Source organism: Pelobates fuscus, chromosome 5 (genome assembly GCF_036172605.1).
Source record: "Pelobates fuscus isolate aPelFus1 chromosome 5, aPelFus1.pri, whole genome shotgun sequence".
In the NCBI taxonomy this organism is placed as follows: domain Eukaryota; kingdom Metazoa; phylum Chordata; class Amphibia; order Anura; family Pelobatidae; genus Pelobates; species Pelobates fuscus.
Genome location: NC_086321.1, coordinates 49,419,727 through 49,491,815, shown reverse-complemented (window position 1 = coordinate 49,491,815; position 72,089 = coordinate 49,419,727).

Below are 72,089 nucleotides of genomic sequence, written 5' to 3'. Positions count from 1 at the left end.
TTTTCTTTTGTACATTGTATATACACGGGTGCTTAATCTCTATGGAAGAATTTTTTGCACAAGCAGGGGGCTTGTTGGAACAAGCAGAGATACTACAGTATACAGAGGAAGATGCCGAATGGATTAGATGGGAAGAATTGACTACAGATCTCCCTCAAACGACCACCCTGAAATAAATCTATCTAGAGTTGATACGCTTAAAAAAGAAAGAGACAGACTTGTATCTCCATGGGCTATTCCTATCGGACTATCACAGAAGACTACAAATACCAAGGGGATTCAGGATTAAAAATATTCCCACTATTGGCCTAGCAAAACCTAAGGTCTGCAAGAAATGGATTGCAGTACTGAATAAATGCTCCCTAGACCTGATCCTCATTATCATTGAGGATGTAAAGGAAGACCTTGTCAAGATTAGACAACGCATCACTCAACTTGAAGCAAAAGAAGCACTATTACTGACCCCCACCCTTCTAAGGCTTGAACAAAACGTGAAAGAATATAAAACAGACTTAATCAGATTTAAACGTGAAAAACAAGAAAAAGTCAAAAGTGACTACACGGAACACAGAGTCTACCGGTGGTTAAGTGGCCAGAATGAGGTCCCACGCTTCGCAAGAAACAGAAGACCCATCAGGAGACCAAGGCAGCACACAATAGACAAAACCTCGGCAGAATCCACCTCAGATTCAGATCCTCAACCGGCAAAACAAACACCCCTTTTTTTAGAGACGGCGAGCACAGCAACAGGCACGACTACGAGACAACGTGCCAGACAAGAGTTCGAAGAAAACGATACACCACAAGAAGAGGACAGAAGGGTAGGATATACTGGGCTATGAGGCCGACCACCACGCCGGAGATAGCACCAATTTTCAACCTATCTTCACGCCAACTCACTACCACGGAGAACAAACTCCTGATGAAAGGCCTATCCTTTGTACCTACTACTCACCCTATTTCCACTTACTCAGGAAGTAGAAATATATAAATTTGGGAGAACAGTAAGACTGAAAGACTTCTTCAAACAACAGAATAAATCAAACCTACCAATCAACAGGTTTAAAGTCAAGAGCACCTGGGATCCTTTACAAACCAACCTACTATCAAAACGTTCTTGAAATCTCTAAACTTCGAAACTCAACTACATCTTAATCAACAAACCAAATGAAAAAACAATATCACGAAAGAAGAACGTAAGTGTATAACCTCACTAGCCAAAGACCCCAACCTTATCATCCGGCCAGCAGACAAGGGCGGTGGAATAGTGCTGTTAAACTATACAGACTACAGACAAGAGATCCTTACACAACTCAGGGATTCAACCACGTACTCTAAATTAACCACTGACCCAACTACAACAATTATGCAAAACATCCAACAGACCCTACAGCGAGGTCTGGAAGCCACCTTTATCACCCAGGAGCTCTACAACTTTTTACTACAGAAGAACCCAAGAACGCCAGTGATATATACGCTGCCAAAGATACATAAAGATCCTAAAACACCACCAGGAAGACCCATTGTTTCAGCAATAGGTGGGGCACTAGAACCAATAGCCAAATGGCTGGACTACTTGTTTAAGCAACCCATTGAGGAATTACCCACATGCATTAAAGACACCCCAAGTCTTCTTAAACTACTACAGCAATTCACTAGACTGGAGCCCGACATCACCTTCATAACATGCGATGTAAAAAGCTTATACGTGATCATTCCACATGATACAGGCATCAATGCCATGCGGAGGATCCTGGCATCATCATCATCATCATATATGGGACCACCAGTTGAGTACATAATGGAACTTCTTCACCTGGTACTCAGTCAAAACTATTTCAGATTTGAACAGACTTGGTACAAACAAATCGCGGGGATGTATGCCAATAGCTACATGTACATATTTGAGCAAGAACATATACTCACACTATTCCACAAAAGTATACTGTTTTATCGTCGATTTATTGATGATATTTTCATTATCTGGAAGAACGTAGGACCCACCCCAGATGAAATGCTCAATACTATAAACAGCCTGGACACACCGGTTCGCCTCACAATGACCACAAGTGCCAAACAGATTGACTTCCTAGATGTTCGTCTATACCAGGAAGATGGCAGAATAGCCTACACACTATTCAGTAAACCAACCGACAGGAACACTCTCCTTCACGCCGAAAGTCATCATCCAAAACACCTTAACAGCTCACTCCCGCAGTCACAATTCATGAGAGGGATACATAACAACTCCAACTTAGTTAACACCCAACACCAACAAAAAACCATGTGGGATAAATTCCTGGCACGAGGCTACAACCCAAGAGACTTATCAAAAGCATTGGATAGATGCTATGAAGCACCGGCACACTGTACAGTAAGAACCGACAAACTGACCTTTCCTATAACATACACAACAATATCTGATGATATCAAACGGTCAGTTGACCAGAACTGGAGAATGCTACAGAACAACACAAGCTTACCAGCACAATTTAAGCAGCGCCCAATGATGTGCTATCGAAGGGGAAGCAACTTAGGGGACCTATTGGTCAAAACTGACCCTACACACTGCTACAGCCAACCGAATATCCATCAGAATCTGGGATGCTATAGATGCTTAGGCTGTGTAACATGCAGCCACATGATCCCTAGTAAATCCTTTACCCATCCCCACACGGGCAAAAAATACCTCATAAAACATAGACTCACCTGTACAAGCGACTTTGTGGTATATAAACTGGGGTGCCCTTGTGGTTTAATCTATGTGGGGAAGACCGATCTACCACTACGTGAGAGAATACGTAATCACCGCTCTAGCATACGGGTAGCCTATAGAGACAAAGGCTCAGAACTGCCAGTGGCTAAACATTTCCTGGAGTTTAATCATCCTCTTCCCACAATGAAATTCCTGGCAATCGATCATATCCCACAACCTGTACGAGGTGGTGATCGCAAGAAGCTCCTATTACAAAGGGAGCTACACTGGATTAGAACTCTCGACACAGTACAACCTAAAGGAATTAATGAAAAGTACACACTGGGTATCTTTATATAACATATTGGCATTCTGGAGTATTACCAACAAGTGCCCCAAGAAAACAAAGCTAAATAGAAATTCCCAGGGCAGGATTATAGCCCCATATTGTCTTCTAGTCATTATATTTGTTCATGCATACCTAGCCCTCCAGGCAAGAGGATTAATCTCCCTTGCTTATATTTAGGGTCAGACACTCATGATTTATAAATTAGTCATAGCACTAGTATCATTCCCCCCAGTAGGCATTATTGTCTATATTTATGCATTTAATGTCTATGGTTGTTGCATATCTTATGTGGATGTTTATTATGCACTAAGGAAAATTATGCAAGATATGTTATTATAGAATCATTCCATCCAACAGCAGGCATGTGTGTTTATATTTATGCATGTACCTTCTAGGGTTGTTTCATATGTTATGTGGATGTTTATTAGGCACTTAGGAATATTATGCTAGACACGTTATTATGTTGAAACCAGGTCATTAACTAATGCTCTGTACATCTTTTTAGGCTCAGGGAGTTAACTACTTAAATATAGCAAGCTGAACTAGCTAATAATGTCTGTACTGTACTTCACCTTTGTTAATATCCAATTTATGTATTCATACTGATAATGTATGCATATTTTGTGCAAAGGGATCCCTGTCATAGTTCTACACTCCCCTTACCCACATTTTCACCACCACCATCAGCACTACAAGCTATGATTTAGTGCCAACTATTTTAGTGACTCTTTTCCCCTATATGAACACCCTTAGTATAGCACTGATCCAGGAGCAAGCTCTCCCCCAGTATTCACTGAAGCCACTAGGTAGTAAGATCTATTCTCTTTCTTGCCCCATTTACCTAGTTATGATCCATGGGCACCCATTTATTGAATCCCCTACCCGAGGGCTCATCTCTTTATACATTTTCCCCATGCTTAGTCCTTCCTAGGAACTATCTTTCGATAGGGATTGGTCAACTTATGCCTCCCCTGTATAATTAAAAAGTATCCCCTCTCCCCTTTCCCTTTATGATATGCCACTAGATCAGTGGATTCACAGTGCGATCAAAAGCACACTCCTTCCCCTCGCAGGTTCCAAACTCCCCCGCCCAGCCAGACACTCGCGTCAGGTTGCCATAGCAACATGTATACAAACCTAACTGCGTTCCAGCCGACAGTTTCGGCACCCGTCAGAACACAAGGTCAGATAGCTACATGATCCAGCTGTAGAATACACTTACAGAGGTTAATTCTACCCGCATTTTTTTCGGCGGTTTCCATGGGAACCACACTGGGAGAGGGGTAAGCACCACCTGTATACAATACATTGTACTAATGGAATATGTATCTTTTTGTTATTTATTTGTTGTTTCTTACAATGCACCTTATCCTGACGAAAGTTCTGCAATAGAACTGAAACGTTGATACTTTGTGGCAGTTGCTGAATAAAAGCTAAGTAATTTTTTTCACCATACTCTTATGAAGTCCTTGGAGTGCTATTTTCTACTTTCCTGTTTATATATATAATATATATGTATATATGTAATATATATATGCACATAAATACACATGCACACTGACACACACACATATATACACACGGTGATACATGCACACACATACACAAACACACTGTCTGTACAGAGACACAAAATGATACACAGACAGACATAACTACATGAGAGTGTGTGTCTGTTTATCCACGTATGTGCCTGCAATGCATATCTATCTTGTTATCTTTCTTTACCCATGTGTCTGTGTATCTCTGTGTCTGTAAATGTCTGAGTGGAGGGATCTGCTTGTAGTGTGTTGTGTATATGGGAGGGCTGTTTGAGGTCTTGCTGTGTGTGTTATGTTCAAAGTTGGGCTGTGTTGAGGGATGATTGTGTGAATATGGGTGACTCTGGCAGGATGGTTGTGACAGAGTAAGTGACTGTAACAGATTACTTTGACTTTGTGACTGTGTGTGAGGGGTAAGTTTAGGGAGTGAATGTGATATGGTGACTGCCACTAGATGTACTGCATAGGGCTTAGGCAACTTTTGTTTTCCTAACTGAAGCTGGACGTCCTCACGCTATGCATGATGACATACGGCGTCATTCAAAATCCCATAGGAAAGCATTATACAATGGGCATTAGGACCCTCACCAGCTGACGTCAGTGAAGGAGGAGGGGGGCATCGATGCAGAAATCAGGTAATTGATAAAGAGGTTTTTAACCACTTCTGCACCACAGAGGAGGGTACCAGGGAAGGAGGTGCACTATAGGGGGCTATAGTGCTAGTAAAACAACCAGTTCTGCTATAAACAAAATCATTGCAAACCACATTATTTGTAATGAATTAATTTAATTTGCAATTATTGTAAACATGTATACAAGGTTGCAGGGTATGGGTGCAGACCCTGGCAATGGTGCATAAATGATTCTGACATGAAGGGCTAAGTTGGGAGTGATAGGTGACTCATGTACCCAAGGGTCCTCATTCCCTTTACCCTGATATGTAAATTATTTGCAGTTTTAAGAGGGGCTTCCTGCAGTTTCATGGAGATTGACTCATTAACTTACTAAATAACTAACCGACTTTATATTGATTCACAGTAAAAGGTATTTTGGTGACTTTTTTATCCTCAAGTTACTGCACATATTTTGAAACGTATAGAAACCATCACAGTTTTTTCCTAGTCCTCTAGTTTTGTTTTATTTATTTATTTAAGTTTTTAATTGAGACGACAAACATATTTGCAGACAAGAAAATAGTCCCACATAAAATGAAGCAAAGCGGAAGGCCCTGAAGCCTCTAGCACCAGGAGCCCCACAGAGCTATCAAACGTACCTCAACAGCCAACGGAGGCACTACTTCCCGCCTGCACACTCCCAAAGGGAGTGGGATTAGCTACCAAGCAAGACATCCAAAGATTCCTCCTGGACATTAGTGAGTCTGTCAGTGTCTCTCGTAGGTCCATTTAAAGCATGTTTCATGTTTATGTCATGCATTATGAACCACCTATCTGTGGTCGTGTAGATCGCATGGCGTGGAGGAGGGTGGGGCACCAGAAGCTAAGAAGTCGCTATCAGAGCTCTTGGTCAGTGTTGTGGTGTCCGTGTCCGCCCCCCACTCCCCTAGTGTGTGGTGTGCTCCCTGCTGGTAGTCTGTCATCATCCTTAAGGCGTGTAGGTCATCTAGGTCGTTTGGTCCGTCTGTCTGCTGATCATGGGCTTAGTGCGGGCGGTTGTCGTGACTGATACTTGAACGGCTGCAAGGGTGTTATTTCTCAATCGAGTATTGTTGCTCTACTCTCCGACACAATTTTCACCACTCAGGCATTTTACTATTTCGCCCACCCAGCCTGCTACATATTATTGGTGAATTGCCGACTGGTTTGCCCTAAGCTTAATTAGCCACTTTACAATATGATGTCAACATGATATCAATGTGTTCTGGGCACACATTCAGATGTTAATTTTAACTTATACTCTTGTTTTATTAGTTTTTCTTTATTCTCATAACACTTAATCAGCCTCATACAATATGTTTTCATTTTATAGAAATTTACAACTCCTAGAGTTCAGTGCATAATGGGTCAGTCGTGTTTACACTTTGTCATTCACCTATGCACATTATATCTTGCAAATCATCAGATGTCTTTTAATGTATATCCAAACTAAGCCTGCGCTTCCTGTTGCATAATGGTATTCTCTTATATTGTTTATTTTTCCCCTTTACTCTTAAAACAAAAAAAAATGTGCAGACTGTCTTGACATGCTAACTCAATTTGTCTCACCAATGTTCTTGGATATTTTATATGTCACTACAATTCTGTGTTATTTCCACTGCACAAAGAAAAGCAGAAGCCAGTATTATTAACAGGGTCTTCAAATAGCATAATGTTCAATAAACAAGCGAAGCAAGAGAAATGGAAACAAATACCTGTTTGCTCATAAGAAGAAAATCCCTCAGATCTAGAGCAATGGTAGAGTATGGGAGCAGAAAGAAGAGGAAAACAACCTGTAGGAAAGAAAGGAAAGAGGTAAAAGAAGAGAGAGTGAAATAAATCTGTACGAAGGAAGAACATTAAACGAAAAAGAGGGAGTGGAGTTCACCTTCTCCCAGATGAGTCTTCAGCCATGGTGTCTAGATTTTGTAGGTTTGAGTTGATGTACCTTGTAAAAGACACTGTCTATTATAAAGACAGAGCTTATATTGTTTAGAAATGTAAATAATGTAGAGAGGATATGTTGTGGTCGTGACTTAAATATGAATATGAATCTCTTAATACATAATAATTAAGCAATACGGAACAACATTAATATTTTTATAGTTCATGGTATTATGGTCGAATATGTGGATAGAAAATACACAAAACGTTGTAATATTCAATGTATATTTAATATAACTATAATAAATAAACAGATGCTAGCAGAATGTCAATTTACCACAATAATTATACAATACAAAATTACTTACAAAAGGTTACTAAATGTTTTACAAAAGGCTATTACAATTGCTAAATGTTACAATGGATTTATATTACTTACAAGGCCCCAGCCCTTTGGCTGGGGTAAGTCAGAGCTGGTACTACATCTTAGGTCCAGTCAGGTACAGGCAAAAAGAGACAGAGTTTCTCCTACATCTGGTTTTTATTCAGTGTAAGTAGGCTGGCCTGTGATGTCACTGCCAGAAGCACATGTCTTCCTACACAATGCCCCTAGTGGTGCCTCCAAAGCATTACACTAAATATGCTTTATTTATGATGTAAAGTCATTAATTAATCGATACCATTACAGGATAACCTTTCAATTCTTAGCAATGGATAATCTATGTGCAAATTGTAAAGTGTAGCTTGTTAACTAAGGGATGAGATCTACAAAGGGATACGAGTGTTTCAGAAGAGCTGTCCAAAGGCTAGGCTTAATGTGAAGGGCCACACCAAGATGAGATCCCTGAAAACTTTATTTCAAAGTTTTGCCACAAGAGGGCAAACCCACCTTGTTTTATTTATTTTAGATTGTTGACTTTCATATTTCATATTTCCTTATCACAACTCTTTTGTTGAGTTGCTACTTTTGAAAATTGTTTTTAAAATTACTGTTAACGGGCATCACTTAAAGGCCAGTCAGTATCAGTAAGGGTATTAGAGCAAGTTCAAAACAAGTAAAGCTGGCTAGTTTTCAAATCAACCTAAACCCACTAAATGTAATCCAATTGAATCATGTTAAATAAGTATGCTGCATATCCTGCTATTAGCATTTTATAATTATATGCTATTGATACACCTATTTTAAATATTATCGAATTATCTACCATTCAATAAAAAAATTCATAGTAAATTGAAAAAACGTATGCTTATTAATGACCAGACACTGAATCTCTTCATATTAGTACAATGCAGTTTTAAAAATATGTATATTTAAAATTCACCTCTAGAATTAATCAGTTTCAGCAAAAAGTGCCTTATTTAAGCCCCGGCAGAGACTTATACAGTAGCGACTCTATAATCCAATGTTAATATTATGAATAATACGGGCTCTTGCCTCTTTTATAGGAAGAACAGAAAAAACAAGGAGCCGAAAACAAAATAATTACTAGAAAAATATATTCCACCATGGGGAATTTGAACCAATACAAGCTATTTATTTTTCATTTTCCCATTAATTTTAATTATACAATTCAAATGCATTACGTTGCAGCTGCACTATTTCATATCATCAAGGCTGCATGCTGAGAGCCATCCTAAAGCACATTTCAAGCAATTTAATTTCTAAGGTCTGTGTCTAACAAGATAGCAATGAAGGAAGACGACGTCCCTCCCATGTTTTAAAATGAAAATCCATTTCTGTTCCTTAATAGACAAGAAATGAGGGATTCGAAAAATAGTGAACAGAAAAAAAAAATTAAAATGGAAAAAAAAAGACAAATAGTCTCAGAGAAGATATTGTTCTAGAAGTCCACTTTTTTCTAACATAGGATAAGAGTATATTTGCATATTGTATTTTTTTCTATTTTCTTATCCCTGACCCATGTTCGATAATATCCCCCTCCCTGTTCTCGCAAAGCACCCAATTCAGGTACATGAAGCTTAAATAGTGTAAACAGTAATTTTAAATCAGTACATTTCAGCCTTAATCAGTGTCTAATTTGCATACCCCTTATTATTCATTTTTTATGTTGTCAAGAGTTCTGAATACTTTATGTTTGCTTTAATCAGAATGTTGACATTTTACACTAAAGCCAATTCCTCTTTTTTCTTTATTCTTTGTTTTGTTTAACTAAGAGGGCTGACAGAAAGCTGAAAAGTGCAAGATTTTGTTGGCTTTATGCCTAGAATAAGTCATACACCTTCCTCTTTTCGAAGATTATACTACATGTCGCAACCTCCATGAGCAAATATTTTATATATATATATAGATATATATATATATATATATAAATATCTCATACAGATTGAAGAACAGTGCACACATAAAAATACAGTTTTAAAAATCACATATCTCAGCAAACAAATATGGGGATTCAGTTCCACCATATGGCCATAATGTGTTAAGCCCACGGCCAGTTCCCAGCCAAGTAACTGTAACGCTGGACGTGGGGACTGTGGTGCTGATGGTGTCTGGTGGAGTGCTTGGAGTCCTCGGTGAACACTAGGAGCATTTATCAGTGGAGGTACCCAAGCGGGATACAGGAAGCTCCGTTACAATGAATATTGACCATTGCAATTCCAATAAATTAGATATATCATACACATCATCAGCATTTTTTTTTATTAGCTATTTTTTTTTTAGAAAATGTGAACTTAGTAGCTACTTTATCAGGATATCTCTTTCTAAAACTGAGTAGCCCCCTTTGGCCCCTGAATTATTCATGGCATAGTTTCAACAAGCTACTAGAAATATTCTTTAGCGATTTTAATTAGTGTTGGAATCATGTAGTTGCTGCACATTACTGCTGCAAATCTACCATTCTACCACCTCCTAATCTGCTGTTTCATTGAGATCTGGTCACTTTGGAGGCTGATAAAGTACTGAACTATTTGTCATGTACATTGAACCAGAGTGTGATAATATATGGTTTGTGACGTAATGTGTGTTATCATTTAGGAAGTAGCTATTAGATGATTGGCAGACTCTTACACAGTTGGGGGACAGAGTCCTGAATAGAAATCTGTGAAGAAGCACCTATAGTATTTGCCCACATAGCAAGAACAAACCATGTAAGTACTTAGCTTCATTCTGTGAAATAGTTTAATAAAGGCATGGGCTGCAAATCTCTGCAGTTATAAGTAACTGTTAAAAAACAAAACAAAAACAAAAAAAACACGGGGATTAATTGCATCATAACCTATGCAAGATGCAAAGGTTGTTACGGCAATTGGAAAATGTACCTCTTTTTTTTAATTACACTTGATATTAAAAGTGGAAAAGTTCTCCTATGATACATTTTACTAATAACTACTAATTATTACCTGACATTTTTGGTAACCTTTGTACAAACCTTGCCAGTGATCATGAAGAGGTCTCTGTGAACAAACAAATGTTACCACAGGATGTCATTTTTAGACTAGTGAATTAGGGATTCAAATGATGCATTAACATTTTTAAAACTCATTAGAAAGATATAACTTCAACATAAATGTTATACATAAATGAAAAGGACTAGAATTGTGAGAAAAATAGAGTAGTGGTAGATTTAGTATATCAGTGACTAGTAATATAATAATAGCAATAATATACTAGAACAAAATGATAATTTTGCAACTTTTTGCATCTTCAATCTTCCACCATTTCTTTCTATCCCTTGTGACTCGTAAACCACTCTTGTGTTTGTTTTCTAATCTAATTGTTAATAATTGTCAGGTATTCAAAATTAATTTAATGGCAAAATGGCTAGACAGTTTTGCTTTAAATGCAAATTCACTTTGGACTATCTTTGAATTCACAATTCTTGCATAACCCTGACTATGTTTTGTGACATAATCTTTTATCAGCCAATTAACTGCTCTGCCAGTTTAACTACTTTTTATGACCAGAAACGCCATATTGTTCCCACAGAAATACTTATACATTCACAGTACTGGTAAACCTGTGCAGTCAGACCCACACGCCCTTTTCAAAAAATATTAATCTTAGAACGGCGTACCAAAAAACACACCACACCGGCATCTCAGAAAACATCATGACCATAATACCCCCTGGAACCTGCTTACTAGGGCTATCCAGTTTCCCACCCACAATGCTCAGAAAAAGGCAAAAGCTTACATCAATCAAAACAGAACCACTTTGAAGTATGATGAGTAGATGAGAGGCAAAGCATTAAAAATACCCAATAGCAGTGCCCTGGAGATGGGTTTGCAAGAATCAGGCACTTGGGGACCCATCCTCCAACTTCTCATCTCCAGAGTTAACATAAAGTCTTTGGTAACATTAGAAACCTTGCGTAAAGCAACAAATTAGATCCAGCAATTTTACGGAAACAGTCGCCAGTGAACACCCCGATGATTTCCAGAACCAGAGAAACTGCAGCAAACCTTAAAGCTGCTCATCTTCTGAATGAAGCTGCCTTGCACCTGTTCAAAAGCCAGCCATTTAACCCACACCTTACCATAATAATCCCAGGTAGACTCCAAAATAGAGACCCAGATCCAAGCCATCACTAGATCAGCCCAAGGCACCACAACTCCACTGGGTATGGGCACCCTTCCGTACCCTTCAGCTGCCCTGAACTCAAACCACTATAAACAAAAAAGGCCATCTGCTGTTACATTTCTAAGCCCTGGAAAGGTGCCCCGCCCTGCAGACTATATTCATAATGAAGCAGCGCAGAACGAGGCACGGGAAGTACAAATAGCAGATCAACCACACCTTACACCCAGACCCCATAGAGACAAGAGAGAGGGAAACACAATCAGCTCAGAGGGGCGCACATATGACTGAAACCTCCTAGACTCCCAATCTGGTGAATAGCCCGCTCCAGCCTTGGTCACTGCTCCAATGCCACCCCTGGCCCCTGAATTCCTTACTTGGCATGCCCAGGGCATCCAGTGACATGCAAAAAAACAGAATCAACTGAAAATGTGATAGGGACCCGGTGTACAGTTGAACCAACAGGGGCCCCAGGGACTGGGGGTGGATAGCTTAGTACCATTGAAAACATGAAACTAGGCACACCATGTACCCAGTCATCCTGTGCAGTGAGACCCAAGCGCCCTTCCCAAAAATGTCCATTAAGAATGTCATTACAAAAAATGCAGCACCTTGGCATCAGAAAAAACATTATGGAATATAACCCCCCCAAGGACCTGCTTACTAGGGCTAACAAGTTCCCCACCCGCAATGCCCAGAAAAAGGCAAAGGTGAATGCCACACAAAACAGAACAACCTCAAAGTCCAATGAGCAGACGAGAGACAAAGCATTAAAAATCCCCAACAGGAGAGCCCTTGAAATGGGTCTGCAGGAATCAGATATCTGTGAACCCTTCCTACAACCCATTTACACCAGAGTAACCATAAAATATTACTTTACGAATTCTAGACCGCATAAAACAAAAACTAAGATCCGACAATTTTACGGAGATAGTCATCGGAGACCACCCTGATGTTTTCCAGAACCAGAGAAGCTGCAGCAAATCTTGAAGCTGATCACCTCACAATGGGAAGCCACCATGCACCTGTTTGAAAACCAGCCATACAACCCACACCTTAGCATGACAATCCCAAGAAGACTCAGTCAGTGGGGGGAAGCCGACAAACTATTGATAGCTAACACCACTCCCAGATTGTGGCAGTGGAAAGCAAATCAGTGATTCAGTAGCAGAGCCCCCCACTATTCTACCACTATCACAATATGAAACAGCTCAAAAAACGCAAGGTTCCTCGTCTTGCCAGACATATGCCAGTATGCCAGCCATGTGTTCATTATTTTGTTCACAGGGATGCCATTTACTGGAGACTGAATCAATCTCAATACTATGGAAACTTAGGCAAATAGTGTCCCACAGTCTTGTCAGGAGCTAACGGGTCCCTGAAGGACTGAGTGACAGTTTCAAAGTTGCCCCCATGTTACAAAGCTGCTCCCAAGGCACGTCTGCGCTCCCAACACACATCTCCTGCATAGCACACTCCTCCACAGGTGATAAATACTCACCAGTCTGCGCTGGAGTAGACTGCAGCAGGGGAGCAGAGCCAGGTTGGACAGGTTGGGTCACATCATTAGAAGCTTGATCCATCCAGGCAGTCAGCAGCAGGAAAAGCTATGAATGTCAGAAACAAGGCCTGGTAAGGATAGACCTGTAGAGATGCCAGAGGTTCCTGTGATGCCCTCCCACTCAACCCAGCACTATCAGGCCCACTCCTGAAAAAAAAACCTGCATGGAGTGCAGGGCAAGCCCAGGGGGGCTTTCCACTCTCAGTAGAGGAAAGCACAACTCCAGAACTAGGAGGCGTGCCATGTGCCCTCTGGGAATGTACCTGTGGCCTACTTACACTTCTGGAGGCCCGGCTGTCACTCCATTGTCTGGACGAGTGGGAGGAATGCTGGTTTTCTGGGGGTGATGCTCAGGCTGCTGCTTACTAACTTGCAGCCTGATTTGAAGCAGGGGATGGGGGAAAAACTGCCCCAGGCCTCGCGGCCACAGACCATCAGGCCCATGAGTCTGGGCTAGAAATTCTGCTTTTGTAAGGTTCTTGTTGGACACTTCTCGGCAGATTTTGAAAGTTATCTTGGCCTTCCAGTCCTTTAAATGTCCATATACTTCAAATTTCTTTACAAGTGAGTATCCAAGTCTGTCTGCTAATTTCCCTTTAAGAGTGGCCTTGTATACATACTGCGTTTAAATTTCCTGTATTTTCTGTCAACTCCTTTTAAAAACGCATTTCCTCTTTTTTTGATAATTTATTTACCTGGATACTCTTAAATTAACTCACACATGCGGCAACCTTCTAGGAATCAATCCTTAAAATGTGTGCCTTCCCTTGCTTTCCATATTAACATGTCAATTACAGCAGGAAGAGAGAAAAATTTTAAGTTTCCACTTCTTTAATAAATGGTTCCCACCTTTGTGTAAACACTACTCTGATATGAATATTATCCAGCTTGTTAAAACAAGGGAATTGTTTCACCTCCTGATATTTGGGCAATGAAAACTGAAGTCCTTTGCACACGGCAAAATGTAAGTGAAATAGAAGCTTATTTACCCATCTGCAAACAGGCTCATCAAAGTTAGAACACTCCCGGTGTCTTTACTAATCTGGAAGTTTGTGGAGCTGGAACCTAGCCTGTGGCACATACACTGAAATGCAGATTCATTTGGAGTGCTCCCTACAACTCTATTTTGGATGCATTTTTGGTATCCATCACATACATGAGGTTTAAACAGTGGGCATTACCCTCAGTCCCCGCTAAACTGAAAGTCAGCCAAGAGAAGTCTCTATGAGTATCTGCAAAACCAAAAGGGAGTACACTGCAACCTCTAGGATAAGAGGTGGATCAGGTGGAGGGGACCAACATAAACCAGTGGAAGTCACTTTTGCAGTGGTCCCTTTATTTCTTCATATTATGATGGGAAGAAAAAACTAATAAAATATGCCAGCATTGAAGTTGCTGTTTAGTGGATAAGTGAGTAATGGATCTTGTGTGTGTATGCCTGTATGTATGTATGTATATATACATATATACACCCTGTTTCAAATTGTTATGCAAATTCTATTTAACCCCTTAACACCGCAGCCAAATGTACAAGTTGTGAACGAAACAAAACGTAAACAAAACCTGGCATTTGCGCTATATGTCTGTCCAACCGTAATTCACCTCTTTCATATTAAATGCACCCCCCCTTATTATATATCATTTTATTCAGGGGAAACAGGGCTTTCATTTAATATCAAATATTTAGCTATGAAACATAATTTAATATGAAAAAAATGGGAGAAAATAAGATTTTTTTTGATTTTTTTCGTTCTACATGACATTTTAACTGTTAATGTCATAATACTGTTGGCTTTTACTGCAATAAAATACACATATTTGTATTCAGCAAAGTCTCACGTGTAAAACAGTACCCCCTATGTACAGGTTTTATGGTGTTTTGGGAAGTTACAGGGTCAAATATAGCGTGTTACATTTGAAATTGAAATTCGCCAGATTGGTTACGTTGCCTTTGAGACTGTATAGTAGCCCAGGAAATAAATTTACACCCATAATGGCATACCATTTGCAATAGTAGACGACCCAAGGTATTGCAAATAAGCGATGTCCAGTCTTTTTTAGTAGCCATTTGGTCACAAACACTGGCCAAAGTTAGCGTTCGTATTTGTTTGTGTGTGAAAAATGCAAAAAACGCCAATTTTGGCCAGTGTTTGTGACTAAGTGGCTACTAAAAAAGACTGGACATACCCCATTTGCAATACCTTTGGTTGTCTACTATTGCAAATGGTATGCCATCATAGGGGTAATTTTCATTCTTGGGCTACCATAGGGTCATAAAGGCAACGTAAGCAATCTGGCGAATTTTAATGTGAAAAAAATTAAACACAAGCATTATATTTGACGCTGTAATTTTTGAAAACACCATAAAACCTGTACATGAGGGGTACTGTTGTACTCAGGAGACTTCGCTGAACACAAATATTTGTGTTTCAAAACAGTAAAAAGTATTGCAGCAATAATATCGTCCCTGTAAGTGCTGTTTGTGCGTGAAAAATGCAAAAAACGTCACTTTTACTGGCGATATCATGGTTGTAATACATTTTACTGTTTTGAAACACTAATATTTGTGTTCAGCGAAGTCTCCCGAGTAAAACAGTACCCCCCATGTACAGGTTTTATGGTGTCTTGGAAAGTTATAGGGTTAAATATAGTGCTAGCAAATTAAATTCCCTATACTTTCGGCATGGGTGGTCAGGCAGGTCCCGCTAATTGTAATTAATTAGGATACCTAATTATGTAAAATTATTACATAAATATATGTGTAGAATTAATATATGTATATATATACATATGTGTATATATACGTATATATATATATATGTTTTTTTAATATTTTTATTTATATATAGGTATATATATAGTGATATATACGTATATATTTATGTATATAGATATATATATTATTTCGTTCTACGTGTATTTTGATATAAATATATATATATTAATATCACAATACAGTTAGAACGAAATAAAACACATCTATATATTTTTTAATATTTTATTTTTAATTATTTATTTTATTTTATTTTTTTACGTATTTACATATTTTTTTTTTTTATATTATTTATAAATATATATATAACAATAATTATATATATATTTAATCAGTATCAGTCTACGTGTAATTTGATATTAATATATATATATATATATTAATATTTAAATACACGTCGTGTATGTGTAAATGTGTGTGTATGTGTATATATATATATATATATACTTAGATCATATATATATATATAATATATATGATCTAAGTATATTTTATTTGTAACTGTCATTTTTTTTATTTCTTTTTTTAACTAATATTTTATTTTTTTTACAGGACAGGGGGCAGAGACAGTGTCAGCCAGTGATGTCACATCACTGGCTGACACACAGGATCAGTGATCACAGTGACTGCCTGTCACTGTGATCACCTCCTGCAGATTGGGTAATTGACCACAGGGGGGAGTGCCTGGGTGGTACAAGCACTCCCCCCTTCCAATCTGCAGGGGGATCACTGTGCCAGTTACATGTGTCAGCCAATAGGCTGACACATGTAACACTGATCGCAGTGACAGGCTGTCACTGCGATCAGAGCGCTCTGAGATCGCAGTGACAGCCTGTCACTGCGATCTCAGACCTAGCAGATCGCGGTCACTGACCCCAGGGGGACTGCCTGGGGGGCCAGGTAAGTCCCCCGACCGCGATCTGCAGAAGGGGAAAGCCGCCGGCCGCATGTGTCAGCCGATTTGAAATCGGCTGACACATGCTTAATACTGGTCGCAGTGACAGCCTGTCACTGCGATCAGAGACTGCAGATCGCGGTCACCGGCCACAGGGGGGGTTGCCTGGGGGGCCAGGCATCCCCCCCGACCGCGATCTGCAGCGGGCGATTAGCGCCGGCCACGTGGGCGGCCATTATGGCGAGGACGTACTATTACGCCCGCCGACGTTTAGAGCCGGTTCCTGCAGGGCGTAATAGTACGTCCTCCGGATTTAAGGGGTTAAGTGTCACAAAGATTACATATTTTGTTTTTCAGTTTAACTCATGGATGGCATTGTGTCTCAGGGCTCTTTTGATCACTGAAAACAATCTCGGACACCTGTGATAATTAGATTGCCAGGTGAGCCCAATTTAAGGAAAAACTACTAAAGGAGGGTGTTCCACATTATTAAGCAGAGCACCATTTTCATGCAATATGGGGAAGAAAAAGGATCTCTCTGCTGCAAAAAAGAGTGAAATAGTTCAATGCCTTGGACGAGGTATGAAAACATTAGATATTTCACGAAAACTTGAGCATGAGCATCACACTATTAAGAGATTTGTGTCTGATTCAGAGCACAGACGGGTTCTTGCAGATAAAGGCACATTGAGGAAGATTTCTGCCAGATCCATGCATTGGATCAAGAGAGCAGCTGCTAAAATACCATTACATAGCAGCAAACATATATTTGAAGCTGCTGGTGCCTCTGGAGTCCCACGGACATCAAAGGGTAGAGTCCTCCAGAGTCTTGCAGCTGTGCATAAACCTTCTATTCAGCCACCACTAACCAATGCTCACAAGCAGAAACGGCTGCATTGGGCAGAAAAATATGTGAAGACTAATTTCAAAACAGTCCTGTTCACTGATGAGTGCTGTGCAACCCTGGATGGTCCAGATGGATGTAGTAGTGGATGATGGATGGCCACCCTGTTCCAACAAGGCTGCGCTAACAGCAAGGTGGTGGTGGAGTCATGTTTTGGGCTGTAATCATGGGAAGAGAGCTGGTTGGCCCCTTTAGGGTACTCCAAGCTGTAAAGATGACATCTGCAAAGTATGTGGAGTTTCTGACCACTGACCACTTTCTTCCCTGGTACAGAAGAAGGCTTTCCGTAATAAAATCATCTTCATGTATGACAATGCACCATCTCATGCTGCAAATAATACCTCTGCATCAATGGCTGCTATGGGGATAAAAGGAGAGAAAGTCATGGTGTGGCCTCCATCCTCCCCTGACCTCAATCCTATTGAGAACCTTTGGAACATCCTCAAGCAAAAGATCTGTGACGGTGGGAGGCAGTTTACATCCAAACAGCAGCTCTGGGAGGCTTTTCTGACATCTTTCAAACAATTTCAAGCAGAAACTGTCCAAAAACTCACAAGTTCAATGGATGCAAGACTTGTGAAGCTGCTATATACGGGGTCCTATGTTAAAATGTAACATGACCTGTTAAAATGTTTAAAAAGTTAAAATGCTGTTATAAGTTTGATTGAAATAGCTTTTGATTTCAGTAAATATACTGCAAACACAACAAATGACAATTTTCAGTTCTTTACAACCTATGAAGTGTTTTGAAACTTACTGTGCGTAATAATTTGGAACAGTGCATTGTAAGTTTTTTATGTTTAAAAAAATACTGTTATCATTAGGAGGCTTGTTCAATACAATTTGAATTGTATTCTTAATAATTGATAACATGAGAATTTAGCTGATTGTTGTTTACATAAATTATTTAGGTAAATTAGAAAAATACCATTTGCATATTAATTTGGAACAGGGTGTATATACACAACTGAGAACTGAGTGCATATTGGAATATGTAAAGGTGAGTCTATGTCACATATTGAGAAATGTTATGTGTTTACAACTGTTTTCCTATCTGTAACTTCATTAATTTGTAAATTACGTTTTTTTTGTCCAGAAAAAAAATTATATATATTTTTTTTAATTAAATAATGCACTAGCTAGGCATACTCAAATGAAAAATACAGTTAAACACTGTTTTCCAGGCTACCCAAAATACTCTTCTATATTATGGGGTGTATTTTTCTGCAAACTGATTGGTAGTGAAAGGGTAAATAGAGTATCTGATAATTGTTCAGTCACTATCAAAAAGCAAAATGAATATCAGTCTGTAATTTATCAAACAATTTACATTTTCAATTATCTACAAGCACAGTCTTAAACTGCATTTTGTTCAGTATATTATTTGTTCTGATTTACACTGTGAATGTAGCACACCCAGGACTAGCTCTGTGATAGATAAGCAATAATATTTTAAATAATATTACCATATTATTTTTTTTTATATTTAAATGTATTAAAATTGAAAGTATGAGTCTTTCCATTATCCATTCGCCAAAGTTATACAATTATCTTTCAAACAAAAAAACTTCTTTTGTGCCCTTAATTTAAATTGAGTTCATTGTATATTAAAATATTTAACTTCATTCAAAATAATGAATGTATTTATTAAAGAAGCCTTGTCTTGATGAATAGCTATACTGTATTTTCTGTGATCTGGTTTTCATTGAATTTGTATGAGGTTTGAGTATACAAGATTCCCTCAAGTGCATATTTTATGAAAAAGTACACTTTCTTAATATTGTTAATACTATCTGAATCATAAAGAATATTTATTACATTTTAAAATATGTTAAACACCATGCAATTATATTTGCATATTAATTATTAAAATTTTTAGTGGATTGACCTTTCAGTTGTATTTAGATGGAAAAATGCTGCATATGAAAAAAGAAAATGTTTCTTATTCATCCGCTCCATTCAATTTGATATGATTTCCAGTGGAGGATCATCCATCAGAGCACTTGGGGCAGCACTCCATCAGTTTTTAAGTGTTAAAACAATTATTTGCAGTAGTTTTGAAACACTAAGATTCTTTTTCTTGAGGGGAGGATGGTAAACCAAAAAATATGTGAAAAAATAATATGTTTTATTAATTCTGAAATACATTTCAGTACTGCAAGGACCATCCCCCTCATAGGTAGCTGGATAAGCTTACTTGAGAGCATCTAGGCAAATAATAAAATGGGGCTGATTTACACATGCCTAGTGACTTTTAAAAAGGAATTTCCAGGATTTACATTGAGTTTACATTAGGGCAGCGGCACCAGCTGCCCATGATTGGACACATGCTATTGGCTTGTCTCTTCAGGGGCCGTCATTGGCTGATAGCACCATGGGGTGGGGATACACACAGATACACAAACACACTAAAACACACACAGTACACACACATACTGGCACAGATACACATACACACAAACACAAATCATGATTTCCATACTTTTAGCCACCTTCCTGTTTTGGGTGCAGGCAGGTGGGTTCCCTTGGGTCTAGTAGGTCATGTTGGTTGAGGATAATAGTATTTGCCCTTTCCTAGGTTAGCCTCCTCTCTCTCTCTCTCTCTCTCTCTCTCACCCTCCTCTCTGTGTCCTCCCAGTCATCCCTGCATCTCTATCTCTAACTATCAGGTCTCACTATCTCTCAGCACCATCTGACAGGGGTCCAGTCATGCTGTTTAACCCCTTAAGGACACATGACATGTGTGACATGTCATGATTCCCTTTTATTCCAGAAGTTTGGTCCTTAAGGGGTTAAGGGGTGTGGCACCCGGCCATGTCCCTGATCAGATAATGCTCATTGAGAGTCCCTAAGTGTGAGGGACACCCAATTGGCACTTGATGAAGGGGCAGATTGGTTGGGCAAGATGCCAGAACAGCATTTAGAAACAGGGACAATCCTGGACAAACCGGAACATCTGGTAACCCACAATCTTTTTTTAAAGGGCTCAATCACTATACAGCTGAGACCTGAGACACTGATGCTAGTGGCTTTCTAGTGGCTAGTTGAAAAGTTGTGAAACTTCATACTGTAGGACTGGTGCTGTGACGCTGAAGACTTTTATGATTTCAATCTGTTTTAATCTATAATCATTTTTGACTCTGTTAACCATGTCAGATGTGTCTTGGCTCCAAGTAACCATTACAGATTAATGAGATTGCCAGCTACAAAGGCAATAAGTAATCTATCAGTATCCTGCTGCTTTAATCGTGTGCACATTGTGTGCAGAGAGCTAACAGTGAGTCAGGTGTAGCTTAAATGGTTGGAGTAAATCAGTAATTTGATGCCTTAACTATGTGCACACTGTGTGCAGAGAGCTAATGGATTAGCTGACATGTATCATAACAGCAGCAATATTTAATAAAAAATCTAAAGTTATCATAGCAATAGCACTACTGAAAATAACATCATATAAGCGAGAGCTAAGAGATGGTTAGGAAGATAGTGAGATCTAACGCATTTTACAGAGACATGTACTGTGTGAAGATTGTTGTATAGCAGCTCTGTGTAATCCATCACAGTGATCTTGGCTATGTGGGATAGTTATGTGTTTATCCTTATGCCCAGCTCTGTGTGTTATTCCTCTGTATTTACTCATCTCTTCCTGTTGTATAGGTACCTCTGTAGTCTACCCAACTCTGTGTATTGGATAGATATTTTTGTATTGTGCCCACTTCTGTGTTTTCTGTTTTTCCCCAGCTGCATTTGTGGTGTGGTTATCTCTATATTAGACTCAGCCATCAACAAAAAGAGACTATATATTTTTTAAATGGAACTTGCCACAGTAAACCAAAGCATGCCTTTACTTTAAAGAATAGAATTTATCCAAATACAATCTAAGTATGAATTCTGCTTCAGGTACTTCAGCTGTCATATCAAAACATTTTCAATACAAGCTCAAAATTCAGCAGTGAATTTAAGTTTGTCATTAATGTCAAGACACATATAATTTGGGCCTGGAGCTTTAAAAAGTAAGTTTCTGTCGCAGTGTTTTATACCCTACAAGTAAAATTAATAAAAAAATCACTCTTTTAGTGTGACATTACTGTTATGGTCACTTAAAAAAAAAAAGGATATGTTGCTATTTTAAATATGGTTTGGTTTGATATAAAACACAGTCAATAAATATTCTTGAAGTTTACCTTTACAATAGTAATGGCTATCTTCAAATAAAAATGGTTGGATTATATTACCAGACATTGATGACAGTGCAAAATTGCTATTCAGTAAGCAGGTTTAAATGCATCTTTAAGTAAAAAAATTCAGCCCTCAGGGCTAGATTATTTTTTACAGGATAGGCATCAGTCTGGTAATTGGATAGTAATGTTTTCATGGATTTAAATGGGAACTACCAGACTTAATTCATCTCTTTTTATAGAAGCCCACCATAAAACTTTGACATTCTTTTAAAAATAGAAATAAGTGAAATCATTAACCCAAAATGAGATAAAACTGGATAAATGTATATTGTCATCTCCAGTAGAAGTGCTAAGTTAGGGTCAGATTCTAATCAAAATTGTAAAATTGATTTTATTGCTTCATGCAGTATTTCCATCTTGTGAGTCATAGGATCACAGTGTAATGAAGGAATAAACACAAGAGCTGCAGTAGCTGCTCAATCCTTATTCATTTTTATGGCTTCTCCATCCCCAAGTGATAGGATGGAGTGAATTAATACAATAAATGGAGAGGATCACCTCTGCCTCCCACTCCTAGATAGTGTGTAAGTTGGCAATATCAACTTCAAACTCCCACTTGATTCTATGCCCTCTCATTAAATTTAGGACCTGGAGTAGTAATAAAACATGGAAGGACCTTCGCGTGGCCCACTTTTAACCTTTTCCAAAAATGCCTGGTGGATGAGGAGTTAAAAAAAAAATCCACTAGCTGGAAACCACAGCTGATTAATGGTTTCTACTGCCATCTCCTAAGTGACTTTTGTCCTTTAGGCAAGTGTTTTGTATTGTGTTACAGGTAAAAAGAAACAAAGCTGAGAACTCAGAACAATATCCAGGTCAAAGGTTAAACAGAAAGTAGGAGGTTCTAGGTGAAGTGGTAACATGTAAACACAGTAACAAAACTTTAAATAATAGCTCCACAAAACTTACGCACATTGATACCACCCTGCCACATACATTATGTTGGCATAAAGGATGATTTCAATATTTGCCCTTGGTGCCATTGTTCATTAAGTGATGTGGTATATGTGTATCTATGGTACGCTCCAAGAGATACCTGATTTCCGTAACTACCGTATATACTCGAGTATAAGTCGAGTTTTTCGGCACATTTTTTGTGCTGAAAAACCCCAACTCGACTTATACTCGAGTCAATGTCTGTATTATGGCAACTTACATTGCCATAATACAGACAAGGGGCTGTTGGGGGCTGGCAGCGAGCATTTACTTACCTTTCCTGCAGCTCCTGTCAGCTCCCTCCTCCTCCGGTCCGGTCAGCTCCCTTCTCCTCCAGTGAAAGTCTTGCGAGAGCCGTGGGGTCAGAGCGTTGCCACGGGTTACCGTGGCAACGCCCCGTGCGGCCGCAAGACTTACACTGTGAGCTGACAGGGGAGCTGACCGGACCAGCGCGGAGGAGAAGGGAGCTAACAGGAGCTGCAGAAAAGGTAAGTAAATGCTCGCTGCCAGCCCCCTGCTACACAGCCCATCCACTGGAACACCAGGTAATAAGAGCCTCCCTCCCTGGCCAGCTAACAAGCAGGGAGGGGGGACTAAAATCGAATTAAATAATAAAATAAATATTACAATAAAAAAATAACAATAAAAAAATTAATAATAATAAAAAAAATACTAATAAAACAAAAAAACTTAAAATAAAAAAACTTAAAATAAAAATGCCCACCCCCCACCAAGGCTCTGCATCACACTCTGCATCACACACACACACTGCACTCATACACACACTGCATTCATACACACACACTGCATTCATACACACACTGCACTCATACACACACACTGCACTCATACACACACTGCATTCATACACACACACCGCACTCATAGACACACTGCACTCATACACACACTGCACTCATACACACACTGCATTCATACACACACTGCACTCATACACACGTTGCACTCATACACACACTGCACATTTAACATAAAAGTGCTCTATGCTAAGAGGCGCTTTAGACAAATAGTAAAGTGCAAAATAATAACAGCTTCCACACAAATGTAGGAACTCTCCACCCTACTAAAACAAGACATACAGATAATTACTAAGTGGTAAGAATATACCAATAGTAAATAAAAGTGAGTAGCGCTAAAATCAGTGTTACACTTAACCTTAGGGGTTAACCCCTTAAGGACTGGACAGTTTTTGCCATGTTGTACATTTGCGACCAGGCCTCTTTTTACACTTTTGTGGTGTTTGTGTTTAGCTGTAATTTTCCGCTCTTTCATTTACTGTTCCTATACAAATTATATATTGTTTTTTTCAGGACAAAAAGGGCTTTCTTTACATACCATTATTTATATAATCTCCTGTAATTTAATTTGAAAAAACAAACAAATATGATGAAAATTTTTAAAAAATACATGTTTTTTTGAATTTTACTTGAAAAATCTTTTACTTATCTACAAAAGCGAATAAAAAAATTGCTAAATAGATTAAAAATATTGTCCTGAATTTTGTCCTGCTTTTTTTTGCAAGTTATAGGGTTATAGGTACAAGTAGGATATTGCGATTTCAAAACATATATTCTTTCAAATTTATCAATAGTGACATTGTAACACTATTATCTGCCAAATGAATAACACCCCGCATGTACATATTTTTTTTTTAAAGTAGACAAACCAGGGTATTCAAGATAGGGTATGTCCAGTCTTTTTTAGTAGCCACCTAGTCGCAAACACTGGCCAAAGTTAGCGTTCATATTTGTTGTCTGTGTGAAAAAACTAAAAAACTAAATTGAACGCTAATTTTGGCCAGTGTTTGTGACTAAGTGGCTACTAAAAAAGACTGGACATACCCCATTTGCAATACCTTTTGTTGTCTTCTTTTGCAAATGGTATGCCATCATGGGGGTAATTCTCATTCCTGGGCTACCATACGCTCTCAAAGGCAACATAACCAACCTGGCGATTTTCAATGTAAAAATATTTGACCCATATATTTGACCCTGTAACTTTCAAAAACGCTATAAAATCTGTACATGGGGGTACTGTTATACTCGGGAGACTTTCTTGAATACAAATATTAGTGTTTCAAAACAGGAAAACATATCACAACAATTATATCATCAGTAAAAGTGCTGTTTATGTGTGAAAAATGCGAAACAAAGTCACTTTCACTGACAATATCATCGCTGTGATAGGTTTTACTGTTTTGAATCACTAATATTTGTGTTCACTGAAGTCTCCCGAGTAAAACGGTACCACCCATGTACAGGTTTTAGGGTGTCATAGAAAGTTACAGGGTAAAATACAGTGCTAGCAAATTAAATTCTCTGGAATTTCGGCCTGGGTTGGCAGGCAGGTCTCTCAAATTGCACTTAATAAAATTACTTAATTATGTAAAAATATTACATAAATATGCACGTAGAATTTAAATATATATGCATATATATAATTGTTTATGTGATTTTGTATATGGACATATGTATATTTCGTATTATTTTTATTTCTTTATACATACATAGATATATATACAATTTCATTCTAAGTGTATTTTGATATAAATATATATATTTTAATATCAAAATACAGTTAGAATAACATTTCATATAGATATGTAATTTTTTTTTTAAATTTTTATTATTTTTTTTTTATTTAATTTAATTTACTTATTATTTGTATTTTATAATAATATTTATATACAATATATATAGTTATTATATATATTATATATATACGTGTGTAATTTAATTATAAGTGTATTTTTATATTAATATACGTACATATTAATATAAAAATACACTTAGTATGACATTATATATATATGATATATAGACGTATATTATATAGGTATAATATATGTCTATATATCATATATATATACACATATATAATTTTTTTTTTATTAACTTTTACTTTCATTTTTTTTATGATTTTACACTGGCAGGGAGACACTAGGACACCTATTGTGACCATGTGGTCGCCCTGTTGAGCGATCACATGGCCCCAGGGGTCCTAATTCGCCATGGGGAGACTGTCTGGGCTGCAGGCAGTGTCCCCACACCAGGAGCACCGCCGATCGCCGCCGGGGGAACGACGGCGATCGGGTAAGTACATTGCACCGTTAGGACGGTTCAGGACCGTCATCGGTCGGCAATGCAAAAATGCCGATGACGGTCCTGAACCGTCCTCGGTCGTTAGGGGGTTAAACAATGAAAACACTGTAGAAATACAAATAAAAACACATATAGTGTAATCCCATTGGTAATAAGTTAGTGAATTAATATAAAATGGATACACTCACATGGGAAAGAGCCTGGTATGAATAGGCTCAAATCACTTCACCTTTAGTGTACTCAGGTGACACTCAAACCTCTATTTAGAGTATATTATTATTATTATTATTATTATTATTATTATTGCCATTTATATAGCGCCAACAGATTCCGTAGCGCTTTACAATATTTTGAGAGGGGGGATGTAACAATAAATAAGACAATTACAAGAAAACTTACAGGAATAATAGGTTGAAGAGGACCCTGCTCAAATGAGCTTACAGTCTATAGGAGGTGGGGTATTAGAAACATTAGGATAGGAAATATCAAGTAGGAGTGAAGCAGAGCTGGAGGAGAGAGCAAAGCACTATCCCATAGGAGAGCAAGAGACAGGTATGTAAGGGAGAGATTACTCTGGGAGGCCAAATGCTTTCCTGAAGAGATGGGTTTTAAGGCCCTTCTTAAATGATTGAAGACTAGGGGAGAGTCTGATGGCAGTAGGCAAGTTATTCCATAGGAGAGGAGCCGCCCGTGAGAGGTCCTGCAAGCGTGAGTTGGCCGTACGGGTGCAAGCAGCAGTCAGGAGGTGGTCGCGGGCAGAGCGGAGGGTACGAGGAGGGGCATACCTCTGGATCAGTGAAGAGATATAAGAGGGGCTGGAATTGTTCAGTGCTTTAAATGTATGGGTTAGCACTTTGAATTGACTCCTATAGGATACAGGGAGCCAATGTAAGGACTGGCAGAGGGGCGAGGTGTGAGAGGACCGACTGGATAGGAAAATCAGTCTAGCTGCAGCATTCATTACAGACTGTAGCGGGGCAGTACAGCTTTTGGGGAGACCAATCAGGAGAGGGTTACAGTAATCCATGCGGGAAATTACTAGAGCATGGACAAGCTCCTTGGTAGCATCTTGCGTAAGAAAGGGGCGGATGCGGGCAATGTTTTTGAGTTGGAACCTACAGGACTTGGCAACAAACTGGATGTGAGACTCAAAGGTGAGACCAGAGTCAAGTATGACGCCAAGACCCTCATATAGTGGAAGACAAAAGAGGGGAGACAGAGGGGTAAAGCCAACTATAGGGCATTGAAACTAACAGTCAAAAACTGTAGTGTACAGTTTGCTTCTCATCTTCTAAGATGCCTGGACATGGCACCTTGTGTATAGGTAGATGAATTAATTAAGGGAGATACAACCCTTCTTTACTCAGCAGCAGCAATAGCAGATGATCCACAGGACACTGTTCCAAATTGTATTACAAAAATGTATTAATTCATAAACATACATAAAGAACGTCCAAATGGACCACACTCCGAGACACGTTTCTCCAGTCATAGCCCAGCTTCATCAAAGTGTGCTTTGATTGGTGAAGCATCGATCATGATATCTCCAATCATGAGTGATGCTTTGGAGGAGTGGCTTTTGTTCCTGTATATCTAACATATGTTGTTGCAATTACTTGTTTGTTAGTACACCCATTGTACAGCGCTGAGGAATTTGTTGCCACTTTTTAAATACATGAATATATAATAATGATAATAATAAAAATAATAGGAGCAGAGTCAGCAACCGTCCAAGCTGGACACATGCTGTGCTCCCCTCGGTTTACATACACATCATGGTTACCAGCCATCTGATAGAGGCCTGATCATGGGGTCGACAAGAAATACTCCTTCTACGATTTTTGAAGTCAACATGCTTACTCTTTGTTGAGATTTATCCAGACACACTTTGCTGTGGAGGCAATCCCTTCGACAACTTACACAACACTTGTGGGAACACGACGTGCCATATAGGTGGGGCCTGAATCGGTTCATACCAGAAAAAGAAGCAGAACCTGCTCCCTTGTGCACCTTTCTGAATCAACCACCCTACTTCAGGAGCTAGGATTACCAGTAGGATTATTCCCAGCAGCTACTAGGCAGCAGTGGTCAGTCGACCGAATAACCCCGTGTGTACCCAGAGCAGCTACACTGTGTCCCAGGGACTTGCCATCTTGAAGAGGGCTCCCACATTGTGTTGCGTGCAAAATACATATAGATATGTTTTTATTTTTTATTACTCCCTTCTTTGTTCCTCCTTTGATTAAAGCTTAAGCTCTGTCTATTTTAGATTACATTAGTCACTTGTTTGCCATATCTGGCTCTGTAAGCTGACATCTCGAGTGCTATACCCAGCGTTATTCCTCCACGCAAAGCTTAATGCACCTTTGACTGCCAACAGCTAGCATATTCCCATGATGGGATGACCAGAATGCCACTTTAAACTATGTTGCTTACTTTACTCATAGCTGACAAGCCCATAGCAGACTTCTAGCTTATGACTAACACCTACTTTAGCATCACCTGTATCCCAGCCCATAATACTGTGTACACAAGCATGGAATACAACTGATGCCAATGCTAATTGCTTTACAGACTGTTATTTTTACTATTAATACGAAATATATAATGTGCTAGACATTTCACTTCTAGCTGTGTTTTACCTAATGTTGCTGCGGACATGTCTATGTCTAATATGTCTGCATTGTTTGTCGCACAACCAAATAAAGAATTTAAAAAAAAAAAAATATATATATATATATATATATATATATATATTTATAATAATAGCTGCTAATTACAGCCCTAATACAGACCTGGTTTCAGTGTACTCAAGAATACTCAAGAACTTCAGGCAACCGAGAGTTTAGAATAACAAAGATTATTTTATATCTATGTTACAGTCCTGACTATAACATTACCTGCTCACTTTAATCACTGTTCATTTTGTGTTTATATAATATTGACAGATTGATTGCATGAAACAATGTTAATTGTCAGTATTGTTTATTTCCTTTTAAATCCATTTTTTTTAGCTCTATTGATTCTCTGCATAAGATGAGAGGTGATTTGTAAAGCTTTGATGTATGTTTCTCCAACGCTGTAAGATGCAGCAAAGCCTGACTTAGCAAATGGAAATACATGGCTGTTTAATAGAAAGAAAAATATTTTATTAAGAGATATGCATTATTTGGCATTTCAACAAACATAATGTCACTATGTTAAAGTGGTAAATTTACAAAGACTACAATATCTCTCTCTAATTAAAAATACGTTCATCCATGGCTCATTTAATGTTTAAGTATAAAATGTTCCTTTTTTGATAATACACGTTTTTCTTGAATTTTTAATTTGCACTTTTTGCTAGGAAATGGTAAGGGACTGTTTCAAGAAACATAAGATAATATTTTTTTTAAAGGACCACTATAGGCACCCAGGCCACTTCAGCTTAATGAGTTAAGGGATTAACCCCTTCCTCCCTCTAGAGCCCGGCGGGAGGGGGACCCTGAGGGTGGGGGCACCCTCAGGGCACTATAGTACAAGGAAATCGAGTATGTTTTCTCATTAAGCTGAAGACCACTTCAGCTTAATGCGGTAAGGGATTAACCCCTTCCTCCCCCTAGAGCCTGGCGGGAGGGGGACCCTGAGGGTGGGGGCACCCTCAGGGCACTATAGTGCCAGGAAAACGAGTATGGTTTCCTGGCACTATAGTGGTCCTTTAACCTTTAACCTTTTCACTACTAAAAACATGTTTTTACTTCCATTTGATTTGAAAAATTAAATGTAGTCTTTAAAACTTTACCTGCCTAAGTCCATACTCTGGGGATGATTATCATCTTGTTAAAAAACAAATAAATTTGCCAGAAAACCATTCCATCCATATAATGGCAGTAAATGGGCTATAATGGCTGTCCTCCTTCCAAACAGTAAAGGAAGCTTCACAAATTATACCATACTTATGGTCAGGTAAGGGAGTTGGTGAGTGAGATCTCCCATGTGCGTCATAGCATTGCATTAGAATTATATTGCAGATACTGCTGCAGGTATCAACACTCACACGACATACTTATTTTTCAGAAATATATAATTTAACTATTACTCTATTTTGGCATTGTACCCAAACACATGCCTACTTTTTATAATATTTTAAAAATGTTTTTGACCATTTTTATTTATCTTATTTTGACACACCTACTGTATACATGTGAGAAAATAGTATTTCTTGCTTTTATACCATTACATCAGACTCTGCGTAAACTATTGTAAGAAGTGCACAATGTACACTGTCTAGAGATTCCCCCCTAATATTTATATAAAAGACAAAGAAATTGAAAATAAATTAACCCGCTGTTTATGTTCTAACTATGCATTTCATGTTTTAAAAAAAAATGTATACTTATATTTATTTTCAAATAAAAAACATTTAGTAGTGAAATGGTTACATATAAATAGACCCACAGTATAAAGCAGTTTTTGTTTGAAAAAATATTAGCATAACAATTATTTGAAATATGAGATGCATAGCTAGCACAAATGCAGCATCAAACAGCAATTGCGTGTATTGATTGCTGTTCAGAGATACATAAAAATTATATTATGGAAATGTACACAGTTTTTATTTTTTATTCAACTGTTTATCCTTAGAGCAGAAATATTGGGAGCATTAATGGTTTAGACACTATACAGTATCTCTTAACACTAAGACAGAAATATTAGCATAAAGGCAAACACAATATTTGTCTCATAAAGATGTGACATAATCAGATGAATAAAAATAGTCAAATGACCTGCTTATGGGTATTACAAAAACGTCTAAAAATGATAGATGATTTTCAAACTAAAGTCTACATTTAAGAGTACATTAAGAGTACTGTTTACATACAGTAAGTACAGTTGAAGTAGCATTGTTACTTAACACAATAACACGAAGGATAGAATCTCAAAATATAATTTAAATAAAATTGCAAAATATACTGCAAAAAAGATGTAACCAAGTTTGTCTGTAAGTGCTGAATTATGGCAAGATGTGACAACGGGTGGAGATTAAACAAGTTTTTCAGTCAACATCTTGACATCTTCCATATGACTGCAGATGAGAACATGCATCTTCTTTTGCAATTCACAACAGGTACCTCTAGTATCTCATTGCATGTATACATGTTCTGTAAAGAACATGTAAGTGATAGTACAACTTTAAATCATCTTTTTGTAAAAACACACAATGTTGATGTGATGTTTAACAGCAACCAGGCACTTTGATCAGCTTCAGCAGTCTGCAGCTCTGGGGATCTTCAAAGGTGCAATTGACCGCACGGAGCGGTCTACATTACTACTCCTAAGAGTGGTAACCTGATTCTGAACAGCCTTACTTGTGGTCCTTGGAAACGAGTACCACATTTATTTTATGTTACAATTTCTATATGGGTGAAAAGATAGTTTAAATACATTTACAAGGCTATACTATGTTCTTGTTTCTTTTTCCCATTTTTAATATTTTATTCATTTTTTATGTTGAGTTATGTTTACATATAGGATGTCAAATGAAAACACTATCTGGCCTTAAAGAGAAGTTTACTATCCATCTTCCCTTAGAACTATTAAAAGCTTATGTTTTAATATATTTCTATTACTTGTGTCTCCTACTGAGAACATCAGTCATGTTTTCAATGGATGTTATCCTTGCTGTAAGATACACCTTTCCTACAGCCCCCTATTTGCTCACACTTGCCTCCCATAACAGGTTAAAAGTCCCCAACACTTTATGTTGGCTTTATAGTATGCAAATAAAACATCTGTTCTCTCTCTCTCAATTCACAGATTGCCTGTCTGAAGCTTCTGCAATTAATAATTAGCTACTTCTCTCCACACTGCTGCCGGTGCTGCTCTCACATAGAGCCCTCCCCACCTTCCCTTGGCAGGCAAGGCTTTATCTTAAGCTGAATTCAAACAGGAGATATGCCCAGAAGATATTTTCCCTGATAACAGACATACACAGCAACACTTTCTTTATCTCTGTACTGATTGTCCCAGACCAAATTGACAGGACAGAGAAAGGGGCTCTTTCATTTTTACTTTTAGAGAAATATAGACATTTGCTAGCACAATGTATAAATTACATTTAATGCTCTATGTAATTTAAGATAGGGTTATTCGCTAAAGTGAAAATTTGAAGTGAATTTCAAATTTAAGGCTAAAATAGCTCAACTGGAAGCATAGCTGATTTAAAGAATTTTTCCAGTTAAGCTGTTTTGAACTTATATTTGAAAATAACTTTGAATTCTCACTGTAACAAATAACCCTGTAAGTTGTAGTTGCCGTGACAGATACCCTTTAAAAAAACAATATAAAGTATGTATGGGTGCACTTTAAGAGAAAGTGCTAAAAAAAAGTGCCAAAAAAGGCCTAGGTCTCAAACGGAAGGAATCTCGAAGAAGCCAGTAAAAGGGCTAAATAGTTTAATTGTAATTATAGTGAATAGAATACTGAACAACAAAACTCCAAAAAAACAGCTATCTTTGCCTAAACTTTACAATTCAGGTTTCAGTACGCTACAGTGTTTAGTGAATAAACTCCTTTTTTTGGTCTTTGGTTATCAGTTGCTTGTCATCTGAACACAACTCATTATTTATTTTATTAAAACTCTCAGTACTGATAGTTATTACCTTGTCTTACGGAATTAGGTTTAATATATCTTTTCGTATGAAAAAAATTATCATAATGTAGCATTTGGATTATTTGTTTTACTATAAAATCAATTTTCAGTAGTAACAAAAGCAAAACAAGAACTGTATGTTGCTAACACAATAGCTTGATACAGGAAATAAAATATAAATTATACTTCTTCGCAAATTTGCAGGTTTTGCTGTCATCAATACAAAACTAGTTATGCTAAAACTCAGAAGAAAATCTATTGATTGCTAGTCTTTGCGTGTTAAGGAAAGTGCAAAGCAGAATTGTGGTATAGCACCTTGCAACTGATAAAACAAAACATGTTTTTACATGAATTGAATATGGCTGCACTAAGCCTGTACTTTATATAAAAGGATTTTGACAATGCACCCTGCAACCCTGGGCAAATGTATGTGTCTACCATCAATAATCTAGATTGTAAAATGTTTTCCGCATTTGAAAGGTATTGTATAGTAATAATGCAAATAGTAAAAAAATTGAAAATATACAATTATGTAGAATTTAAATATCTGTTTGTTCTTTATATCCTACATCAAGTTGACAAACAATTGTCTAAATGCAAGACAATGAGTATGACTTCAGATTTCTGTTTTCCAACTTTGTATCTAGATAATAGTGGACTTATCAAATATTGACAAATGTGAAATGATTTTAATCAGTCATGTCACAGGAGAAAGGGTACCCCACCTCCTTTTTACAAATGATCCAATTAAACCAAACACGTAGGCTATAAATGTCAAAATCAACAATGCTCTGTACACTGACAGCCCATCTAACATACAAAATCAATACTGTATTCACTTTCTTTGTTGCAACAATGTAACAGTACCCATTTTCCCACCTTTTTAGTCAAATACAACAATCGATCATATCTTAGTACTTATTGATCAAAGGCTTGTGTTAAAATCAGAATGCAATCTTCCATCACTTCTGGGTTATAAGAATGTAATATATTTTAAAAGATCTCTGGATCTTGAAGTATTGGACATTGCTTGGTTTTGCTTTCATTTAGAGTTTGCATTTCATTTTTCAATGAAGCTGTATTCTGAAGTATCAAGATTTTTATGAATGACCACAATAAAGATTTCTTGAATGGTTACAATAATTGCCGCCCCACCCCCATTTTAATAAACATCAATATGTAGTATTGATATGATCTTTGAGATATTTTAACATACTTATTTATAGAAAAATGCTCTTTTAATGTGTTTGGAGTACAAAAGCACCCTTGTACAGATCATAAAATAAGGACAAATAACAGTGACAAAATGAAAATAAAAAAGTTTTCATTATTTATAACATCGAATAGTATAAGATGGTGTGTTGATGTGAAAGTGTATATAAAACCAGCATTATCTATCTGTAACATTTATTTTTCAATTTACATCTATCTTGAGAAATAAACTATTATATAGATTTGTAATATAATTTGCCTGTTCTCGGCTCTACATATGCACAGTTTGACATTTTCACAGAACACCTTATTTCTAGATATATTCCCAATAGTCTGTTATTAAATTACATTAGGACATTCCCACCCTTTCCCCACATAGCTTCTAGTACAGTCTGAGATAATCACTGCATAGATTCGACCAAAGAATGGTCCTTAGTGGTGGTAAAATGTGTTAGAAAAAAATATTTTTTTGACCCATTGTTTAAGGAAGGTCTTTTGAGGAGGGCCCTCAACACCTTCTTTTCCAGTGCTTCCAACTTGTCTTTTAGTCTTTCTATTGTACAGCACTGCAGAATTTGTTGGCACTTTATAAAATATACTACTACTACTACTACTAATAATAATAACTAGTCATAATTCAAAATAAGTATAAACTAAATGAAACATTGTGTTGACTTAAGTATGTTCCAGTCGGAGATTTCCAATATTTGAATTCTGAGAAATATGGTCCAGAAGAAAGCTGCATATACTAGCCAAACCTTTACCTTGCAAACCATCCTTTTTTTCCCATTTATACATTTTTATTGGTTTTTCATAAAGATGCATCAAATTACATAATACTGTATAACACAACATGTATATGAGGTGTAAAGCAATTACCTTTATAACATAGCGTTAATTAACCTTGTACATGCATTTCTTGTATATTGCAATTTCATTTGACAAGTTAAGACATTGTACAGTATTTACTAATCAATTAGGTATGAATGAATCCCGGTAGTATGTCTCTGAGGAATGGTATCTCTTATGAACCCATATTGCTACATATTTTAACATACAATTCTAAAGATTACAAACAGTCCTTGTCCACAGATGGAGCCCTTAGATTTCAGTTGCAGATTAGATGATTCTGATGGTCAAGAAATTCACATGACGTGGCAGAGTAGACAGATGTAATTGAGGACTGTAAGAATGTACTTGGCATAGATATAATAAGGTGTAGAAAGCATCATCAGAAACTAGGGTTGAGGGTGATACCAAGTTGTTTTTCACTGCTCACCACCTTCTATCCTTGCTGTTTTATAAATATATTGTATTCTACAAACACATTCTTCAATATGAGGGCTTATTCTTCTCTAAACCTACCTTAACTAACCTCTTCCTGTTAGCATATCTGATTATGAGATTCTCTCTTTTACTACTAACTGATCTCACACTTTTCAATGTACTCACTCCTCCTATTTATTCTACTGTCCCCATCCTCACTTTTTAATCACTTACCATCTTCAGGAAAAGTTCCAAATAGTCGTTTAGCATTGCACAAAATCATTGTTTGCTCTTGCCCTACCTACCAATTTCATTCCTGTCTGCTCTATTTCAAAAGCTTTCTGAGCTTCATCTGTTCTCACTTAATTCTTCAGGCTAACTAGTCTAGATTTATTTTTTTATTTTCAAAAAAATGTTCTTTATTAAATTTTCACATAATTAAATAAATAAAAATTCCAGCCAGACAACAGAAATATATATTTCATATACAAGAACAATAATCAATTTCCCATCTTTGATTTATCAAAAAATCTCAAGTTATATCTTATATATAAAACACTATTCCTACAGAAACAAAGACAAAGACATAGACAAGGCCTGCATGACCAAGAGTGGGTCCCTCCGCCATATTTTAAAAATCTCAAGAGATTTAAACAGTGATCCTATATGGGTATGATCTAAGCCAAGGATCTCATATTTTTTTATATGAGTCAAATCTCTGAAAAGTGTAAAAATAAACTTTTCTCCATCATACACTGAAAATTCATTTGTTTCACTACTGCTATCAGAGGTATTTCTTGGGTTTCCTTCTACATTCTTGAAATGACCAATTTCATAGCCATAAAAAACTGAGTAATCAAAGAATTGCCATTTTTATTAATGTTATCCAGGTTTAGATGTAAAATTGATTTTTCTGGCGATGCCTTAATTTTCAACTTTAAGATATCTGAAATTATTTAAAAAAAGCTTAAGCCAAGTTTTATTTACCAGTCGACAAGACCACCAAATATGGACAAATGTTTCTTCACTTATTCCACACCTCCAACATAAAGCAGAATGATTATAGTCTATTTTATGCATTCTAGTAGGGACAAAATGCCATCTATGCATTATTTTATTTTTATATACAGCGTGTAATTTTCCCCATCTGTGTCCAACTTTTCCCCCATGCGCTAAGATCTATTGCTATTCCTAGGTCTTTTGACCAAGTGGTTTGCGATATCGCCTTATTTTCTTTTTCCATTGGTTTTAAAAAACATTGAGCTTTTTTAAAGATATTTTTATTGTAATGTGTAGCAGAAATATTCTCCAATATTTCCAAAACCTTTGGCTTTAGTGTGATTATAAGATGCTCTTTTATAAAAAAATTAATTTGGATCATATTAAAATATTCCTAAGGAGGTATGACTAATTCTATTATTAATTGTTCATAGGTTTTAAGCTGTGAACCTTCTAAAAAATCTACCATATTTTAAGCATACATTTTTATTATTAAACCATTTCAACCTAGTCATATCTGGAGAGTTGTATTCTATTATTTCTATAGGTGCTTGTTTTATTATATTATCCTTTATACCTATATTAGTTTTTAGTTTGGACCAAAAGGAAATAATATTTTTATTAACAAAGATCCCCTTAGAATGATCTATGATTTACTTCACTGTTGTGTTGTTCAGCCATAGGATATTACTATAATTCTTCATATCCACAATATTTTACTCAATCATATACCACTCTTCTGATCTAGACAAATGTGAATGAATAGCATGTAAATGCAACATTGCGTAGGTTCGACTAAACACCCACATGTTGGGGAAACCCCACTAGACTTATTACCATAAAGAAAATTTTTTGAGATTCTTGGTTTCTAGTTTGAACAAAAAGATTTTCCTACTGCAATTTGAAATTGTGTATCCAGTCTAGATTTAAGCTTGCCCATATAGCAGAAACAGTTATTCCTTAATAACCGTCATCCTCACTGGAATTTCTTCCTGTCTTTCTTGAACTTTCCTGTACAATATATCTTTCCACCTATCCATCTTCCAACTGTGGTACTGCAATGCTCAATTCTTATTATTGTCAATAATTTGTGGTCTACAATTAAGGAACCACCACAAAACATCATAAACATCTAGGTTCTTTTTCCATTCTTAAAAAAAAACTATACCTTTGATTAAGAGCACATTAGCCCAAAGCATGCAAGGTTTGTTCATATTGTCCTTTGTTGACTACTCTAGTGTTTCTGCTTTTATTTTTAGAATGTAGTAAAGCATGGAGGACTTCCCAACCTGGTGTGCACAGTATAAGACTGATTTTTTTTGTCTCCATTATTATTTTATTGGTCTGTGTTTTTTAAAATATTAGATTGATGGTACTACTTTTAGAGTTATATAGATCACAATGTTGAGTAAAGTTACCAAATCCTTTTTCTTTCACTAGTCAACCATACAGACGAGGTCCGAAAATAAGATTGGCATTACCCTGACACTGTGTCAGGGTTTTACCTGAGGTGGAAGTCCGGTAGGCAGAGATGTTTGCTCACCCTTGCAGGTAAACACAGCCCACGGTAACCATATAAGAAGCTACCTGGGCTGTGAATCTGTGCACGGGGGCTTAGGCAGGAACAGTAACCGGGTACGAGGAAACAGACAAGGGCAAAACCAGAAGAGATGGCAGGCAGCGAACAGGCAATAACGAAGATCCAGAAGCAGGAGGTCACAAGCCAAGTCAGTCTAAAGCAACAGGAACAGAAAACATGAAACAGAGAACTGACCATATCCTTAGGGAGAGGCAGTGTTATATACCTGTAAATAATGATCAATCTGCCTCAGGTGGACTTAGATTGACAGGTAGGAGCCAGTGGTGAAGTCCAGCCCCCTAGTGTTGCAGGCAATGCCAGGAAAACAATGTTAGAACCAAAGTAAGGAAGTGGCTCGCAGGAACTCAGACATATGATGCAGAAGGCCCCAGGTTCAAATCCCCTGGTGGGCACTTCAGGGGTGAGCACATTTGGCTGTCTGGATGTCATGGTGAGAACCGTGACATGATGACACTTCAGAAAAATCATGACCAGAGCAAGTGTTTTGGCAAATCAAGATCATAAACGATGAGCAGTATCATCATCAACAAATTTACTTTGTTAATTTGTTAGGTGACAGCATATTCTTTCAAAGATTAGGACAAACTAGCAGTATTGCAAAAAAATGTGTCAACACTATACCAGGTAGTTGTGTTATATTTTGTCGATTAACACAACTGTCTATCTAGGAAACCACTGATGAATGAAGTGCATACCACATTCCTAAAACTAGAATATTTTTAAAAATGTTCTGAGATGTTTCCTAAGAGGGCTTAGGAATATTAATCATTTATGTATCTGCGATATATAACTTTAGTGCTCAAGCAAATCAAAGAGTAATATATGAATTTTGCTGCACATAAGTCCTAGCTTGAGTTAATAATATTTATTTTTATCATAATAGTTTAATTATATAACTGGATTTTCCATCCAATAAAGTTTATTTTAATTAATTGCTAATTAGACCAGGTCCAATACTTATTTAAAGCAGTATAAATTTATTATGCAGAGTAATTCAAAAAGTCAAGGATCAACCGAAGTGAAGAATTACATTTAAAAATAGATTGAACTCCTCATTACAATTATGTTAAGATCACGAAGTATGTATCCCTATGTTACACGTCTTAGATATTTAGGTATTTATCAAGTTTTTCATAAAGTTTTACTCACTCTGTACATTAATACGAATGTGTGTTCATATTTTAATTAAATGTAAATGTTTTTTTTTGCCATACATTTAACTTAATAAATATTTTACATAAACACATTTTATTCTATGTTTGCTTCTAGTCTGTTGATTACACAGTTATCTGTATTTTGTATGATACTTTAACAATAAATTATTTACTTCCGATGTAATTTTGATAATATAGTAGATAAAAAAAGGAAAACAACCAATAGTGCAATATGTATAGCTCAGATGAAATAGCTTCCAGAGGTTTTTTTTTTAAAACCAAAATAAAATGATCTGTATTTTATATGATACTTTAACAATAAATGATTTACTTATTATATTAGACATATTACCATGAAAAACATATTCTTGTTTAAAACCTGAATTGTATTGAGAATGTGATGTACTATTCTTTACAATCTGCCAATCATTATCCAAAGGTATCAAACAGTTATCTATATTAAAGAAAAACTCTAAAGTTAGAGGTACAGGCATGTGCTTCTTATTTTAGAGTGTTTGTATGCATGTTTAGATTATTTGTTCCTCATGAAAAGCTTATTACTCAACATAGTACACAGGTCTCCCTCAGGCTGCAATTCACCCCTGGATCATCAGTGATGGTGTTCTCAATCAATCCAATGCTTACACATAGGACAGCTGCACCAATCAACATATTGTTTCCTCATAGAGATGAATTACATCAATGTATCTCTATAGGTAGTGTTGGTCCTTCAGAGATTACAGGTCTGCAACAGGAATTACAATAAATAGGAGAGAGACAGTGCTTATTAACCAACAGGCAGCAACCCTGAGAAAAGGAATCCCTCTAAACCTTTTAAAACAAGATAAAAGTAAAATATAAAAAAAGGGCTGCGCCACAGTAGATAAACAATGTCCAATTCCAATAGTGGAAATAAATATAAAAGAAAGTCCAACCTAAATGTTCTCACTGTCGTTCTAGAGTGTAGAATACTGGAACAAGGCCTTCCGATGTAATTTGGATAATATAGAAGATAAAAAAGGAAAACAACCAACAGTGCAATATGTATAGCTCAGATGAAATAAAATTGGAGTAATGGTAGAGAACTCACATTTATAAGAGCTTCAATTCAGCTCTAGGGAAAAGCGCATACAGCGGTATAATCCCCGCTTGTGGGATATATGGTGAGTGCCTCTCCGTCAGGGATGTCCAAAATGTAAAGAGAACAGAAACAACCAAATAGTGCTCTCTATTTAACTTGCTTCATGGAAAATAGTTAAAAATGTACTTACAAGTACAGAGCAGACCAACTGCTCTTTGATAAAGTTTATTTTGGTCATTTGTTTGTGCCAATTATCCTTTTTTCATATACACACATTTTTACTTTATCCTGGCTTTTTATTCTACTTTTTATTATATTATATTTTATTAATTTTATTTTGGTTTTAAAAAAACCTCTGGAAGCTCCTGGCAGCCCAAGAAATCCTAGGTGGGGGTCATTCCACCAACGCTGACATCAAAGAGCAGTTGGTCTGCTCTGTACTTGTAAGTACATTTTTAACTATTTTCCACGAAGCAAGATACCTAGCTCTGGACAAACACCATGAAAAAGAAATCAACGAGGGAGAGAAAAGTAGTCCATAATAAGTCACTATATACTTAAAGGTGTCTCTACCTGACTGTTATAAATCACCTTCCCTGGGTACAAATAAGCCCAATGTTACTAAACTGTAAGGTGGTGCTAGATTACAGTGTATCTGTAACCATGGGCCATCTAATAAAAGTATCAAAGAGGTAGAAAAGAAATAAAAAAGAGTGTATATATCAGTACAATGTATCCAAAATAATGATACATAGACAGAATATTAACCACGTATATGCTTGGTCTGACGATAACTAGTATCAAAATACTGAGTAACAAATAGCTAAATAGAATGTTGCCAAACCTCAGCTGTATGCCTGAGGCACAGGAAGAGTAGAGACAGCAGAAAGGAAATAAATAGGTAGCTCAAGACAAATGTGTGTGATAGAGAGAAAGTATATATCAATGAGGTCAATTAGCTGAACTGGTGATATAAATAACTGAAAAATAAACAGCTAAATAGTAGATATATATAATCTCTTAGCCCTGTAGGGGCAATAGGCTGAACTAGCCGAAACAAGGTATAACTAGCTTGGCTGAAAATCCCTGCTACAGCCTAAAAATATTTTTTTTGTTTTTGGTTTACGAGTTTATTCTATGGGTTAACCCCTAATATTTCTGTCCAGTTATTTACGGCTTCATCTCATTTCTTGTATTCAAGTAAAAATAAATAAAATTAAAAAAAATGCCATACAACTGTAATCACTAATTGCTGATTTAAAATATATATTCTCAAATTCAGCAGACATCTTATCCTGACTTCTTTAGCCTGATTTTTGCCACTTTCTTTTCATATTTATTTTGCCTTAGGAAACAGCAAGGTGAATGGATAGCTTATGGTGGCAGGTAAGCCTACATTTTAATAGTGATTGCAGCATTACTAGAAACCTCTCCTATTTAAAAGAACACTCCAAACACGTACATCACTTCAGCTCCATTCGACTAGGTCTCAGTCTCAATTCCTTCATCACTTAAATCACTAAAACCACTAAAAACTCACAAGGCACATCAAGGATTACCCAAGCACCAGTTATGTGCAATATTATGGCCTCAGGAATACCTTGGGCTCTTAAATTAAGTGAGTAGTGAAACCATTTAGCAATTATTTCATGATTTACCTGGAGTCTGCAGGGCTCTGCTTGGGAGAGCTAATGGAAACTCCTACGTAAGTCTTCTTGATCTCCTTCTCGGACAGGGGAGGTGTGGAATGGCACTCGGTGGAACACAGTTATGAAGCCAAACACCAGGAATTTACCTCTTAGTTCAAAGCTGAGAGCTTAATAAATTAAGGCAACTGTCTGATCCAATGGATCATATATATATATATATATATATATATATATATATATATATATATATATAGTTAAAGGATCCTGTCATAATTATAATCTTAAGAGATGGATGAGATTTTGCCATGTATGTACATATAACTAATTTAGAAAAAATCTATTTCCTTTCAAAACCTGATGGAAGGCTTTGAGGTGACAGTTGTCCTGAAAGCACTAAGTAATGCTGCTAATGGGATTGTCTTCCATGTTGAAAACTGTTAAGAACCCACCAATATTGAGGTAGTGTGGTGTAATGGTGGGCTTAACACAATATGCCCACATGGTGTAACCAAATCCCCCTATTTGTTTGCTAGGAGAGATGATTTTAAGTAACTTTACAAACTAATATACGTTATAAATGTTATAAAATAATCTGCATTTTGCATAAATGTTGGCCTTTACAGCAGCATAAAGTCAGGACTCCTAGGAGAGCAAAAAATGGGTCGCAAGAGAATACTGAGAACAGGCAGCAACTGAAATAGCCTGCCCTTCGGTGGGTCCCCGCTCAGTTCTCAAGCTGGTTTTTGCTCACCTTGTGCCATTACAGAGAGAACATCTCTGAAACATATCAGACTGGTCCCACCCATACGGGCAGTCCAGATCCGAAATGCTAGCAAGTTCCCTCTAGGAGACACAACACACAGGGTGTAAAAAAAAAACATATACCGGACCTTAGAGTGGCTGGGCTTTACGTTTGACAGAAAGAGAATGGTCAAGACCAAGCTGGGTTCAAGGAATATAGAAATCACGAAAAATTACAATACTAGCCGAGTCAGGGAACCAGATAAGAGAGTAGTCGAGGTACGAGAGCCAAGTCAAGAACAGGAGAATGGAGAGTAGTGAGATAGCCGAGGTCAAGATACCAAAAAGGAACAATCAGGAAAGAAGCGCTATTAGGGACCAAAAAAGAACCACAACAAGGCAAAGTTATATGTGTGAACCATCCTTTTATAGGTTGACTCTTTAAATTGAAAGCCACGCCCCCAAAATGTTCGAATTCGGACATTTTGGCGGGCCGTGACGTCATCGGTGGCATGATGTCAGAGTGGCTGGCGTGTGAACTGCTGGAGTGGAGTCTGGGAGCAGGAATGCCATCCAAGAGGTGAGTTAGCATGACACATCACTGCTGGTTAATGAATGTTCAAGGTGTTCTACCCCCAAGTCCTTTTGTGCTGGTAATATTTGGAATCCAGACCAGATTCCTTTTGTATTTAGCACTCAATCCTTCCACTCTAGGTTTTGGATTTGACCACAGGAAAGCATACATTACATTTTGTAACAGTAACAACCCCTGTTTGGTGGGCTAAGGTAACATCCCCAGGACATACTTGATTTTATGAGAAAAACTGAATATGCCTTTCCTGGTTAAATACTTTGTTGTTACTATTATTATTTTAATAGACTCCCTAAAAGCAGTTTAAACAGTAAGTATTGCAGTTAGTATCTCCCATGCTGAAATTAGTGTAGAACCCACCAATATTGGTGTACAGTGACACAGGATGGGCTTAACACGATATGGCCCTATGGTGTAACCAAATCCCAATATTTTTTTGTTAAGACAGGTAATTTAAGATTGTAAGATTTAAAACTGTATACTTTTGTACCATGGACAAAGTAGGTAGATGCAGAGTAGGCACCTGGGGCACTCTTAAGAGGCATCCTCCTTAAGCAGGTGCACAATCTGCCTTTATGGACATCCTGCCCTGGTGGCACCATAACTACTACTGTCGTAGTTTTGGTGCTAGGAGTGTTTATTTAATTGAGCTAGCACATACAATTTAAAATAAGACAGTAGGTGATACCTATAGGTATGCTTTTATAATAAATAGTGCACAGAACTACAAATCATTATTTTTTTTTATCTCAACTAACTCAATGCCAACATCTCCCATGCTAAAAAAAATCCCATTTGGCACATTCCACTTACCACATAAACATACATAAAACAATTAAAATGTTTTGATTTAAATGTAGATTTAAAATTTTTTATTTAAATTTTTAAAATGAATTTCTTTAAAATAGTACCTTTCACAGAGCTTGAATTGATTTCTAACACAAAGTAATTTCCCTTGATAAACACTGAAAGCTCTTTCACTGATGATTTATATGAATTTTACATATACATGGGAGCATTTACACAGTACAGATAAACACAATCTGTGTGAAGAATAAGACTGTCTTAAACCTCTTCCAAATTACAGGGCATGTTTGAGACCTTCAGGAACCACTTTCAAAACTCTTCCTATACGTACACATTACGGATTGAAATCATTTTAATGTTAATAACTGTACATGCCACTTATTACTTAAAAAGAGACAATCTCTCACAGGCACACTTTATAAGTTTAAAGGGGGGGGGGGGCATTTACAATAAATGAGATAATTATACAGTGACACAGGAAAAATAGGTAGATGAAGACTCTGCTGAAACAAGTTTACAGTCTAAATGAGGTGCGGTACAAATACACAAAAGGGCAACAAGGGTGACAGCCACCAACAAGGTGGAAAAGTAGCATACCTGGAGGTGAGAGTGGAGTGTGGCTCTTTAGGAGAGCAAGAGACAGATATGGATAGGGATAGATAAGTTACTCTGGGAGACCATAAGCATTTCTGAACAGATGTGTTTTGAGGGACTTTTTAAACAATTGAATACTAGGGGAGAGTCTGATGGGGGTAGGCAGTCTGTTCCAAAGGCAGAGAGCCGCCTTCGAGAAGTTCTGCAAGCGTGAGTTAGCAGGAAGGGTGCGAGCAGCGGACAGGAAAAGGTCACTGGAAGAGCAGAGAAACTGAGAAGGGGCATATCTATGAATCAGTGAAGACATATAAGAGGGGCTAGAGTTGGTTAGAGCTTTATAGGTAAGGGTTAGTATTTTGAATTGACACCTATAGGATACAGGAAGCCAGTTTAAGGAGCGACAGAGGGGCAAGGTATGGGAGGAGCGACGGGTGAGAAAGATCAGCCTGGCGGCAGCATTCATTACTAATTGTAGCGGGGCAGTTCGGCTTCTGGGGAGACCAACTAGGAGAGAATTACAGTTATCCATGAGAGAGATTACCACAACATAAACAAGCTCCTTGGCAGCATCTTGCATAAGAAAGAGTCGGATGCGGGTGCGATGTTTTTAAGGTTGAATCGATAGGTTTTAGCAACAATTTGGAGATTGATAGAAGAAAGGCAGACAATTATAAGCTGGCCATGCTACTGTTACTGTTACTTAAGAAGTTAAGTGATACACATTACAATTTTAATGTTTAAGATGTACAGGGGTATTATTCCTTTATTCCTTCATTTAGATGTATAGGTGCATTATTCCCAGTTGATAGGAGAAGACAATGATGTACACCGATAATGTACAGAAATTAAAATAAATAATATTGAGTATTAAACAACTATTTACTTTAACAAATTCTCAATACAAATATGCTAACCATTGGTCTAACAAAAGAAAACTATTTAAATTAGCTTCAATCAAAGATTTTGATATGTCTCAGACATAAAAAAAACTACACCTTAAAATTGAGTTGGCACTTTCCATGGCTGCACAATATTTGAATTACTATTTTATAGTCTTCGAAAACAGATCATAAATCTAACTATAACTTTCAGTTTGATTATCATCTATAATTTCCATAAAATTCATCATACATTCAACAGAACCCGAAAGAGAGAATTAAACTACAAAAGCATGAATGCTTTTTACAGTATCATTTCACAAGCACTGTTTTAATCTGGCAAAGCAAACAGGGTGAAAAATCCACTAAAATGTATTCTAAGTAGATAATATGTAAAAAATGCCTATTTTCATGGATGGACAATTTTATTTGCTCAATTTTAAAATGTGATTCTAATATAAAAGCATTCAGAAGTACTCCTGGTCTATTGTCATGCTACCAATTCAAAGTTAAGTTCTTTTTCTAAGAAATGTGCATGTTTTATTAGCTGCTAGAATCATTGCATTTTTAACATTTGCTTAACGCAAATGGTAAATAAAATTGTATGGCTAACATGTAAATATAACGTTAGCATTTATTGTCTTGGCATTTACGTTGCCATGTTATTCCAAAGAACCCATTAGCAATATTGAATTATTATGATAAAAAAAAAAATGTATTTTCATTTTGCTTTGTCATTTCTGTATCCTTATATAATAATGTATATTTGTTTCAGACATCTAGGGTTTATTACCTAAAAAAGAAATTGCAAAGTTTAGGAATTGCAAATTTCAGTAAATAGGGATTCCTGTGTATTTTGAAATCATCTTGAGCCCCCCTGCTTCTCAAAGTTATTTCTCTAATTACAACTGTTTATTTTCTCATAAGATAACGGATTTTCTTCATATTTTTTAAACTTTATTTATGCATTATTGCTGCAGAAAACAGTTTCGGAAAATACAGGCAGGATTGGAACTTTTAAAAATGTAAACTGTGTAGTTTTATTGCTACCATTTTGTTTTATTTTATTAGTATACATAGAGAACATGGATCCTAAAACAGAGCATCTGCTGTGAAGTTTATAAAGGTGAAACAATCACTTTTGGGTGCAAAGTTATTAATTGTAAGATATATTCTATTGGCTTCCATGGTGATTACTCCTTATATAGTCTTTTGTCCCATCATAGCATCTGTTTTTTTACCTTAATAAATATCTCATCTGGATAATATCCACCAGCATACAATTTTTTTTTTTTTTTACTAATCAGAGATGTGTGAGGATGTTCAAAACAGTGAGTGGGAATTCCCACTTTTCAGATTAGTACACATATCAAAGGTGGCATCCCTTGATAGCCTGCCCACCTGTCCTGACTACATACCTCATACATATGTATAGGTTCCTGCTCTGGCAAGAAGGGAGTGCTCTGAGCATCCCCAACTTTCTGTCACATGGGATAGACTGTTACCCCAACCCCCAATTAGCATGCCACCCACTATTTCCTACAGACATTATACAGCAGCTTGTGATGAAACGCCACTGGTGATGTGTGTTTACCATTGGAGAGAGACCATTACTACCCCAGCTGATATGGCCTCAGAAAAGGCATGTCCTACCAGACGGGTATGACTCTGCCTATTAATAATTATCAATAAACTGCAATCTTTAAGTTTGGATTCCAATATTGTTGAATGAGTTAGGCAGTGGCTGAGTGACAGACAACAGAGGGTTGTAGTCAATGGAGTATATTCAAAGCATTGCCTTGTCATTAGTGGGGATCTGTACTTGGACCCATTATCTTTAATATTTTTATTAGTGATATTGCAGAAGGACTTGATGGTAAGGTATGTCTTTTTGCTGATGATACTAAGATATGTAACAGGGTTGGTTTTCCAGGAGGGATAAGCCAAATGGCAAATGATTTAGGTAAACTAGAAAAATGGTCAGATCTGTGGCAACAGACATTTAATGTGGATAAGTGCAAGGTAATGCATCTTGGACGTAAAAACCAAAGGGCAGAGTACAGAATATTAGATAAACTACTAACCTCAACATCTGAGAAAAAGGGATTTAGGGGTGATTATTTCTGATGACTTAAAGGTAGGCAAACAATGTAATAGAGCGGCAGGAAATGCTAGCTGAATGCTTGGTTGTATAGGGAGAGGTATTAGCAGTAGAAAGATCGAAGTGTTCATGCCATTGTACAGAACACTGGTGAGACTTCATTTGGAGTATTGTACGCAGCACTAGAGACCGTATCTCCAGAAGGATATTGATACTTTAGAGAGAGCTCAGAGAAGAGCTACTAGACTGGTTCATGGATTGCAGAATAAAACTTACAAGGAAAGTTTAACCCCTTAAGGACCAAACTTCTGGAATAAAAGGGAATCATGACATGTCACACATGTCATGTGTCCTTAAGGGGTTAAAGGAACTTAGCATGTATAGCTTGGAGGAAAGACGAGACGGGGGATATGATAGAAACATTGAAATACATAAAAGGAATCAACACAGTAAAGGAGGAGACTATATTTAAAAGATGAAAAACTACCACAACAAGTCACTAAAGGGACTTCTGGGTCATTAGGCAACTTTTGGTCGCCTAACTGATGCTGGACATCCTCACACTATGCATGAGGACATCCAGTTTCATGTAAAACCCCATAGAAAAGCAATATACATGCTTTGCTAGGGGGTTAAATATTAATGTGAGCACGGTCATTGCTGCGCATGCACATTAGGTCTCTCCCGCCGGATGATGTTGATGGATGAGGAGCAGAGGCCAAGCCAGCACCAAGGGAAATCAGTTCTGGACTCAGGTAAGTGACAGCAGGGGGTTTAACCACAGAGGGGGTGGGGCTTAAGGGATGGGGGAGCTATAGTGCCAGGAAAACAAGTACTGTGCTTCTCAGCTACACAGTCAACAGGGGATGAGGTGGGACAAGAACTTAATTCACACTTTCGGCATTAACACTTTTGAGAGCAGATCAATAGCTATTCACGCATGCTGTTTGTAACATACATTTAAAGGTATATTTAATAAATTGCATTCCACACCAATAACTCAATAACTTTTCTATCTTAAAGTTAGTTGCACCCTGTTTTAGTTTGTTTGTGCTCCCCAAATTTAGTCATGGCATTTACCATCATCCTACTGGTTGGACAGTGATCAAGAACCATGACACCTTCACTGATCACAAGGTCTTTAATCTCAAATGACAATGTGAGCATGCCTTTTATATCCTTGAGTAATGTTTCATTGCTGGCACCGATGATGAGATCATCAACCCATATTATTATAATTACTTTCTCATCTTCATACTGTTTGGTGTATACTCAGTGGTCTGCTGGATTCTGTTCAACTTCAAACTCATTTTCACTTAAATGGTATGATATAGTGTTTGCAGTTCGAGAGAAATCAATTATGTTTATTTAATTATAACCTTTAGCAACATATCTGGACTTGTATGTTTCTGATCCATCAATGTTGTTCTTTATTGTATACACTTTTGACCCCTTCCTAAAGTTTACCTTCTGACAAAGTGGTCAAAGTGAATGTGCTATTCTCTCATGGTGAATCTATTTACTCTTTCAAAGCATCAAGCCAAAACTATAACTGGGGTTTATAAAGTCTTCAAAGATCTGTGGCATATCAAATACCCTGTAATAATAATCAAGGTTTGTTCATACATGGTCATCACTTTTAAAATCTGAGACATGTTCTTTCAATTACAGAGTTTTGCTATCTCTTATAGTATAACATCCATGGTCATTCTGTGTCTGACAATTGTCCGTACTCCACAAGATTTCTCCTTTAGAAATTTGGATCTCCTCTAGTCATTCTATATCAATATGAATAGTTTTCAGTACTGGTGATGTATTGCTCTGTCTCTTTATAATGTAATAAACCAGGTTAAAATTGTCTTTAAACAAATGTCTTTGTAACAAATGGCACATGCCTGTGTTTAAGAACCTTTTTAGTGTCTGGATAACATACTAGGTAAGGAGGACTGATCTTGTCATATCCAACAAAGATCCTTCTCTCACATTTTGAATATAGTTACTTCCTGTCATATATATATATATATATATATATGCAAAACATTATGACTAAAATTTTTAGAGAGGTTAGGCCATTTGCCTGTTAACAGATAATATGAAATTTGTACTAGAGAGTTACTAAAGCACCTGTTTCTGATCTGAGCATCAATCAATACTGCATGTACTCATAGAGATTGTGGTTCTATGGAACCAGCTAAGTTAGTGTGCACAATTTCTAGTGCTGCTTTGACTCTGGTATTGGGTTCTCTGTTTCTATTTTTCCAAGTGCAAACATCACAGTTTAGATTAGACCTATCAATTTTACCCTTAAACTTCATTCTTTCTACAACATTCTGGAGCTTTGCAATGTCATCATATTGGCAGTGACCTAGACATTTGTGCCAAGTAACATACATGACAGCTACATTCAACACAAGTCTCTAATAGTTTTGAAATATAAATGTGTTAGATGTTTTTACATATGAGCTAATTCCTGCTTTGTTAAAAATTGACTGATGCATCATTATTTATTGCTGCCTTTATATAAAAGATATCCTGAGGGTATGACGGTATTTATAATGCTTTATTTAGGGTTAACACTCAGTTTTCTTAACTGTAAAGTAGGTAAATTTCTGCATTACCTGTCCCAATGCCACACTTGCTGTCTTTTTTCAATCTGCAAGCTCTATTATATGTTTTTCTGGTTTAAGTACTTTTTGATGTAAGTAATTATATTAAATATTGTCCCTGGTTTTAAAGGACCACTCTAGGCACCCAGACCACTTCAGCTTAATGAAGTGGTCTGGGTGCCAGGTCCAGCTAGGGTTAACCTATTTTTTTTTATAAACATAGCAGTTTCAGGGAAACTGCTATGTTTATTAATGGGTTAAGCCTTCCCCCAAATCCTCTAGTGGCTGTCTCATTGACAGCCGCTAGAGGCGCTTGCGTGATTCTCACTGTGAAAATCACAGTGAGAGCATGCAAGCATCCATAGGAAAGCATTGTAAATGCTTTCCTATGCGACCGGCTGAATGCGCGCGCAGCTCTTGCCGCGCATGCGCATTCAGCCGACGGGGCGGAGAGGAGGCAGAGAGGAGGAGGAGAGCTCCCCGCCCAGCGCTGGAAAAAGGTAAGTTTTACCCCTTTTCCCCTTTCCAGAGCCGGGCGGGAGGGGGACCCTGAGGGTGGGGGCACCCTCAGGGCACTCTAGTGCCAGGAAAACAAGTATGTTTTCCTGGCACTAGAGTGGTCCTTTAACAATAGCTGTTTTGGTATAAGCCTAAATAGCTTTAATCTCTGTCTGTTGCTTGTCTGTATCATTCAAGTTATTAACTTAAGGCCAAATGGCCCCGTACCAAATGGAGAAAAAACATCAGGTTGCATACAGGGTCACTGGGACTGCAAAATCGGGAAATTATTTATGCTTTTTAAGAATGTCCAAAGGGGCTTGAATTGATCTGCATTGGTCTGGATTTGGAATCCTTCAAAAGCTACTACTATCTACTTTGTATTATCGTACTTGGCTTTAGTAAATATGAGAATTGCCATTGCCGTTAGAATTCGGTCATTTTCAGTGAGTAAGTGCGATTGTTTTTCCTCTTGTTCTTAGTTTGCATCTTGGTGTGTAAGGCTACTACAATAATTACACCACAGTGACTGGTCTTCATTTTGAGTGCTTGAATGCTGGCCCTGTGACCCTTTGGCCACAATTGTAACAAATAATATTAGTCGTCCTTAGAGTAGAACAATATTTCTCAGTATCTTCAAAAATTCTCAGCCGTATTTTAAACTCCATGAAAGCTACTTTTCCATTAACCTGTGTAACATGGAATGCAAAAGGTTTAAATGATTAAAGCAAAGTAGTATGGTCCAGGCACTCAAAGTAAATAAAGTAGCAGATTTATTGGAAAATCAGAAAATTAACAGCAATGTTTCAACCTTTCTCAAGCTTGACAAGAACCTCAGTGTAGGTCGAAACACTGCAATTCATGCGCTGATTTTATTAAGACACGGATGCTCCTATTATGCTGCACTCTTTCTTTATTTCCCACAGCAGCAAAGAAAAAGAACATTAAATTAGTATAAAAAGAAATCAGTAAATAACATGAGAGATATATCTTCCTAGCAACAGGAACAGTCAATCAGCATCCTCTACATAGCATAATAGGTGGTGTCCAGTTTACTACTTCCTCTTTCTTTGCTGCATCCTCAGTAAAGTTACACTGGGTCCCATAATTTTTAACTGTGGTATCTTTTACTTCTATTCATATCATTACTGTGGTAAATATAGTTATTAAGTGTTCTTGCATAGCAAGACCACTTAATGTTATCTCACATATATATTATTATTATTATTATTAAGTGTTCTTGCATAGCAAGACCCCTTAATGTTATCTCACATATATACGTTTCGTCGAATGGTTCACGGAATATCGTCGTTCTTGTGGCGAAATTTGTCCCATAGGAATGAATGGCAAAATGTTCCAAACTAGAGTGGGAGCTGGCAAAAGCTGAAAAATTAGGACATGATTTCTAAACTGCCGCCACTCCCTCATTTTCAAGCCCACCTACACAAATCTTATATATATAAAACGTTCAGCTATCCCTGCTGCCACTAGAAATGTCCAGGGCTAAGCCATAGTCCTGATAGTTGTAGGTCTGGGTCTGTAGGTCTTGTGATTCTCACAATATAAAGCTCTTCGCTGTAGGATTTATAGTGTTTAAAATATGACCATTTGAAGATGGCAACCGCCAAAATACTCTGACCTGTGCCAGGCTGCAGCAGCAAGTGATGTCATAGACAGGGCCTTTTGTACACCTGCTAATGTTTTTATAAATGTAACTGTGAAGCACTTTGGGCAACAACGTTGCAATTAAATGTGCTATATAAATAATAAGTTACTCCACCCACTCCAGTTGTAGACTACTGGTGGAGGCAAGAACACTTCACACAATTTCCTCAGAAATTGTAGCTTTTCTAGTTAAGTGTTCTTGCATAGCAAGACCACTTAATGTTATCTCACATATATATTCTTATTCTTATTCTTATTATAGCCAAATTTGCCACCCTAACTCCTCCCACAGTTTTTACACTACATAGACAAAAATATACCAAAACGTGCAGATTGCTCCCGATCGGATTACTTTGACTTTGTGGAACGTTTCGCCAAATGGTTCACGGAATATCGTTGTTCTTGTGGCGAAATTTGTCCCATAGAAATGAATGGCAAAATGTTCAAAACTAGAGTGGGAGCTGGCAAAAGCAGAAAAATCAGGACATGATTTCTAAACTGCCACCACTCCCTCATTTTCAAGCCCACCTACACAAATCTTATATCAAAACGTTCAGCTATCCCTGCTGCCACTAGAAATGTCCAGGGCTAAGCCATAGTCCTGATAGTTGTAGGTCTGGGTCTGTACGTCTTGTGATTCTCACAATATAAAGCTCTTCGCTGTAGGATTTTATAGTGTTTAAAATATGACCATTTGAAGATGGCAACCGCCAAAATACTCTGACCTGTGCCAGGCTGCAGCAGCAAGTGATGTCATAGACAGGGCCTTTTGTACACCTGCTAATGTTTTTATAAATGTAACTGTGAAGCACTTTGGGCAACAACGTTGCAATTAAATGTGCTATATAAATAATAAGTTACTCCACCCACTCCAGTTGTAGACTACTGGTGGAGGCAAGAACACTTCACACAATTTCCTCAGAAATTTTAGCTTTTCTAGTTAAGTGTTCTTGCATAGCAAGACCACTTAATGTTATCTCACATATATATTATTATTATTATTATTATTATTATTATAGACAAATTTGCCACCCTAACTCCTCCCACAGTTTTTATACTACATAGACAAAAATATACCAAAACGTGCAGATTGCTCCCGATCGGATTACTATGACTTTGTGGAACGTTTCGCCGAATCGTTCACGGAATATCGTCATTCTTGTGGCGAAATTTGTCCCATAGAAATGAATGGCAAAATGTTCAAAACTAGAGTGGGAGCTGGCAAAAGCAGAAAAATCAGGACATGATTTCTAAACTGCCACCACTCCCTCATTTTCAAGCCCACCTACACAAAACTTATATCAAAACGTTCAGCTATCCCTGCTGCCACTAGAAATGTCCAGGGCTAAGCCAGAGTCCTGATAGTTTTCACAATATGACCATTTGTTTGCAACTCATGCCTTCCATTGACATTCATTGAAACTTCACTCAAGCCAGCTCAAACTTGAATGGCAATTTCTAAACTGCGACTGTGCCTTCATTTTTAATACATACTATGCATCAAAATGTAGGTCGGGGTCTTGTGATTCTCACAATATGAAGCTCTTTGCAGTAGGATGTATAGTTTTTAAAATATGACCGTTTGAAGATGGCAACCACCAAAATACTCTGACCTGTGCCAGGCTGGAGCAGCAAGTGATGTCATAGACAGGGCCTTTTGTACACCTGCTAATGTTTTTATAAATGTAACTATGAAGCACTTTGGGCAACAACGTTGCAATTAAATGTGCTATATAAATAATAAGTTACTCCGCCCACTCAAGTTGTAGACAACTAGTGGAGGCAAGAACACTTCACACAATTTCCTCAGAAATTGTAGCTTTTCTAGTTATTATAGTTATTACATTTTAACACCTTAAGGACAGTGGGCGTTCTATGCCATCCTTTTTGGGGTGGTCCTAAACGCAGGTAGGAGGTACAGAACGTCCCTGCCGTCCTTTATACTTACCGGGTCCCCGTCGTACCCTCGACGGCAGTCGCGATTCTGGGTTCTGCCTGGGAGCTCAGGCAGACCCCCTCTGCCCAATCCGGCTACCACCGGCCATGTGATCGTGGGGTCCTTGGGTTCCCGTGGCCGGAATAGCCCACTTATGCAGTGCCTGCAGGGGGCCTGTCTGAGCTCTCAGGCAGTCCCCCTAATGCCTGCAAAAAAGTTTATAAAGTTAAGAAAAGTTAAGAAAAAGTTTAATAAAGTAAATAAAAGTATTTGGATTATATATGTCCTGGCTACGAATGTTTTCTCCTTAAATTGGTCTTCTTCAAGGAATTACGCTTTTCCGCCCTTTGCACTGATTCCCGTTGCCTTTTCCATCTACGTTGCCAATACAGCACCCATGTGATCGTGGCTCCTCTATCGCCGTCCCAACCATGGATCCCTCCTCTTCAGAAGATGGCTATCGATCTTCCATGTCTCCTTCGACCTCTCGAGTGCCTTCTTCAGAATCCCGATGGTCTGCCCCATCCCCTTGATCTCCAATGTCTCTTGCATCTCATGGTGTGGTTTATTTCAGGCCACCTTGGTCAGTTGAGGGAGTTTCGCAAACAACTCTCTGACTTATCGTGGGCGCATAGGTACCAGACACGAGACAGGCTTATAAATTGGAGCAGATGGCATATTTGGTGCATGAAATTTTATTTGGATCCCATATCGGCTTATTTTATGTCTGTCCTCCATTTTCTGACTTCTCTGTATGATGAAGGTAAAGCCTATCGCACTGTGAACCTTACCAAACTTACCGATTGTCTGTTTCTGCAGGTCATCAAAGTTTCGATGGGACGCGTGTCGGTTGACATTGTGTCATATGTCAACATCTCTAAGGAATTTGTTTCGCTCATCCACCCTTACCACGATACTCTGTCTTGTGGGACATCTCTATTGTCTTTAATTTTTTTATTGCAAGAGGGTTTCTGACATAAGAGCTCTTGATGTGAGTGCTCGTTCGTTACATCAGAAGCTGTCCTCTTTGACATTTCTGGGAGGACAAAAACCTCCTCTAAAATCGTTTTATACCCAGCTTTCCCTGATAGATCTCTCTTTTGCCCTGTTGCATGCTTATGGGAGTATACAATTCTTCCCACTACATTACGGAATACTTTGAAACAGGAACTCTTCATCTCCTTCTAAAAGTCGCTTCTTCTGTTGTCTACCTCTACCCTAGCCCGGTGGTTTAAATACGTTATGTCTCTAGCAGGTGTTGATGCCTATGTGTTTGCGCCTCATATATTTTACTATTAATATGACGTTAAGTCACGATTTTATTAATGACACAGAGGCAAGTATTATCCAACCCTCCCATTACTGGAGGTTTGGTCTTCTCTCGATAAATTGACTTCACGGTAAGTTTTTTTTAATTACTGGGTTTTATCTTTGTTAATGACTGTCAAGAGCTTAAGGTTTGACTAAACTGTTTCATGTTATGTATATGTATCTGATATTCCAATATAACATGTAATTTGATTTTATGCATAAATCCAGTTTTATACTTGGATATTACCATATTCTCTTTTCTCTTCCAGCTTGACTTCGAGGTCCAAGTTTAGGTTTGCATACTTATTGTAGCCCCCGTTCTCATTTGGATTTGTTGTCCTTGTTTGGGCTCGCAAGAAAGAGGAAGTAGTATACACCGCCTATTATGCTAATAAGAGGATGCTGATTGGCTGTTCCTGTTGCTAGGAAGATATCTCTCTCATGTTATTTACTGGGTTCTTTCTATACTGATTTAATGCTATTTTTCTTTGCTGCTGAGGGAAATAAAGAAAGAGTGCAGCATAATACTCGCCATGTGTCATTAATAAAATCATGACTCTAATTCATGTTAATAGTAAATTCTGTGAATTTTCCTATATGTAGGTATATGCAATGTTTTATTTTGGGTTGTTAACACTCAGTTTTCTTAACTGTAAAGTAGGAAACTAAGTGTTAACCCTATGTGCTGAAGCAGACCTGAGGCTAGGGATTGCCAACCTCAGGTCTGCTTCAGCACCTATGATTATCATTAGAGAAGTGTGTGGACTTCCTCTTTCCATTTGGAACAATAGTTGATTAGGGCAAACCTTTCAGAATCATTGTAATCAACAATCCATCACTGAATATTTTTCCTGTATGTTTAAAAAATTAATAATGTTAATTTGCACCCTTCTGAATGGAGGTTAGTTTAGTGTACAAACTAAGTGATCGGGGGCTTTCCATTGCCTGCATAATAATCTCCCAGTGTTTGAAGCGCCTTTCTTCCATCATCAGCTGCATTCCTAATATTTATAGACAAACTTTCACAACTTTAAAAACTGAATCAATTCAGTATATTCTTCCTCATTTTTCATCCTCAGTCAGGCAAATCAGGATTTTTTTTTTTAGATTCATCAACCGCAGAAATCTCAAACTTTGTCTCCCATCATTTATAGTTATTTTAATCTCCATCAAAGCAAAGTATGCACCACCAGCATCCCACCTGGGCTCATAATCTGTTGCCCATAAAATATAATGCGGTGGCCATCTTGGTCCCCCACCCCTTAAATAGTCTTCTATTCTGTGATTACATTTCATTCTAAAGTTATTTTACTTACATATACAGGCAATGCATTATTCCTTTTCAGTTCTATTATGTATATTATGTTTTGTGAAATGCTAATTAAATGCGGGTCACATGATTGGTGACATCGTCTGACTTTTTTTTTTATTTTAAGTGACTTAAACAAGATAAGTCTCATACACTGTAACACTTTGAGAAAGCCTAACTGCAGGTGAAACGAGTTAGTGTTTATTATCTATTTTAAGCCATACTTTGTTTTATTATTTGTCTGCAAATAACATTTGTATTTTTTTATACCATTTGGAGCCTTTTTGACCTATCTTTGAAGATTGTATCTAGAGGACTCATGCAGCAACATCCTTGGTGGGGATTATACCACCTACGCCTATTAGGATTGAGCAATACCTATATTGGCTCTCCGCTTGTGAGTAGACCTCATTTTACCCATTTTTATTACTTTTATAATACATACAGAGAGCACTATATTCTGTTTTTATTCTTGTCTCTATACACTGAGGATATCTGATTGCTGGATTGTCACACACTAAAAGAATACTCCAACAACTGGGAAAGACGCTCCAAAAGACGCACAAGGACCATCAACATGTCCACAGACGTGGATCATACCGTCCAGGCGTACATATCTGGAGTTGATCATAAGCTCCAGAAAATTGTAAGTGCATTTAATTTAATTTATAACCACCAAATAATTCTAAATATACTACACTATATTATGTTTCTTCTCATCTTATTCCCCATATCACTCCGGACTTGAGAACATCACTACAACTGCTGCTTCCCTGCACCCCTTTTCATAATCATCAAAGCAATGCCTGCACCACCAGCATCCCACCTGGGTGCATAACCTGTTGCCAGCTGCATATTTAGGGTAGGATTACGGGACAGTATATATAATGGTGGAGTAACAAAACCACACTGTGCTTCTCAGCTCCACAGTCAATAGGGGAAGAGATAGGGTAATAACTTTCTTAACACTATTGAACTTCACACTATTGAGAGTACTTCAGCATAATCTCTTAACAATTAACCTTAGGTCACCCATGTTTGTAATGCATGAATGGAGACAAGAAAACTGTCTGTGTGACTGGCACTGTGAAGCGTGGGGCCACTAATCTCAGGACAGCACCTGAATAAACATGTATTTGCATGTACTTGTATAGTGGGAGTTACATTCCCAGGCAGCAACTGCCAAAAGAGGACCTAATTGGATATAGAGATAGCAACTTACTTTACCCAACATCAATGTGATGTGGGTATTCAGTTTTAATAAGTAATATTCTTAAGGGAGCTATGAATGTTGAAAACTTGCTTTCCAATTAAATATCTGTAAAATGGCTTCCTAAAGAGCAAGCACGCTTGGACTCATGGTTTCCTGAACGCACAGGGCATTGTAAGTGTCATAATGGAAAGTCTTGCTTCAATTTTTTAGCTGATAAAGCATAAAGCAGATAATTGGTCTGTGACTAGACTTCTCAATTTTCTTTTTACAAAGACTTTTATTGAAATTTGCCTGTTTACCTCAATTATTGCATAAATTATAGTTATCACTCATAAGCGTGCATAAACAAATAGACAATTAGTCATGCATGACTGTGCCAGTATATGAATGAGAAAAGCAATTTCTGACCAATGATGACTTTAAAATGGTGCCTGAAAATAAGCAATGGTTCAGAAATATCTACATTTTTTGCTGTTGGATGTAACTGAGCTTCCAGAAATGCTTAACTTCAATTTGTTTTATTGACGTTTTCTATGCTTACAGATTATGATCCCTTATAATATCTTCATTAACTTTTGCCTTAACCATCTATCAGTGACAAATATGGTTATTTGAAAAGAGCAATTTGAAGATCAACATTCTAAAAATTTGATAATTCCAATGGAAACTAATGAAAAATAAACTGCTCTATTTTCAGAATGTTACTCAAGAATTCCATTATTCAGCATTTACCACCATCTAAGAGATGTACATAGAACTTGCTTATCTGTCTGGAACTGGCAGTCCCATAGGGTCTTAGCCCTGTCGTTCTCAACTACTCTTTGTAGTACATACCATATGGACTTAGGCAGATACAGACAATATTCTGTGCAGATGTTTCAGTACACAATACCAGCAACTTGATTTTGTCTCCCAGTGTATTCTGTCCCTGGTAACATCTTGCATCTGGCTACTATATGCAGAAATGCTTTGGGGGCCTCTTTGCACTGTCTGCACTACATGTGAATTTTTTTTCTTTCTGAATCAAATTTTGGCTGATTTTGAAAATTTGCAAGCAGACAAATTTCTGAATTTACAGAAATAAAAACAAACCGAACGCAAATTAATTTAGAGCGAATCAAACCAAATTATTTCAGATCCATTCCTTGTGCTGATGATAGCAAATGAGGTACTCTACTAAGCAACTAAAATTACAATATTAAAGGGACACTATAGTCACCTGAACAACTTCAGCTTAATGAGGTTGTTCAGGTGAGTACAATAGCAGTGTTTACCTTAGAACCTAGGAACACCTCCAGTGGCAGTTACTCAGATGGCCACCATGACTCACGTTTGACGTCTTCATGCTTAGCTGAATACATCAAACTTGCTATCAGGACACAGGATGCACTGTGAACACCCCTCCTGTGTCCTGTAGTAACCCAGGAGGCTGTCAGCAGTCAGATCCGACAGTGTGGGAGATAAGATCTCCTGCACACACAGTGTCGGCTCTTGCTGAAAGGCTGACAGGCTGAAGGCCGAAGACTGGAGACAGAGCAGGAGGATCTAGAGATCTGACTTCAAACAGTAAGTACACTTATTTTAAAAATAAGTGAATGAGAGTTAGTGAGAGATTGTATGAGTGAGTGGGAAAGAGCATGTGAGTGAGAGAGTGAGACTGAGTGAGTGAGTGAGTGTGTGTGTGTGTGTGTGTGTGTGTGTGTGTGTGTGTGTGTGTGAGTGAGGGAATGAAAGTGAGTGTGGGAGATTGTGTGAGTGAGAGTGAATGACTGTGAGAGAGTGTCAGAGAGTGTGAGAGTGTGTGAGAGAGAGGCTGAGTGTTTGAGTGAGAGAGAGTGTGAGAGTGAGTGAGGGTGAGTAAAAGTAAGTGAGAGAAAGAGAGAGTGAGTAAAAGTGAGAGGGATTGTGAGAGAGTGAGTGTGTGAGTGAGTGTAACCGAGTTTGAGTAAAAGTGAGAGTGAGAGGGAGTAAGATAGTGAGTAAAAGTGAGAGAGAGTAAGTAAAAGTGAGAGTGAGTGAGTGAGTGTGAGTGAGTGTGAGAAAGGGAGTAAAAGTGAGAGTGAGTGAGTGTGAGAGAGGGAGTAAAATGAGATGGAGTGAGTAAAAGTGAGTTTGAGTGAGAGAGGGAGAGGGAGTGAGAGAGTGAGTAAAAGTGAGAGAGAGTGAGTGAGAGAGAGGGAGGGAGTAAAAGTGAGAGGGAGTGTGAGTGAGATAGAAATAAATAGATGATAGATAGATAGATAGATAGATAGATAGATAGATAGATAGATAGATAGATAGATAGAAAGATAGATAGATAGATAGAGTGTGTTTATGTTTACAATATTTATTTACAACGTGTGTGTTTGTATACAAACACTATATAGAGAGATATATCTCTATATAGTGTTTGCATACAAACATTTGGCTTAGGAGGGTTGCCGTAGGAGGGAGGCATGCATAGACAGCGAGCTAAGCGGTAGAGCATTCAGTGTTCATTCATATAGCTGCATTCAATGCTGCTCTATGAAGAACGCGATTGATGCAGCACAAAGCTGCACTTGCGCACCATAGAAATATGATGCTTCTCCAAGAGAAGCGTTTGATTGAGCCCTGCTACTTTGTCATTTTGACGAAAAAGTGTGTTGGCCTGACGAAGAGCTCGGTGCTGGAACGGAGGTAAGTTTATATGATAAAAAATACTTTTTATAATGGGAAACTAATATAAAAGCAAGGAAGAAGGCTAGAGGACCTGTCTTTCTTGCTTTTATATTTTGACTATAGTGCTCCTTTAAGAATAAGAGTTATTTTCTTTTGCTCTTAAAGCTGTTAAATAGAAAGCTTTCTAATCTGGCATCCTTTCATTAAGTGGCGTTGTCATAATCAAGGGTAGCAAATTAGGGACAGATGTATATGTTGCATGTATACAGAATTAATGTGATGCCTGTATTCAGAATGTATCTGTTTTATGTATGCCGAATATATATGATATACATTAAAACCTGATATACAGGATTCTAACTTAGGGAGCTAGCTATCTAAACAGCTGAAGGAGCAAAAATAAGAAAAAACCCTTGTGCTTTTTGGAATAGTGGGAAAAATGTCATCCAAATGTAATTTTGGTTGCAAAATTTCAGTTCAATTGATAGAGAACAAACTGAAATTCAAATCTAAATTAAATGAAATCAGAATGTATTTTTTTCCTGTGCACATCTCTAACCTGCACTTTGGGTCCTGTCTACTGTGGTAACTAGATTCTATTGTGCGGGTACTGTGTGCTTGTTACTGTGCTACAAAGATTTGTGCTGCCTTTTAGTCCAGTTATTTCAAACAACTGGATGTATTTGAAATGTGAGCGCATCCACTAACTGCCAATGGTACATCCTATGGAGGGCTTTTTTTGACATGGTAGCCCCCCTCCCCCCATTCTGTGCATCCTTTATATTATGTTGTTTCAGGTGTTTCCACAGCAGTTCATCTTTGGGTGTCATATATGTGATGTATTTGTGGATGTTCTGTGTTTCATACAGGACTTGACACGCATTAAACCCCAAACCTCCTCCCTTTTTGCTAGGGTACATTTGGTGGGTGCTGGATTCCAGGTGAAATTATCCATTCATGGTGAGTAATTTCCAGGTCTTGGCTGGTTAATATTTTAGCTGGATACCTGATGACTGGTAGGGCATATGTGTTGATGGTATGGATCTTGTACTTGAGCTGGGCCTTCAGGATCTATCTGACTCTCAAAAGGTACTTTTAAAGATAGTGCTGTTCTCCTTCTTCATGGTTGTCATGTGTTTGTGGTATTCCCAGGTACTTTTCATTATTCTCCTATTTGGCCCTTTTGAACATCGACACCTTCAGTCCTGATCATTTTCTCTCTTTTTTGTTATCATCTGCCCAAACTTATCTTCTCCAAATGACATTCTGATGTCACTGCTATATATCCTGGTCAGATGGGTCAGAGAGTTGATGCCCTGCTCATTCTTGGCATATAGCTTGATGTTGTCCATGTAGAATTTCATACTTGGAATCAACTCCAGACCTTTTGCCTGCTTAATTCATGAGGAAATAATGAAGTAATAGCTCTCACATGTCCATGAAACAACTTTTGAGTCCAATTCATTTTAGTTCCTTGAAAAAAAAAGGGGCCTGTAATTCATAAACCCTTCCTCCAATTTGGATGTAAATAGCCTCAAATTAAAGCTGAGAGTTTGCACTCCAAATTCATTATTTAACTGTGACTTGACTTTATTTTGGTAAAGCGGAATAACAAAATGTGTGTCAGTGTCCAAATATTTCTGGACGTAGATATATATATATGTATATATACACATACATACATATTCTTGTTTGTACATATCTAGAATAACATTTTCTCTTATAAGTTGGCTCACTCAGTGTTTGACAGGGAAACAGAGATAATTCTTTCCACACATAAAAATTACCTCCTGCGGAGAAACAAAATGAATAATTGTCAGGCGCGACTGCGAATGATTCATGGTGTATGTCAACCATAAAACAAGCAAAAGGAAAAAAAAAGAAATAATGGGCCAGATAAAAAAAAAATCACAGGATCACAGTGAAATGTAAAAAAAAATAAAAATGTTAAATATTTGGTAATCAAATAAATAGAGCTGAAAGAAAAACAATAAAAAAAATCAATGGAATAAAAATAACTATTTAAAATTGAATGCTATGTATTAATGACAGAACCACACAGATGTGATTGACTATCAAAAACAACATCAAGAATGTGTAATGTTATCTAGATTATTCTCAAAACTGTTTTCACTGAATATATTATCCAGTCATTTTACAAAGGGAATGTAGGTAAAACCAGACATTTTTTCTGAGTTATATTTAGGGATATGTAACTAGGCATTCCAAATAATTTTAGTAATATAATTTTGAGGAATATAACAAGTTATGCCTAGCCCAATTGTTGAGGTATGTTTAAGGTGTCAAGGAAATGATTAACAACTGGCCACATTTTAGCATACATTTAAAAGGTGAGCTAGTCTAATTTACATCATGTTTAGGGACTGGTCCCAATATTGTAAAAGTACCTGTACCCCACTGCCTCAATGACTCAGCTAAAGGAGGAGCGCACTTCAAAACTATCTTATCATTTCTTCTCAAAAACTCTGTATATGTACTGTGTGGGTTTGTCTGTTATTAACAAGATCTCTATGACTCTAACACAAAAACATTAAAGAAGTCAATGAGAATGTGTCAGGCTAGAAACAGTTAATGTGGGTAACTCTTTTAATTAGTATATACAAAAAAAAAGGAAATACATGCAGTAAAAATAAAAGACCTGCTCATCTGAATTTAAAACTTAACTTGTAATAAATATGCAAAATTGGAAAATTATATAGCTAAAGGTTGTCAGTCAAAAGGTAAATAACAGAAAAGCCTAATCTGCAAGAGTGTCATAAAGTGCATAAGGGAGGGTATTAGCATATTATATAGATAGTAAATACGAGATATTAGCATTTTGCCCTAAATGGACTCTTCCAGGAGACAAGATCCCATTTCCCCTGGAAGAGCTAATTTAAGGGCAAAACGATTGTCGAGACGTTTGCTCATAATGTGGAAGCCTGACTGTAGATTGGGACAATTTAAAGTTTAACTGCACAGATACTATATCACATTATATTAATCAGTTGTATCTTTATTTTATTCTTTCCTATTCTTTATTATTATTATTTTTTTATATTGGATGTTAGCTACAGAGTGGGGAATGGGATATATGGGGTGCTCTCAAAGGCACATTTAGGAGTTAGTACATAACTTGATCTCCATAAGATTGCATCTATGCAAGATACAAGGTGTGTTACATATTGCTACACTCATTTTCATTTAGGGTCAGGTTTATCTTAGTTGCTAATGAAATAGAGATTCACATATTTACCATCTATATAATCTGCTAATACCCTCCTTTATTCACTTTATGACACTCTTTTAAATTAGGCTTTTCCATTATTTACCTTCAGGCTGACAACCTTTAGATATATAATTTTCCATATGTTTCTTTTTTTTATCATGGCTATGCCTTTTTTCTTAATTTTATTTATTGAAAGGTACATTTTATATTCAGATGAACAGGGCTGTTTTATTTATTTCACTACACTTATTTCCTTTTCTTTATCTCTATGGCTCCATCCACAACACTGCATCTTTGGAGGAGCCACAGCGAGCTAATTGGTGGTAATAATTATAACTATATGGTGATAAATATATTTCAACATTTTTTTGTTATTTCATTGCAATTACAACAAAGGCCCAGTCAGCTTTTAGGCATGGACTGTGTACAGTTGAGGCCAAGCCTCTGTAGGGCTCCGAGAGTGCCTCGGGCCTGGTGGAGTTTCAGGTAGGTAAGGTACCTATTAATAGGCCTGGACTAATTGGAGTACAGGAAGAAACTAACACAAGTTACGGGTCTTGGTTCATTTGGCTTTAAAATAAGGAACGATCAAGTAAGAAACTGTTTACAATTATATCTGCAGTAACAACATCATTCATTTTGCTTGTGTTATTTAAAGTAATTCCATTTAGTTTATGTAGCTCATGTAGGGCTAAATACACAACTTAATTTAAAAAAATTCTGTGTGTTCAGAAATATTTTAAAAGAATGCTCACTTTAGACAATTAAAAACAGTGTATCTGTGTTTTAAAATTGTATTTAGAAAACCAGTAAAGATTAATTTAAATTTAAAACAAAACTTTCATCAAAGTTTTGCAAAATAATATTACACATATTCATGTATCGTTAGAAAAGCATGTTTGAATGCAATTCTATATAATATAATGAATAGTCTGTTGTTTAGTAATTCTATATTTGCCACCAGTATATAAAGATATCCATGGGGTTCCCTTCATCCTCTTTGTCTTTTACTGAGGAAACGTAAGATACATCTTGTTTTCTAATTATCTTGTTTCATAGTCTGCTGGGAAAAACTATTGGAGGTGCCTAGTACTAACAGCAAACAAACCTTACAAGCCAGAACTATTAGTATCAATGTTTTTTTTTCTGTTAGATAAGAGTGTTAGATTGGAATGTCTATCTATTTATTTCTAGTAGTACTAACAGAAATGTGTGCTGTTCTGCACACAATATATTTTTATTTTTGTTTGTCCTATAGTGTTGCCCTTCTTTTTAATTTGCTTCACTATCCAGTTTTATTGTTATAACGTCACAATGGTTCAGATTATTTTGGGCTCCATTTATGTGTATGCTTGTCTCCCCTACCAGGCTAGTCTAGTCTCAAACATCCCATTGTTATACTATCAAATGACTGAAAATAGCATAGTTTTGTGTGTCCGTTTCCATCTTCCCATATATCGTTGGACAACAGAATCTGGAATATGCAGTTTGACTCTCTTGGTCTTATTTAGTCTTTAACTGGTCTTCTTTTGCTTTGTCCTTATTGTATTGATCCATACCAGATGTTTCTTTTATACCCAATTTACCCATATTATACCCAAATAGCCCATATAATATAACCTTTTTTATGGGCTAATTTCACATTTCCTTTTGCCCCTAATCCATGTCGATTTTTGGGCATGCTGATTGTATAAGTGTTCTGTTAATTTATTACTGGCATCCTGAGTTTCTGCTTCAGGATGCTTTAGGTCTTTTTTTGCCTCACCTAATTTTTGCACTTAGCCGAACTAAATAAAAGAACACTCTGAGCACCATAACCAGTACTGCTGGCTTTGTGGTTTGATGCCAAAAGTGTGGTGGCACCCTCTGTGCCATTTTAACAGCATTATTGGCCCCCGGGCAAAGCAGTGCACTGGGACCTTGCCTACACAAAAACTCATAAAAATTTAAATTATCAAAAAATAAGTTTATATTTATTGGTACTTCCAACAAATGCAATACATACATACAGACTGCTGAATAAGCACACACTGACTGCTGAATACATGCACACAGACTGCTGAGTACACACAGACAGACTACTAAATACATACACAGTCCACTGAATATACACACACAAACACACACAGAAACTGTTGAATACACACACAGACTGTTGAATCTACACAGCCTAAGGAATACACACTATCTACTGAATACACATAGGCTGCTGAATACACACACACACACACAGGCTGCTAAATACACACAGACTGCTGAATACACACACACAGACTGCTAAACACACAGACTGCTGAATACACACAGACTGCAGTGAGGGATGCAGTGTATGTGTTTGTGTGTAGGGGTGCTGTGTGTGTGTGTGTGTGCGTGTGTGTGTGAGGGGTGCTGTGTGTGTGTGATGTGTACAAGGGGTTATGTGTGTGTGATGTGTACAAGGGGTGCTGTGTGTGGAAGGTGCTGTGTGTGAGGAGTGCTGTGTGTGAGGGGTGCTGTTTGTGAGGGGTGCTGCGTGTAAGATAGGTGCTGAGTGTGTGAGAGGTGCTGTACATGAGGGGTGCTGTAGGTCATGGGTGATGTGTGTGTGCTTTGTATGAGTTGGGCTGTGTGTGTGTGAGGGGTGCTGTGTGTGTAAGAGGTGCTGTGTGTGTGAGGCACTGTGTGTGAGAGAGGGGCTGTGTGTGAGAGAGGTGCTGTGTGTCTTCACTCCTCCTGAGCTGAGCACTGTGCGGAGCACACAGCATGCTCGTGGGAGGAGCAATCTGCCTCCCAGGTCACTCCTCCTACCTCCAGGTCCTCCCGCCCTCTCTCTCCCCTCTCTTGAAGGGCCTTTGGGCCAGTAAGGGAGATCTTTGATCTCCCCACCGGCCCAAGAGGGCCCAAGGCAAGAGAACAGTGCCAACATGCTGTCGGGCCTCCATGTCTGTGGGGCCCCTGGGTATCTGCCCAGTGTGCCCATGGGGAAAGACGGCCTTGGGCACCCTATCTGAGTAAGTAGATAAACAATTAAAAAAGGCTTTTCAACGTATCTTGGCTCTGCCAGATTTTCATCGACACATTCCCTACTGCCAGAAGAGTGTGCTAGGAACTGCCATTAGTTCTACTGAGCTAAGCCCCGTTATGCAGGGCCGACTCACTGGCTGACAGTATTGCATAGCTAAGTGGCAGATACATTTGGTAGCAGTGTTGGCAGTGGCGGGTTCCCAGAGAGGAGGTGGCAAATTGGCAATACATTCTTAAAGGTGTTGACTATTTATTATGTTAACATGCTAAAGTTCTCCTAGCACTATAACTATATAACCCATGCAGTGGGCTATATCTGCTATGATGCATGGAGGATTTCTTTAATAGAAAAAATAATATTTAGGAATTAATAATGTGAGTTACCGTATAGTTAATGAAGGTTTATTTAACTGTTATCTGTCTTTTTAAACTGACAGCAAATATTTCTTAAAAACATAAACAAATAACCCCTTAGTGCTTATTGTGGAGTTAAATACATAGCCCAAATAACTTCTCTTGAACAGTATATAATGGAAGAGAAATCCTTTTTCAACTTGTTAGAAACAAAGTTATATTTTTGTTGCAGTGGATTTTTACACCATGGGAACTGTGTTTTATGAAAACTGAACCATTAGGAGAAATTACAGAGAAGGATTGTGAAAACTAATGAAAAACATACATCTTTTGCACAGGCTATATTCCCCCAAGAAATCATAAAAGTATTAACTTTGACAGATTCTGGTCTGTATTATAAAATAACATAAAAGTGGAACTCTCGGCATGTACATATTTATGAGTAATTCTTCAAATATGAATGCAAAAGATGGGTGCTTACAACATAAATATTATGAATGTTTTTTGTCCTAAAACTGGTTTACATGCTGTGAATTTGTGATCAGACCTTATGTTGGATCCTATCATTTCATATTCATTTGATTTCTAAATAAATAATGCTAAGAGCTAAGGCTTATCCAAAAGTCTAATGGATGAGAATCCCACAAAAATGTTTCCAATTATCATTAAGACCAAAAATGAAATGTAATATTTATGCACTATAACTTTATCTAGAAAAAGATGTAAGCAACATATTTTTTTGTAACCTCATTCATATGACAAGTGCTTAAAGACTATTGTAAAATCTACTGTAGTGGTTATGGTGCTAAGAGTGTCTTGGCACTCTCTCAGAGTTACTTTTCAAACTGTTAGAAATGGTTTGACAATTTGCCAGGATCCCATGGGATTCCCTTAGCTGCAGCCCTGCATCTGGATTTTTCTTTCTGGAGAATTCTGAGGTAAGTATGGCTATGCAGGCTGCTCTCAAAGGCTGAGAGGGTCAATTGACCACTCTCAACCAGTGGACCTATTTGAGCTCAGTGAAGATAACCCGGAGGAAGATGTGTGGCATGGGGACCAGGCGACTCAAGTAAATTGTCCAACCATTCTAAAACCATTCTGATACACCTCATTGTTTTTTAAAATAATTTTTTCCCTTTACTAAATCTGGAAGGTATGGACTGCTTGAGGTCTAACTTTGGGAAGTGTTGTAAACTGGGCCAGGGCAATCATTGCTGATATAATAGTACCTCGATCCTTCATTTCAGTCCCTTTATGCCCATAGTTGTAACACTCCACACACAATTATGAGGTAGGGGGTCTAACTGCCACTCCTACTATTTTTATATTGCGACAGTTGGGCTTAGGATGTAAAGAAAATTGCACTTGGTTGAGCAGTGTAATGCTAGCATTTATTCTCATCTCACAATAATTCTGCTGGTAAGGATGTACGGAGTTAAAGGGTTTGACAGTTAGGGCTGTTATCATACATAGGTTCTGAGGCAGAGGAATAAGTATTGAAGACCCCGTAGTACACAGTACATTGTTGTGTTTAAGGACCATTAAAAATTTACATTTGGACAGTTCACAATTTATTCAACTTAACTGGCACCTTTATCACTGCTAGAACCTTATAGAGCAGGTCCACTGATAATATTTTATAGGAAATAAACTACATATCACAAAAACTATTTTTCATTCTGTTTCAGGAGTCTGTCTGTAGATGAAAGCAGCCTCTCAAATGTGCATCTAATGAAGGATTGCTGCTAAGTACCTTTTATTTATTTATTTGTCTTTATTAGCATTTTGTTTACCATTTAGGGAATTGTACAGATGGCAAAAATAACAGACTGTATTTAATACACTAGACTGTATTTCAGTGCACTAAACAATATCTGTTATGAGGAGCTTAAAGAAAAAAAAAAGAAGAAAATAAAGGGAAATTAATAATAACAACATTACCGCACAAAGGTATACAGACATACCATGAGCCATGTGACAAGGTGGAGATAATATAGTTTAACCACCCTGGCAAAAGATAGTGTTCAACCAATGTACTCTGTGTGGAGGACAAAAATTGGGTCCAATGCTGCCAGGAGGTGTCAAACTTGTTCTTTGAGAAATAAATTCTTGATACATCCTCTCATAAAGGTAATTCAACAGAGGGCCAGGTAGGTTTCTTCCAAGCAAGGCCAATGAAGTAATATGCTGCTTGTAATATGTGAGAGGCTAATATTTTAGAACGGTGCAGACAGGAATCTGGGAACAACAGCAACAGGTGGGGCAAAGGGAACATTCGATATAGATAAAGAGTATACCAAAATGAGTGTAGTGTGTAGCAGGACCACCACATTTGCAATGTGGTTCTCTCCTATATGCCACATCTCCACCATAAAGGGGATACACAATGAATACATTCTGTGAAGACTGTTTGGGGTAAAATACCATTGATATACCAGTTTATGATGAGGCTCCTCATGGTTATAATGTCTAGTTAAACCTTTCAGGGCATTAATGGAGGTTAACCGTTTAAAAAAATAATTTCTCCATGTAAATAAAATGTTGCTGCATTTATTAGAATAGCATTGCAGCCCTATTCTCAATTCCATTGCGAACATAATCCAAAAACATTACTGTTAAATGAAGAATCGAAACACCATAACCACCACTGCATTTTATAGTGGTAATAAATCTGGCAGACGTCTGGTGCTACTCCACAGTTCTGTGTCAAAACATTTTTAAATTGACACTAACTGAAGGTCGTCAAGATTCCCATAGATCGTCATTTTGCTAATGCAAAAGTTACCTTGGCAATGGCAGTTTCCTACAAGTCTGGATGGCATGTCTGCCGATACTGTCCTGTAGACCATTCTGTCTTGTGAGCATGGAGCCAGAGCACCTAAGGGACCCTTGAGTTTGTATGAAACTACCCTTAAATAGTTTTGACAGATAATCTGGGGATGGTGTCTCTAGTTTTCTAGTAGTAGCCTTCATAATGTGATGTGACAGTGCTTAGAATGTCCCTTAAAGTGGTCTTGGGGATTATTACTACTAATTGTGGTTGAGTGACAATTATGAGTAAATAGGGCTAAGGAATGGCTAGCTGCCTTAAAGATACTGTTCAATGTATCACTTATCACTTTTATCATGCCTCAAAATCATGGGTTTATAGTCAAAGATTCACTCCATATCTTCTTTAACCCAATAAGGACACATGACATGTGTGACATGTCATGATTCCCTTTTATTCCAGAAGTTTGGTCCTTAAGGGGTTAAGGCAGGTACCAGCAAAACCTAAACAGTCACAAACTTCAACTATAATTTCTCAAAACTAATATTTATCAATTTCTAAATATTTTGCACTGCCAGTCTCCATTTGCAAGGGACAGTGAAGAAACACTATGCATAACATAGGGTATTAATTAAGTTGATAACAATATAATATTGCCAATTTATATATCAACAGAAACACCCCAAGTTAAAAATGCAATGCAATCGTGGACATAGATTTTAAAGAAGGAGATTATATTTTTGGAAAAAGTGCAAAAGTTTGCTTTAAAACTAATATGGGAATATCAGAATTTAGTTATGAAAAAGGAAAGAACTACTGCATTTGGTTACTTTAGAAAAAATGCATCTCAAAGGGGACATGATATAACAAAATGTGGGGCTGCACAAACAGCTCTCTGACAACCAGTTTATTAACATGTTTGTAAAAAGCACAAGAGGTTATCCATTGAGTTGTAAAGCAATGAGAGTTTGCCTTTTTTACAGTAAGACTTTTTTTTTATAAGAGTAAGAACAAATGTTTGGGCACAGAAAGATGTGGGATTCTTGAGACTTGAAGGAAGGAGAATTCACCTGCAGCAAAGGAAAGGGTAAAGGAAAAAAGGCGTGCATTTATTGTTTTATCAAAGTATTGTTACAATGAAATCAATACACATGTGAAATTATCTGCCTTTGGTTAAGCAAGACCAGTTCTAAAAAACAAAAGACAAACACAAACAAACAGAATAGTCAAGGATATGTTACTTAATATGGGTAGTTTCAGCCTGTTCAACAAAAGATGAATGTGTTTGTCATTTTGATCTTAAGAGGGTATTTTTTCCAGTTGTTTTAGAACAAGAAGAAAATGCTTCATATTTATTTTGCCTTCTTTTGAATTAATATGACTATTAAAATGTTTCATTTGGTAGGCTTTGTCTCTTAGATTACATACTGCACAGGTTCATTAATTACGCAATTAAAAATGATCACATTTCATTAAAGAACATGTATTTTAAGATACATTTGAAAGAAACTAAATTTAAAGAAAAAAAAATATTTGTACAAACCACATTGTTATTCCATGCACAAACACGTTTACTATTACATTCACTTCCCCCCCAATCTAAATCAGCTAGCCTCAAGCCCACACCCTGCAGTACCACCATGTTACACTTCTCACCAAATTTACTATCAAGATTAGATTTAGCTGGTAGTGATTAAGGGCATAGACACTGACTCTGGTCTACTCAAAAATGTACCATAGACATTGTTACCATCCACTATCAAAGCAGCTGTTAGACCATCTACATGTATCTATCTGACCATCATGTATCTAAGTTTCTATTTTTATTCCTGAACATATAGTCTTTACTATTTACTGTATATCTATTTGGATCATTTGCTTATCAATTTAGTTGTAAACTAGGCAGTACACAATCTCATTGCAAATTTAAGCTAAAAGAATTATACAGAAAAAAAATCTACATTAAAGTTTTCTTAATCAACTAACATTGCATGCTTTGCAAGTTCTTAATCTAGCCAACAAGTTCAATCACTGTGTTAATATACAGAGTACAAAATACATAAGATACAGTCCAAGACAGAATTGTATGTGTCTTTGGCATCCCTAGTGTAGACGATACATGTCAAGTATATTCTTTATCAATATATCTTTGAAAAGCA